The sequence below is a fragment of the Chelon labrosus genome (assembly GCF_963514085.1).
Source record: "Chelon labrosus genome assembly, chromosome: 21".
In the NCBI taxonomy this organism is placed as follows: Eukaryota; Metazoa; Chordata; class Actinopteri; order Mugiliformes; family Mugilidae; genus Chelon; species Chelon labrosus.
Window position 1 is genome coordinate 22,411,112 of NC_140354.1, and position 62,000 is coordinate 22,473,111.

General features: G+C 41.9%; 1 protein-coding gene and 1 gene segment (V, D, J or C); both read right to left on the minus strand.

Moving 5' to 3' along the window:
* Positions 1–11,553: 11,553 nt before the first annotated feature.
* On the minus strand, positions 11,554–26,552 carry LOC311506748 (Ig mu chain C region secreted form-like). The segment is given in 5 exons: positions 26,388–26,552; positions 12,802–12,808; positions 12,419–12,706; positions 11,994–12,293; positions 11,554–11,900 (listed from the first exon to the last, which is right to left on the minus strand).
* Positions 26,553–42,944: 16,392 nt separating this feature from the next.
* Positions 42,945–57,044, minus strand: LOC311506749 (immunoglobulin epsilon heavy chain-like; the record flags this gene model as incomplete). Its single annotated transcript, XM_084570815.1, has 5 exons — positions 42,945–42,952; positions 43,139–43,456; positions 55,656–55,973; positions 56,594–56,911; positions 57,005–57,044. The coding sequence occupies 5 exons, from the start codon at positions 57,042–57,044 to the stop codon at positions 42,945–42,947; spliced, it is 1,002 nt and encodes a 333-aa protein (XP_084426941.1).
* Positions 57,045–62,000: the final 4,956 nt, after the last annotated feature.

The window sequence follows — 62,000 nt, forward strand, 5'->3', positions numbered from 1 at the left end:
CTTGACCCAAAGAAAGCTGAATAACTCTTCCAGGTCTCTGGTTCTAGAGTGCCCTCTAGTGTTTTAAAACAAGTGACAGTAAATTTCCAGTCTCACCTTTAAAAAGTGCTGATATTGTTCTGCTATTAATTTAGATGTTGAGTCAATATTGTTTCATATTATCATATATACATATTTTAAACTAGTAGAGATTTTTGTCTGGACTGGTTATTTTTAAATTCATATTCAAGGGAATGAACTCACAATTCCTCTCAGAGACACACAGACACATCAGTCCTGTTGTTAGTTAAGACACAGCAGAGTCTTCAGGCTGCACATTCTGTCCATTTAGAGAACCTGCAGACACACAGCTCATTACCTACTGTCCTGCAGATACATTGTCTTTTTGATCAGCATGTCTGTAAAGAAAATGTTTGCTTCTTACCGTCCCAGTTAACTGACAGCAAAAGAAAAACAAGCACAAAGTCAGTAGTGATCATTGTGAAAGCCGTTTGTCTCTGTCCAGTCTACAGTGTGTATGTCAGTGATTTAGTCCCTGTCTTAAACTCTGCAACACATATGTAAAGATGGAGGAGGTCAGAGTTTGCATCGACTCCTCCTCCTCTTTGTGTATGCCCCTCTGATAAAATAGTTAAATACAAGGTAGAATAAATTATTAGAAAACTCATCTCCAGACGCAGAAACTACAAACACAACTGCACCATCGGCTGATGTGCCGCAACCTGGCAAACAATGTGGGAATGCTCCTGAACAGTTCCACTCATTTTTGCAGCAGCTCAGCAGCTTCACACAATATGGCTTTAAAATAGCAGACGTAAGTTCAAACAGAGACCACCTGATGGCAGTCCAAGCCAGTTTATCAGCTTCTAAAATCCACCTCTGAGTTTCCCATCACTCACAGTGCATGCTCCTGGAAGGCAGTCCCTTGTGTCATTTGCTTGTTATCACCTGCTGCAGTTTGTCAGACTTTGCAGGTGCTGCAGGGAAATGAAATGAATGAAAAGGAAAAAACAAGAAGAATGAAAGGAAAATCTAATATCTTGTAAACCTTGTGCAAATCCTTGCTCCACCACGTGCTGCATCAAGACCAAATGATTTCATTCTGACACAGACTTCCTCACCAGATGGCAGCATTTACTCAGGTTTCCAGCTTCTCCCGATCAGCTGGAATGTGAGGCAACGTGAGCCTTTAGCTCATCAACAAGCTGACATTTAAAACACGGGACAACAAACAGGCCAGATCATTTAGAAGGCGTGCACCATATGAAAAGCTCATCTCATACATACAGTAGAAAGTACATTTACTTGGATGGTTTTGAGGTATGTGAACTTGAATTGGGTGTTTTCATGTTATGCTTCTTAGAATTAGACTTTATTCATCCACAAGGGAAACTGCTTGGTCACAGTAGCTCAGATGCACATAAAAAACACTCTTGAGAACCACAAGAAACAAATAAAATAAAATAATTCTTTATGATTCCACTCTACACATTACGTTTAAGAGGGAAATAGTCCCAGCCTACAAGTGTTTTCTAATGGAAAGTTGGTCTGGGACTCCTCTGATGGGAACTCATTGGGGTCCTGCAAAGATCTGCTGGGCCAGTTAGATCATTTGAGCGGGGCTTTGAGTAGTGACAAGGTGGAATTTAGGAGTCACAGCAGCAGGGCCAGACGGTTGTAAAAGTCGGTGGAAAAAAAGTTGAAGGCTAATACATACTGTCACATGCTATGTTGCTCTGATTGGTTGTTGAACTAACCATTTGCATGCGGAGGCGTTTTTCTCTCTGTGTCGGCTGAAACACGGCCCGTAATAAAAAATCCAGATGGAGTCAAGTCAAAGTTTATTTCTAAAGCACATTTAAAAACAACCTGAGTTGAACCAAAGTGCTGAACAAGCAGAACATTAATAATAAATAATAAAATCCAAGATCTCCTGCTCAACATGGACTGAAGGCCAGCGAGAAGAAGTGGGTTTTCAACACTGATTTAAAATGCTCCAAACTCTGGGAGCAGCTTTGATATAAAAGGGTCGGCTGTTCCAGAGTTTGGGGGCCACCACTGAAAAGGCTCTATCGCCTCTGTTTCTGAGCCTGGATCTGGGGAGGTCTAGTAGCAGCAAAATCATATGTGGGGGAGGTAGGACTTACTCAGAAGTCTTAATTTAGAAAAGCATGTCTTGACCACTGAACTAATCTGCTTATCAAATTTAAAGGCGGAGTCATCTATCACACCAAGGTTTCTTCCAACAGGGTGACAGTAGGAGGCTAGAGGGTCGACTGCCCTCAGGCTCCAGAGCCTCAAGTAAGGGACCCACCTGATCTTGAAGGAAAAAGTCTGAAAGAGGAATTTATTATTATTATTATTATTATTATTATTATTATTATTATTGATCATTTGAGGCCACATTTATTCTGACCTTTGCCTGATGTGAACCTCTTCCTGATGAAAGCATGTGGGTGATTTCATGCCTGGATACGTGTGGACATGCAAATACGAAGCGCAGTGACAGATGTGTGCGTCACTTCGAGGAAATCTATTTGCATTTGCAGCTCTGGAGGTTTCCACAAAGTTTCAGGCCTGCAGGTGTGGTCCCAGAGGTGCAGAGAGAGCGGGGGAGTGGCTCTCTAAAGATGACAAGTTTAGAAACAGCAGGAAACTGAAAGCCTGCAGACTTTAACTGATAACAGAAGTTCACAGTACGTTGACTTCACATGCTGTTATTTTAGATGTTCTTAGAGCCCTGTGTTGAGACCGAAACAACAGAAGAAAATCCTCAGACGCTTTTTGTCTTTCTCACACTCATCACTCACAATTCCTTCAAAAAACTAAATGAGCAAATATTATATAGAAAAAAGTATTTATTGTTAAAAGAACAGTATGTAGGATTGTGGCCAAAACTGGCCAAAACTGGTACTGCAATCACTTTCAAAATACTGTAGAACGGTGTATCCCCTCAGCCTCCCCCCTGACTCGAGGTTGCCAGGTAAGCTGCAGGATCCAGCAGGAACGTAGGCTGCTACAAGGAGCTTCCAATGGCAAGTGACGAGTCCTACACAGTAAGTTTGTTTTTCTGTTAATAAAGTTTATGCTTCATGAGAGATGTTTTGCGAAGTAATTATGTATCGCAAAAATTTACTAATGGCGATGAGCCAAATATTTTGTAAAGATGTACTGTAATACCACATTTCAGTCGGAACATAGATTGTTTTCATACCCTGCTAGTGGTGCGATAACGCTTTTTATGAACGCATTTAGCATGGGCGACCGCTGTTGCAACCTTCGAGTCGTTGGCATACCTGAGGGGGCAGAAGGAGCTGATCCAGTGGCATATATGTCCAATTTTTTTGCTGATGTTCTTGGGGCAGATATATTCCAATCGCCACCGCTTCTGGACCGTGCTCATCGTATCGGCCCGAAACCATCGAACCCCAACGCCGAGAGGCTAAAGCCGAGGGTCTTCATCGTTCGGTTCCACTATTATCAGGACAAGGAGCGAGCCTGGCGCTGGGGGATTGTCAACAAGAAGCAGCTCACTCATGACGGTCGGAATGTCTACATCTTCCCGGACTTCAACGCCAGCGTCGCTAAGAAGAGGGCTGCATTCACCGATGTGAGGCGTTGTCTGAAGGAGAAAGAAGTGCAGTTCTCCCTGCGTTTTCCTGCCCAACTTCACATCAACTATGGCAACGAGAAACTCCACTTCAATTCGCCCATGGATGCACAGAGCTGGTTTGACAGGAAATTTCCTTCAGGATGAAGTAAGGTTTGGGCCTTCTATGTGACAAAGTATTGTTTACTTCAGGTCCACCTGTGGTTTGGCCATGGATGGCGTTTAGCTTACTGGCTTGCTTGCTACGTTGCTGGCAGGCTAGAACTCATCAGCAGCTAGCTCTTTCACAGGTTCATTTTAGTTTGTTTGTAGCCTGCAAGCTAGCTTTTGGAGCTAATGACCCTGTACATGTTTTTTATTTTTCTTAACTATAGCGTGCGATTCCCTGCTGGGTCGTTTATTGATGTTCTGAAATGCATTTACTTGCCGCCATCTAAACTGAGTTTGCATTGTGTTTAATGAGTATGAGAATTCCAAACTAAAGGCGATTGAGCTGTATTCTATCTGTGGCTGTGTTCTATGTTTAGCCCATGCGTTTCGGACCTGTTTATCGCAGGGTGTTTTGATATAATAATTTAGTTAAAATACTGGATATTGTGTATTTTTCACCAGGGAGCCTCTCTGTTCAGAAGAGGAGACTTGTTTTTTTTAGATGCATCGGAATCAGATGACGAGTTTACCCGCGATTTCTCTCGATTGGGGAGGGAGATTTAGGGACTGGGGAAGGGGAGGGAGGGGGGGATACTTGTGTGACCTTGTGACTTTGTCTCGTTTTCTGTATGTGTTTATTTCTTTATTTATGTGTTTTTTTGATTTGATTTGGTTAACGTTACAGTTGTTTGATCATATGGTGGTTGCTCTATTACCCTTCCTAGCGGAGGTCCTCTGGTTTTTACTAGGTGTAAGCTTATGCGCTGTTCTTCCAGCCTACTTCTCATATCCATTTTGCCTTTTTATTTACTTTGATTTAGGGACATTTTTAACATGGGTGATCATGTTAAAAATGATTTATCCTTGAGATTCTTGAGCTGGAATGTGAAGGGGATGAATAGCCCTGTGAAGAGATCTAGAGTGTTTTCTCACTTAAAACAATTGAGGGTAGATGTAGCTTTTCTTCAGGAGACTCACCTGCGTGTTAAAGACCAACTTAGAGTAAAACCCCCTTGGGCTCAGCTTTATTTTCATTCAAATTTTGATTCCAGGGCCAGAGGAGTTGCCATTCTAATCCACAAAAATGTACACTTTTCCCAAAGTAAGGTTATAATTGATAAAAATGGTAGATATTTAATCATAGTGGGCTCTATCAACCACACACCTGTTATTTTGTTGAATGTTAATGCCCCTAATTTTGATAGTTTGGAATTTGCTAATAACCTTTTAATGCAGATTCCAAACCTGAACACCCATTTATTAATATTTGGTGGAGACTTGAACTGTGTTGTCAACCCTGTGCTGGACCGATCCAGTGCTCGAACCAGTGTTCCATCGGCTATGTCCAGGGCCTTTTGTGACTTCATGTCACAGCATAAATATAGTGACCCTTGGAGAATTAACAATCCTCTAGCAAGGGAATACTCATTCTTTTCTCATGTCCACCATACGTTTTCTCGCATAGACTACTTCTTTGTTGATGGCTCTCTACTCCCAAAGGTTACAAACACAAAATATTTATCTATTGTTATTTCAGATCATGCTCCCTTGCTTCTTGATATTAACTTGAATCCCCACCGCGCGGACCGACCCCCATGGAGACTGAACTCCTTACTTTTATCTGACCCCTCTTTTTGTGAGAGCATTTCTTCAAACATTGACACTTTCCTTAGGATAAACAACACTCCTGGCACATCTTACTCTTTACTATGGGATACCCTCAAAGCTTACCTTAGAGGATGCATTATATCTTATGTGTCACACCAAAATAAAATTAAGAAAGCTAAATAGACAGACCTCTCCAATGCCATTCTTGACATTGATCGTCAGTATGTACTGAACCCATCTCCTGAGCTTTATAAACAGCGCCTAGACCTTCAGGTAGAGTTCGACCTCCTGTCAACAGGGGTAGCAGAGAGGTTATTGCTTAAGTCCCGTGGTTCTTACTATGAATATGGCGATAAAGCCAGTCGCCTGCTAGCACATCAGTTAAAGCGCCATGCAGCAGGGCGCACTATTCCACAGATAAGAAATCTCTCCGGCACATTAACTATCGACCCTGTTGAGATAAACACTGCTTTTAAGTCTTACTATTCTTCTCTTTACGCTTCTGAGTTCCCACCCAACTCTGATAACATGATCCAGTTTCTTAATAACTTGGATATCCCTAATATAGATCCCACTCTAGCTGATCAACTTGATGGCTCTATAATTTTGGATGAGGTTGTGTGTTCTATCATGTCATTGCAATCAGGCAAAGCCCCTGGTCCAGATGGTTTCCCTCCTGAATTCTATAAGAAATTTCACACTCAACTGGCCCCCTTACTTCTTTCTGTGTTTGAGGAATCACTAGAGCAAGGTTCACTCCCCCTTACTCTAAGACAGGCTTCAATTTCTCTTTTGTTAAAGGAAGGGAAAGACCCTGATTTGTGTGGCTCTTATAGGCCCCTGAGTCTCCTCAATGCTGATGTTAAGGTCTTAGCTAAGCTGCTAGCTACTTGCATTGAAAATGTTCTTCCCTGTATAATATCTGAAGAGCAGACTGGTTTCATAAAAGGCAGGCATTCATTTTTCAATATTAGAACCCTGTTTAATATTATCTATTCCAAAGACAAGTGTGAACTCCCTGAAGTAGTCATCTCTCTGGATGCTGAAAAGGCGTTTGACAGAGTTGAATGGGAATACCTTTTCACTGTTCTGAAGCGGTTTGGCTTTGGGAACACACTAATATCCTGGATACGCCTCCTGTACACCTCGCCTCTCGCCTCTGTCAACACCAATAATACCAGGTCTGAATATTTCAACTTATTTCGGGGTACTCGTCAGGGCTGTCCACTTTCTCCCTTGCTTTTTGCCATTGCTATAGAACCCCTCTCCATAGCTGTCAGGAAGTCGGCCTCATTCCTGGGGATAACCCGTAGGGGTGTTGAACACAGGCTAGCGCTATATGCGGATGATTTACTCTTGTACATTACTGATCCTCTTTCTCAACTACCCAACATTCTGTCGTTATTACAAAACTTTGGCTCCTTTTCTGGGTACAAGCTCAATCTACAAAAGAGTGAATGTCTCCACATAAACTCAAAAGCTCTCCTGCTTTCTCCGTCTGATCTACCATTTCATCTGAATTCCTATAGCATCAAGTACTTAGGAGTAACTGTTACTCGCTCACTGTCTGCTTTATTAGATGCCAATTTTACCCCTCTACTCAGCTATATGAGGTCTGCTTTTCAGAGATGGGGTAATCTGCCCCTGTCAATGCTTGGCAAAATTAATTCGGTTAAGATGAACATTCTTCCAAAATTTCTATATCTTTTTCAATGTATCCCTCTATTTTTGCCAAAATCATTTTAAATCTATTGATCAAGCGGTCATTTCCTTCATATGGAGTGGAAAGACTCCTAGGATTAGGAAGTCCCTCTTACAGCAGTGCTCACTTAGTGGTGGACTGTCATTGCCAAATTTTATGTATTATTACTGGGCAGCAAATATCCATAAACTTCTGTTTTGGGTACGTAACCCCGAACCCCTGTGGTGCCAACTCGAGTTGAGGTCATGTGTGTCGTCCTCCCTCCCTGCTCTTCTCTTCTCATCACTTCCGACATCTCCCTCTCGTTACACAGACAACCAAATTGTCTGTAACTCCTTGAAAATTTGGTATCAATTCAGGCGCCATTTTAAGTCATACTCCCCCTCGACTCTTATGCCAATAACCCGCAATCATCTTTTTCCACCTTCTTTCCTAGACACTGCATTCCAGTTGTGGGAGAGAAATGGTATTCAGACGTTCAATGACTTATACATAGGCGGAGTTTTGGGTAGCTTCACAGACCTATCTGCTTCACACGACTTGCCTAAAGCGCACTTTTTTAGATACTTTCAAATTAGGCACTGTGTCTTAAAAATGTTTTCTAACTCCCCCGCTCTGCCCTCTAAGCAGCCATGGGAAGACCTCTTTAAACTCCAACCTAATCAGAGGTCACTTGTTTCTCACATTTATCGGGCTCTTCTGTCGTTTAACACGGAGCAGTGCTCTAAAAGTGCTGCTGCCTGGGAGCAGGAGCTGGGTGTGGAATTTGAGGAAGACTTCTGGGAGAGAGCCATTGATAGGATACGTAATTCTTCATCATGTGCCCGTTTGGGCCTGACACAGTTTAAAATTGTTCAAAGACTGCATCTGTCAAGTTCAAGGCTATCGAAAATATACCCTGACACTGAGGACATCTGTGTTAGGTGTAAAGGTACACCCTGCCACTTGACTCATATGTTTGCATCATGCCCCAAACTTTCGTATTCTGCTCCTTGATTTTCAAAGGAATGTTTCTAATGTACAATTTTTGTATTCATGCTTTGAAAATGAATAAAAAAAACTGTGACAAAAAAAAAGAATAAAAAATACAAAAGCCAACACAGTAAAATGTATCATTTAAATGTCACTGAAACTCAAATACTACACTAACAAATACAACACGTTAATGACATTATCCTGTAGACATAACACAGCTAAGTACAGAAAAACATATTCATTTCAATCAATAAGAAATGTGGTATTTTTATTTTCTCAGCCATGATAGATAGATAGATAGATAGATAGATAGATAGATAGATAGATAGATAGATAGATAGATAGATACTTTAATTAACCCATGGTATTGATTTTGCAGATAAACAACAGATAAATGATAATGTACATGTTAAAATAATGAAAAAGATTCATGCTTCCATTCCATCCTTTAGTGTTTCTTGACCTGAAAACAAAGAAAACATCAAACTATTAAAATGTATAAGTATTATATTCAGTTGTCCAACACAGACAGTCTCTGGTTCTTTAATGCAGTACATAGTTGTGGCTTGGAGAGCTACACACAGACTCAGTTATTTAATGAATGTGGGCTTATTCATTAATCCATCTTTGGACAAATCAACACTTTGGTTACATTGTGAGGGTAAAAAGGAACACACTGGTGTGCTCTGCAAGATAAAAAGGCCTTCAGTGCAAACCATTCATGAACCTCTTAGGACAGATTAGACCTCTGAAAATCCAGGGCTGGATGAAGGTGTATTACAGCCCATTAACACGTAAAGAGAAACCCCTTCACAACATTATCAAAGTCTGCAGCATTCATTAATACACAGGATTAGATGTTACAATCCCTTGTGCCAAAATCCCAGGCAAACACATTTAGAGGCCCTGTCCAACTGAGAAACCCTAACAAACCTACAGTCATGTGATATAATGCTTAACCAACAATCTAAATGAACTAAGTAAATGCTGCTGGCTTGTAGGCCCACAGAGCAGCAGAGGATAATTCAAACATTGTGAAACATAATCTAACCTAAAGCTGCTGGCTTGTATGGCCCGCTCAGCAGGTAACCATAGCTACCAAGCAACATAAAGACATCAGGAACCTGGCCTAAACAACAGCAGTATGCAGCATGTCATTGGAGTTTTCAAGTGGGCACCTCCCTTCACCGATGTTTCGTTAAGTTAGGCCCACAACACCTTAAGAAGGCTTAACAGTGAATTCCAGCGTCCTGGAGTCACCCCCCTCCACACTGCCACTGCACAACCCCGTTTTTCTCACCATTAATATTAGACAACAACTAATATTTCAATAATTAGCCTAGTCCTTTTATTAATCACGACAAATCGCGCCAACAAATCTACCGTGGTTCACCCCATTAATGCGGACTTAAGCACGAAACAAACAAATCTACCGTGGTTCGCCCTGTTGATGTGGGCTGAAACACAAACCAATCAACCACATCTATGATGATTTGCAAACTGAAGCCACGCAGCCACCCTTACCTTTAGCTAGCTCCTCAGCTAGCATGATTCCTACGTGTCCAGAGCCACTCACTCGCTCTCTCTGCTGCCCGAGACATGTTACATACCGCAGTCCTCTGGCTTTTTCCCCGTATGCCCAGAAGGGCAATCGCCGATTTTGCTACAAATCCACAGCAGCCCACTTCTACCGGGTGAACAAAACCTCTCCAGCCAATCTGCTCTGCGTCTGCTGCTAACTCTGCATACTTGGCTCTCTTACGCTCGTTAGCCTCCTCAACTCTATTTTCGTAATGTGTAGAGTGGACAAATCAACACTTTGGTTACATTGTGAGGGTAAAAAGGAACACACTGGTGTGCTCTGCAAGATAAAAAGGCCTTCAGTGCAAACCATTCATGAACCTCTTAGCACAGATTAGACCTCTGAAGAACCAGGGCTGGAGGAAGGTGTATTACAGCTCATTATCAAAGTCTGCAGCAGAGACTTTATGAGAGCAAATACATAGGGCTCAGCACAAGGTGCAAAACATTCATGTGCACCAAGAATTCATGGGTCAATTTAGACTCCCAAGTCAGAGCAATTCTGGAACCACATTCAAGAAGAAAAGGTGTGGGGAAGGCTTGGAACCCATGAGGTGCAAACCATTCATAAAGCTCCTCATAAACCTAGGCCAGATCACATTTGGAGGATATCACACCAGAAATGATCTGAAGAGCCAGAGCAGTTCTGGAACAGCATGTGGTCCATGAACATGAACATCTTTCAGTTGCACTGGGTCGGTAGCATTTATTAATGATGTGGTAGAAGCATTCTGAAGTGTATGGAGATATACTGTCTGCTCAGATTCTTCCAAATGAAGCAGAGATGGCAGATGATGGTTCACAGCACAGATGGACAATAAGCCAACACGTTGTCTGAACGTATCCCAGGGGTTTTTGGAGGTAAAGAAGCAGAATAGTCATCAATGTATGAGTCAGTCACCTGATCTCAGCTCAACAAACAGCATTTCACTTGCTGAAGGTAAAACTAAAGGTAGAAGAGCCACAAGACATCTGCAGTAGAGGCCTGACAAAGCATGACAAAGCAGGAAACCCACTGACCCATCCCACCGGGATGTCCATGGGTTCCAGACTTGAGGCAGTCTAAACTTTTAACATTTTATTTAGGATGAGGTTTATTTGTCCAGTCACCTTTGAGCCTGTGGAAATAAGGGACTGTGTTTGAAAAATGACTGTAACTTTATGATTAATGATTCAAAATGAAACACACGCATCTTGGAAGTCATCACAATCATCCCCAACAAATTCACTCTGTATCTCTGGCCACTTTTGAAAGTTTCTATTCTCGTTTGTGAAGATGGGAATGAACGGCTCAAACCTACAGGACAAAATAAAAACTACATTTAGCCCTTTAAAAAGCTGAAACTCAGAAAAACTCTGCATGTTTTCCTTGATCAGGCTGAATATCATGCTATAGAGGAGAGAGAATATGAAGAGGACTATGAAGGAGGAGGATGTGAACCACAGGCTGCTGAACTCATCCTCTTCAGTAGCACCGTCTGTGCAGTTCAGAGCAAAATATTCTAAAGAACAATAAGAAGAGGAAGGCACAGTATAGGTGGTTAGATGAGTTAGGTGTATGTATGCACATTTTTTTTTATTAGGGCAACAAACTCGTTCTCTCTCAATGAACAGCTGAACAACGGAACGGTAAAGCGAGGCTTGTCTGAAAACTACTCGTACAAAGTGAGTGTTTGTGCTTGTTTTAAGATGTTGTCATTCACGTACACACGGAACAAACGTTTCTCAATGCAACATTTATTTGAAACAGTCAGCACACTCATCAAGCTGCTGGACAATGGGACAAAGACAGATTTGAAACACACCATGACGACAAAGAAAACAACAATGTTTGTACAACCACAGTGATTGAGGACATCACAGAGTGAACAGGTTTTCATGACACAGAGACTGAATGACACGTCAGCACAAAATACAACATTTAAGGTTACTTTGCTTCATATTCACATGAATCACCTGTGGCCTTAGACACTCCTGGATGTTTCATACCATTATCACTACCAGCAGGCCAGACGTTACAGTGGAACACCTTCTTCTGGTTCCACTTTTCCTTGTTGGTGATGTAAAGACTTGTAACTGAGTAGCCATTTGTGGTCTTCTGTGGAGGGAAGTTGACGCCATCAGTGAAGACTCCAGTATCTTCTGACCAGGTGATGTAGTAATCCTGCAGCACAGAACTGGAGACCAGACACACCAGAGTGACCTCAGTGGAGTTGTCTTTTCCAATGTCCTCATCTGGAAGGATGTGAACTGTCACTGTTGTCTTTGTCCCATCTGAAAGAGAGTCAAGGAGATCCATGACTGAGCTGAAGTCAACAACAACAGCAACCAATCCCTGTAATAGTCACTCTATGTTTAGTTACATACCTCCTCTCTTCACAGTCAGCTCTTGGATAACTGGTGTCATACCTCCTCTGGTGGCAGAACATCTCACTGTGTTGACTGTCTTCCACTCAGTGAGACTTTGAGTCAGTTTGCTGGTTTTGCTCTGTGCACTATCTTGTGTATTAATGTTGTTTGTCACAGTCTGTCCATTAATCTGCCAACTGATTTTAATTCCAGAGACAATGGTCGTGTCCTTTGCTGTGACGACACACTCCAACTCTACCTGGTTGATGTTAAATATTTTTGTAGGATTTGGGGAGTTCAGTGTCACTGTGATGGGAGCTACATGAGGAGAAGTAATGAAATTAATTAGGAATCAGCACTATTTACTTTTTCTGAACAGGAAAAGAAAAAAGACAGTCTTCTTAGTATTAGCTTCAGATTTCCATATGTTAATGACTGTTTACCTTTGGAGATCTCTTTGGTATATTTTTCTCCTGTGTGAGTCACCTCACAAGTGTACACAGCTTTACTGTCCCAGTCTGATTTGTTGATTTTCAGGACACTGACAGATGAATATCCAGTTTGAACGAATGTGGGGCTCCAAGCAGTGAAGTCAGTAACAGTGTTTCCATTCTTTTTCCAACTGAATTCCAGTCTGCCAGGGATAAACTCCTCAGCAGTACACACCAGAGTCTGTTTGTCTCCACTTGGCACTGATAGCAAAGTTACCTTTGGAGGAACCTTTACCTCTGCTGAATAGAGAAAGAAATACATAATTATGTCATTTTATGTTTAATAACTGACAACACCTGCAGTCAGTATTCATTACCTGTTACCTGAGACTCACATAGAACCTACAGAAGAATAATAATAAGAATAAGGATAAGAAAAACCTTTATTAGTCCCTCAATGGCTAAACTGAAGTTCACAACACCTTACAGAGAAGACAGAATAAAAAATAACGAGAGCAAAAACAGTAGCTTGCAAAAGATAAATCATGAAATAGAAGGGGATAGAAATATTGCACAGATTGAATTGTAAAATATTGCATAGAGAGAGCTCAAGTAAGAGGTGTTGCAAGCAGCTGTCGGCTTCGACCAGCGCCGGGAGCGGAGTACAGAGAAATACTTTACAATATACAAACGTATATGAAGCTGCGCATTTCCTCCAGGATGAGTCACAGAACAACTGTAAGAGAAAGAATCAAAACATGGATACTTTGATCACACTGACTCCTGTATATTTGTTGTTATTTGGAGGTGAAATATATTGTTGAGAATCCAGACTGGTCCCTCTGGAGTTGGTCCACGTAAAAGTAAGACTCCCTGGGTTGAAGTCACGAGTGAGACAGCCAATGATCTGATCTCCAGCCCCAGAATCACACTGACTCAGAGGGAAAATCTTTGGTGCAACTGTTTCTGTGAAAGAAGAGGAAGTTTGAAGTTTAAATGTTTCTAAATATATAGCTACACAAATGTGTAATTTCAGAACACAACCTTCATTAACAGATCGAATAAAACCTGATTACAAATAACTGAAATAAATGCTCATCAAAGTTCTACAATTCTCGGCCGCTTCACAATTGAAAATAGTTTGAAATTCAAGATCATGAAGGCTGCTTTTTTTTGTTGTTGTTTTTTTGTTTTATTTTTTTTTAATATTACATCAAACGCCGTGCTGAATTAATTGATAATGATTTAGAAGAATATTTTCTAATTATTTTAAAGAAACTGCCTCATTAAAAACATCTGGTCAGCTCTGTTTCATCTGCTCTGTCAGTTTAAATTTAAAGACCATATGAACAGAACTTTTTTTTCTCTCAATAAATATAAAGAAGTCCCTGCAGATATTATGTTTAAATGTGTCTTACCTGAAGTTACTGTGACTGTAGTTCCTTTACCCCAGTTGAGGAAAGCATTATCACAGTGCTGCGTCTCCATTCACTGGCTGAACATAAACCAAGAGCACCTGGAAAAACAAGTAAAAACCTGAGAAATGGATGAAATCAACACAAATCCTGCTCAGTGTGATACTGTGGTGTCACCCTGTGTGTTGTACAGGTCAGTCTGTGAGACTCTCCAGGTCTTTTAACCACTGGTTCAGACTCTGTTATGGTCCAACCTTCAGCTCCACTCCAAACAAACAGAGCAACCACCAAGAGTGTCAGCTTTCTGTCAGCCATGTTGACAGTGTGATTAGTAGGTTTTCAACTCCCCTTTAAATATGATGTCAACTGGAGCCCTGTGAGAATTTGGTTACAGTCAGCTCCTCCTACATCACTCCATCTATTTAAGCATGCTTAAATTCCTAATTTTGCTTTTATATTTATTTAAGTATTTTGCTTATATCCAAATTTAAACTCCCTGGCACAGTGCATATCTTTCTCTTGGTGACTGCTTTTTTGTTGACTGTTTCCATGTTGTTTGCCCCATTTATCCAATCTCCCATTTAGCCAAAAGTATTGGCTCATCTGCCAACTCTCAACTGTTCTGGGAAGGCTTTCCGCAAAGTGTAGGAGTGTGTTTATGACCATTCTTCCTGAAGCACATTTGTGAGGTCGGACGCTAATGTTGGATGAAAAGGCCTGGCTCTCAGTCTTGGCTCTAATTCATCCCAAATGTGTTCTATCATGTTGAGGTCAGGACTCTGTGCAGGCCAGTCAAGTTCTTCCACACCAAACTCACTCATCCATGTCTTTATGGACCTTGCTTTGTGAACTGGTGAGCAGTCATATTGGAACAGGAATGTTCCATCGCCAAACTGTTCCCACAAAATTGGGAGCATGGAATTGTCCAAAATCTCTTGGTATGCTGAAGCATTCAGAGTTTCTTCTACTGGAACTAAGGGGCCAAGCCCAGGTCCTGAAAAACAACCCCACATCATAATCTCCCCTCCACCAAACTTCACACTTGCCACAGTGCAGTCAGACAATTACTGTTTTCCTGGCAACCACCAAACCAAGATTCATCCATCAGATTGTGAGATGGAGAAGCTTGATTCATCACTCCAGAGGACACGTCTCCAGTGGTCATCTGGCTCTTTGCATTGCACTTGGCTGATTCTTCTGATAGTTCACAGAAGGAAGTCAAGCTAAAAGTAAAGAAAAAACTGTTCAGATCCACTTGCCTTTTTAAACCTCTCCTTGTTTTAGTCTGACAGTAGAGAGGGGTTCAGAGGAGCTGTCCAGTGCTGAAATGAGTGACTGCTGCTTGTCAGAGGCCTTGAACCAAGGAAAGTTGTCAGACTCTTAAATTCCAGGTCTCTGGTCCTAGAGCGCCCTCTAGTCTTTTAAAACAAGTGACGGTACATTTCCAGTCTCACCTTTAAAAATCCATGACATTGTTCAGCTTTTAGATGATGAGTCAATACTGTTTTGTCATTTCATATATTTTTTTTAAAACTAGTAGAGATTTTTGTCTGGACTGGTTTGTTTTAAATTCAAATTCAAGGGAATTAACTCACAATTCCTCCCAGAGACACACAGACACATCAGTCCTTTTGTTAGTTAACATTGTTCAAATAACATTCTATGATATCACCATATTAAATGGTACTGTCATTCACTGAATGTGTGTTACAGTAATGCTGCTGGAATTAGATTTTAAATTCTCACTGAAAACTCCCAAAGTTACAAACTGACTTGTGTCTGATCAAAGATCACATGTTACTACTTCAATCTGTGTTCAAGTCAGTTTCAAAGTTACTGTGAGCCACTAATGGAGGAAGACAGACAGATGCTGAACTGTTTCTCTCAGTGATCTGATGTGAAATCATTAGTGGTGTGAGGGCTCCTCCTCTGGTGGCTTCATGTTCCAAGTGTTCAGACACTGAGAGGTTTTTGTTCAGGTCTACTGATAGTTTGTGTTACTGTGACTCTCTGGCACAGTAATACACAGCAGAGTCTTCAGGCTGCACATTCTGTCCATTTAGAGTCACTGTGTTGCTGGAAGAGTCTAAGTTGATACTGAACTTGTTCTTTAGTGAATCTTTGTAGTATGTTGAAGAGCCAGTTCTCCTCCCAATAAACTCCAGTCCTTTTCCTGCAGGTTGTCTGATCCAATTTGTCCAATAGCTGCCAACCGAATAAGAGACCTGACAGGTGTTGGTCAGACATTGACCTGGCTGCACAGTCACAGAGGCTGGCTGTGTCAACTGTTGACACTTCACACCTGTTAAAAGAAGAAAATGTTTTCTATCAAATGATCAAGTTATATTAGAAAACAACATGTGCTGACTATCATCTAAAGAGACTCACATCCAGCTGCTAGGAGCAGTAACAGAGCTACAGGAAACATGTTTGTTGGTGAAGCTGACTTGCTGTGAACTCCACTCCACAGTCTGATGGGAAGTTTTTATAGCTGAGGAACAAAGGAGGTCACTGAGTTTGCATACAGTCAAACAGATGAAGCATCAGTGTTGGTCTAACTGCAGTCAGTTGGACTTAAATCAGTTGGAGGTGTTAACAGTGTGTCTTCTGGAGTGTGTCTTAATCGTCCGTTATTCAATGTGAAAGTTGTTTTCAGAGCCTGACATGCTTCAGTGCTTGTTACACCCCTCTGCACCTCTACTGGTGTCTGTGGCTTGTGCTTAATCACCTTAACCAGCCACACCTGAGAAGACTGAATAAAGTGCATTGTTGCAGAGGCCTAAGACGACCACTTTTCAGCTGCAGAGGCTCACCATGTCTAACCTGTCACCTTGTTGATTTCTTTTGAATTAAATAAACCCTTATTATTTTGTAACTCTGTCATGTGTCTCCTCTTTATGTTGTGGCAATTGAGCCAGGTCGTAACAGTCACGGTGGTAACTTGACTGTGACTGCAGCTGTAAAGGCTGATGTGAAGGATATATAAGCAGCAGGCAGCTGGAGAAAGACACCTGACATTGACTGGCCTTTTGTGTTTCTATAACCATAAGTTCAACATTATTTTTTAGAATTTCCCCAAATAAATGCTCATTTAATGTCATTAATAATAATATTTGTTGTCCACAAAACAGTGTTGTAAATACCTGGACAATGACTGTTGTAAATGGCTGTTAAGAACTTATAACCAGAATGCTTATTTTTTTATTATGTATGTGGTTAATGTTTAGTTTTCTTGGTTTTCCCAACAGAGAAAAATAAACATTATTTCTCTTCTGGTTTAATCCAGTCAGTATTCAGGACTGGAGGTTTTTGTACAGCTGCTCAACCAACTTCAGTCACTGTGACACTCGAGCACAATAATAAACAGCAGAATCTTCAGTCTTCAGACTGTTCATCTGCAGAAACAGCTGTTCTCTGCTGTCGTCTCTGGAGGTGGTGAACCGGCCTTGAACTGACTGAGAGTAGTATTGGTGTCTACCAACACCACCAACATAAGCAACCCACTCCAGTCTTTTTCCAGCAGCCTGTCTGACCCAAACCGTCTGGTGGCTGCTGAATGTGTATCCAGAGCCTGTACAGGTCAGTGTGTGGGATTCTCCAGGTGTTTTAACCACTGGTTCAGATTGTGTCAGAGTCTGACCATCAACACCTGTCAAGAGAATAAAAAGCATCAAGTGAAATAAGCTGCTGACTCCAATCAAAGCTATGTAAAATGAAGATGAGTGAAAGTGTTGACCTGCCCAGCAGATAGTTAAAAGCAGCAGTCCTGTCCTACAGTCCATCATGTTAAACTGTGTGTCCACTGTTCTCTGTCATCCTCTCTGCAGTCAGATAAGTAGAGGTGGAAGACATCTTTGTTTTGCATTGACTCCTCCTCTCAGGAAGGATGCAGCTGGACTTGACTTGTTGGTTTTGTTAGTCTGATTTTAATACCCAGTAAAATTCATGACTGGCCTGAAACAGTCATTCAACCTGTATCTGATCTTTAGAAGCTGATTTTGTGATCTGTGAGTATACTGTATGAATGTGTTCATTAATGTGATTCACCATGATCTTGTATGGTGGATCTAGGGAGGGAGCCCACCTGTTCAGTGGTAGAGCTTGAAGTGTAATTAGTAGCAGCCTATAAAAGGGACCCCTCTCACAGAGACAAGGGGGACTGGTTGATTGGCAGAGCTGCTACCAGACCTCAGGCCACCAAAGCACATTAGTCAGGATTTCTTTTGTTATGTCTTGTAAGTCCTTTTTTTGTTGTAATGATTTACACTGGTGAATAAACACTTGGTTGGTCTGAACCTCATCTGAGCCTCAAGCCTCCTGTTTCAATCCAACCACTGCCAGGCCATTCCAGCACTATGTTAGTTGTTACAATATATATATACATATGTGATTATTTTGTGTATTATATTATTATTATGAATGTTTTTTATTCATCACAACATTTTGTGCGAGGATTTCCCCCAAAACAAATGCTTTAAATTGTGTTTTGATATCTCAACTAAAACATCTTTAGCAGACACATGTTGCTAGTTCAAATTAAATTAATTATTCATTATTTTAAAAAAAAGATAAATATAACTCTATGCCATTTATTCAATAATGATGGAAGATACATTTGGCTTCTTGAAGTTGAATGTCTTGTTAGATTCAGTTTTTAAAGTCATGTCACTCTGAGATCATTGGATCAAATCTAAAGACTGTTTCTGTCTGTACTGTAACAGTAAACACAGCTGAAATCATTAGTGGTGTTAGGGCTCCTCTTCCTTTTGTTCAGGTCTGTTGGTGGTTTGTGTCCCTGTGGGGCCAAGTACACAGTAATACACAGCTGTGTGGAGAGGATCTGATCAGAGCTCTTCTGTCACACAGACACACACGTCATTTCCTTATAAGGCAACACACAAGAGGATGTATTGACATATGACTGATAGTAAAACAGTTCAATTCAAATCAGTCTAAATGTAGAAGAAATGTTCAGGTATTGGTTTTCATTTCTCATAAAGAGAAGGTGGAAACATGGATATTTGAATAAATGAGGCAATGACACAAGATGACAAATGTACTTAGTGATGATCTCTAATCAGAATGTATTTAAATAGATTAAAATGAAGATGAAATGCTCTGATATAGTTCTTGTATTCAGAGGAAAATATCCAGAAAGTCAAGATATATTTAAAGCACTCTGTCTTGATGTGATGAGTTTTTGTACAGCTGCTCAACCAACTTCAGTCACTGTGAGTCTCTAGCACAATAATAAACAGCAGAATCTTCAGTCTTCAGACTGTTCATCTGCAGATACACCTGCTTTCTGTTGTTGTCTCTGGAGATGGTGAACTGGCCTTGAACTGACTGAGAGTAGTATTTGCTGCCACTGTTATCACTGATAGCTGCAATCCACTCCAGTCCTTTTCCAGCAGCCTGTCTGACCCAAGCGTTCCAGGGATGGCTACTGAACCCTGAATATGTACAGGTCAGTGTGTGGGATTCTCCAGGTCTTTTAACCACTGGTCCAGACTCAGTCAGTGTTTGACCCTCAGTACCTGCAGAAATGGAAACAGCTCATTAGTTCAGTCACATTGTCTTCACATCACTTTGTTTGTCCAACACATTTTCATGTCCTTACCAGCCAAGGTACAAAACATGATGAAGAAAATAACAGGTGTGATCATTGTAAAAGTCACTTGTCTTTGTCCAGTCTGCAGTGTGTATGTTAGACTGAGCTGACCTTTGCTCTGCAACACATATAAACACATCAAAGATATCAGTTTTGCATTGACTCCTCCTCCTCAAAGAGAAACACACCATATTTCACACATCTCTGAAAACAACTATGTAGATCATTATTCTACATTTGGATATTTACACCTTGAAGCTTCAACTGGACAAAGACACAACTCCAAATAAATGATGGTGATGCTTCCTATTGACTCCATAAATAAACAACTTCATGGAGAAATAAGCTGCTAAATCAACTTCAATATTAATGATATATATTTCACAACTTCTCTTCAATATGTTACTGCAGTTTTTAACTTGATTCATGTTGTTGTTCTCAGCAGCAACTGGACCAGTTTTAGATTTGGAATATTATGGAGAAATGTCCACTTACAGTTCATGTGTCATTCAACACTGCTGTAAAATATCATTATTATCCATTGGTTATCCAAAAAACAACTTGTTATTGGCAACTATATGAACTCATAAGCATATAACATATCATTTCGAGTGAAAAAGAGAAAGTCCAAAAAAAAGTCAAAGGTACAAGACTGTGTTCATATTTTCATTTCCGAGAGAAGGAACTACTCATCCCATAAACCACCGCGCCTCACTGAAGGCCCCTCACTGAAGTCGACTCGAAGCCACAACCTCGAAAGAGCCTTTTCAGCGACTTCCAAATCTGACGACGGCCACGCGAACTTTTTCCTCCAGTGATTTTTATATAGTGAATGTGCAGTTAATATCAGTTCTTTCAGTAGTAATCGTGTCAATAATAGCGTTTTATATAGGTATTGTGTATTGAATTTTATATTTAGCATCGTGTATTTTATCGTGTATTTTATATTGTGTGCGTGTGTGAAAGCGGTTAACGATAACGTTAGCAACATGGTGCAGTGCTTTGTACCTGACTGCAATCACCGCTCAGTCGTCAACACATGTCGTTTCCATCGATTCCCCAAGAGTGATACCGTGAGGAATCGGTGGATAAGATATATCAAGTAACCCTAACCCCCTAACCCAAGCCAAGGAGATCATATTTTGAGTTTTAGTCACGTACAATGCAAGTTTACATTTTGCTTCCTAAAATATATTTACACAATGTAACATGGAAACTAGTGCCCTGTTGAAATTTTGTTACATTTTCTTTATTGTTTTATTTATTTTGATTTATTCTTTAAGAAGATGCACTGAATTTTGGTGAATAAGAGGACCTATTTTGTTTTAGCACACATATTTGTACGTTAGCGTGCAAAATATGGATGTGTAAGCAGTTAAAATAAGCCTTTGTGACAATAAAATTTGTTTTGGTTGAAATAAACAAATAATCGTGATAATTAATTGTGATCTCACTATTGATCAAAATAATCGTGATTATCATTTTGGCCATAATCGTGCAGCCCTAGTCTCTAGCACAATAATAAACAGCAGAATCTTCAATCTTCAGACTGTTCATCTGCAGATACACCTGCTCTCTGCTGTTGTCTCTGGAGATGGTGAACCGGCCTTGAACTGACTGAGAGTAGTATTTGCTGCTACCACTGCCGTTATCAATCCAAGCGATCCACTCCAGTCCTTTTCCAGCAGCCTGTCTGATCCAGGCCATCCACCAGTTGCTGAGTGAAAATCCAGAGACTGTACAGGTCAGTGTGTGAGACTCTCCAGGTCTTTTAACCACTGGTTCAGACTCTGTTATGGTCCAACCTTCAGCTCCACTCCAAACAAACAGAGCAACCACCAAGAGTGTCAGCTTTCTGTCAGCCATGTTGACAGTGTGATTAGTAGGTTTTCAACTCCCCTTTAAATATGATGTCAACTGGAGCCCTGTGAGGATTTGGTTACAGTCAGCTCCTCCTACATCACTCCATCTATTAAAGTCACATTCAAGGGAATCAACTCACAATTTGATTTTTGGACAAATATTAAATGTCATTGTCCTCTCAGAGACACACAGACACACCAGTCCTATATTTGGTAAAATGAATAACTGATGTCATCAAGTCAATCCTCTCTGATCTGTGTATATCATCAACACTACAACCATGAGGATTTTATTAATTACAAAATGTCAGTCTTGGTTTAGATATCAGGTACACTAGTCATTATTCTGAACATTGACTAACTTTTTTTTGTCATCTCACAAAGTCACACCAATGATTTAAAATTATTATTGATTGTGGACATCTCACATTTTTGTGTTTATAAAGGAGCAAAACTTTGCATAGAGCTCCCTCTACAGGTTTAAAAAGGAACATTCAGCAGTTCAAAGCTCTGTTCCACATCACTGCCTGGAAGCTTATTGTGGAGCAGATGAGAGCATGCAATAATATAAAGCATCTGTCCTCAGCCCTACTCATAATACTCTGCTGAGAATCAGTGTGGAGTTTGATGGTTTAATGGGACAGCTACAGGAACCAGGAGGACAAAGACAAAACTCTTGGTGGGGAACAGAAGGCTGAGATAGTTGACTGGAAGGCAGATGGAGCAGATGAGTCAGAGACAGGTAGGGTCGGTACCAGGAAGTCTCACATGGCAAAGAACAAGCTGACAGAGGAGTGAGTGTGGAACTGAAGAATATATGCTGGCCTGATTAGAGAATGAGAAGCAGCTGTGTGCACAGGTGAGCTGAGTTGATTGATGAGGTGGGAGTGGCTGGCAGGCTGAGTGATGCAGAGGGGGGGTCAATGGAAAAGTACTTTGAGGGAGATGGGTGACTGGGCTGTGACGAATAATGTTCCCTCTTGTGTCACTGTGTCTCTGGAGCACCATAATAAACATATTGAATCTTGATCTGCAGATTCACCTGCTGTTGTCTGGAGATGGTGAACCAGCCTTTGATGACTGATGATCTATCACCACTATAATGGGCAGTAACAAAGCTCATCATCAGCTGATTGCTGTCTTCACCGTTTGTTTCGAACTTCATATTGTAGGTCTTCTACTGCCCCCTGGAGGTTCTAGTGGAAATAAATACTTGGATGTTTTTGTACAGCCTCTCTGTTCACTTTAACCACTGTGAGTCTCTGGCTCAGTAATAAACAGCAGAGTCTTCAGGCTGCACATTCTGTCCATTTAGAGAACCTGCAGACACACAGCTCATTACCTACTGTCCTGCAGATACATTGTCTTTTTGATCAGCATGTCTGTAAAGAAAATATTTGCTTCTTACCGTCCCAGTTAACTGACAGCAAAAGAAAAACAAGCACAAAGTCAGTAGTGATCACTGTGAAAGCCGTTTGTCTCTGTCCAGTCTACAGTGTGTATGTCAGTGATTTAGTCCCTGTCTTAAACTCTGCAACACATATGTAAAGATGGAGGAGGTCAGAGTTTGCATCGACTCCTCCTCCTCTTTGTGTACGCCCCTCTGATAAAATAGTTAAATACAAGGTAGAATAAATTATTCGAAAACTCATCTCCAGACTGTTTTTTGGAGAAGTGACGCTGAACAAAGACGCAGAAACTACAAACACAACTGCACCATCGGCTGATGTGGTGCAACCTGGCAAACAATGTGGGAATGCTCCTGAACAGTTCCACTCATTTTTGCAGCAGCTCAGCTGCTTCACACAATATTGCTTTAAAATAGCAGATGTAAGTTCAAACAGAGACCACCTGATGGCAGTCCAAGCCAGTTTATCAGCTTCTAAAATCCACCTCTGAGTTTCCCATCACTCACAGTGCATGCTCCTGGAAGGCAGTCCCTTGTGTCATTTGCTTGTTATCACCTGCTGCAGTTTGTCAGACTTTGCAGGTGCTGCAAGGAAATGAAATGAATGAAAAGGAAAAAACAAGAAGAATGAAAGGAAAATCTAATATCTTGTAAACCTTGTGCAAATCCTTGCTCCACCACGTGCTGCATCAAGACCAAATGATTTCATTCTGACACAGACTTCCTCACCAGATGGCAGCATTTACTCAGGTTTCCAGCTTCTCCCGATCAGCTGGAATGTGAGGCAACGTGAGCCTTTAGCTCATCAACAAGCTGACATTTAAAACACGGGACAACAAACAGGCCAGATCATTTAGAAGGCGTGCACCATATGAAAAGCTCATCTCATACATACAGTAGAAAGTACATTTACTTGGATGGTTTTGAGGTACGTGAACTTGAATTGGGTGTTTTCATGTTATGCTAGACTTAGACTTTATTCATCCACAAGGGAAATTGCTTGGTCACAGTAGCTCAGATGCACATAAAAAACACTCTTGAGAACCACAAGAAACAAATTAAATAAAATAATTCTTTATGATTCCACTGAGCGGAGCTTTGTGTCGTGACAAGGTGGAATTTAGGAGTCACAGCAGCAGGGCCAGACGGTTGTAAAAGTCGGTGTAAAAAAAGTAAAAGGCTAATACATACTGTCATTTGCATAATAAAATCCAAGATATCCTGCTCAACATGGACTGAGGCCAGCGAGAAGAAGTGGGTTTTCAACAATGATTTAAAATGCTCCAAACTCTGGGAGCAGCTTTGATATAAAAGGGTCGGCTGTTCCAGAGTTTGAAAAGGCTCTATCGCCTCTGTTTCTGAGCCTGGATCTGGGGAGGACCAGTAGCAGCTGGTCTGTTGATCACAGAGCTCTGGCTGGAGTGTGGTCATGAAGTAGTTTCTGACAGATAACATGGTGGCCGGCCATTAAGGCTCTTAAAAACTAGTAATAACATTTGTAATGAATCATAAAATGGACTGGAAGCCAGTTTAGGGATGTCAGTACCTGTATAGATAGATAGAAATTCAGTGTCCAGTAGCTTCATCACATAGAAACAGATATGAAATATATTTAAGTTATATAATCAAATATATATAAAATATAACAGTGGTATCAGCAATGACCACAGTCCAGTTGGTTCCTCACAGGGAAGCATTTAGACTGTGGTCATTGCTGGTTTCATTGTTTTTTTTCCAGTTAATAGACGGCCTGCTGCAGTCTGTGCAGCCTGCAGGCAGCGTGTTGATGACTGGTCCAGCCCGGTGTACAGAGAGTTCCAGTAGTCTCAATGAGAAGCAATGAAAACCTGAATTATCCTCTCAAAATCATATATTGTCCTTTCTACTCCACGATATTTATTCTGACACATAATTACATGAGCTTTTACAAAATGAAAATAATAAATGAAAAATATGGTCAAATATTTAAACAGCGTTTTATTTTGTGTTTGTCTTCAAACTATTGAAATTTTGCATGTTATTTTTGGTTCTTCCCTCTCAACATCTCACATGGTTTAATGATGAATATTCAAATGATGCTAAATATTTCACCAAACATCTTCTACCACCTCAACCCTTCATTGCACTTCAGTCTACTTACTTAACTTTGGTGGTTTATTCAACGGGGCTTTTCGCAGGCGGCCTTTGCCGTCTTCGTCCCCCAAAGTGCAGACCTTTTACTTTTGCAGACCTTAAGTAACTAACTTAAGTTAATTACTTAAGGTTGATACAGCAGGTGTAATTACTTTTTCTACTCTTAATATATTCACACATATATAATTAGTTTTCTTTCTTTTTTTTATCTAAATTGAACTTTTGCACAATCTTGCCCCACGGCTGTAAAACCTAAATTCCCCCTTGTGGATTGATAATGTTAACTCCAATAAACACGCTGTTTATATCACTTTTACTGCTTTATTGCTCCTCGACATCCACACAAATCATCCGCCATCAACAGCACCGTAAAACGACAACGCCCCCTACCGAGCGTGCTCTGCGTAACACAGGTCAAAGGCAGAACTTCTTTTACCGTAATGACCAGAATAAAAGGGAAGTACATGTTAACAATCTCCCTCTATTTTAAAGAGAAAAAAATAATAAAAATAAATAAATAAATAAATTGACTGTACCAAATATAACAAAATAAAGCTATCTTATTACCATTAACAGAACTCAAAGCTCAGATGACTTTGCAGAAGTATTTGGTGTGAATTCAACAAAAACTGAACATATTCACATATTAACCAGTTTTTAGGTTTCCACAGAATTACACACAAAGTTCTTTCTTTTTTAAATTATCACAGTTTCCAAAAACCTTCACTCAGTGCTTTCAATAGGCACAGAGCAGATGCTCCCTTTTTGGTAAGACAGTCAGCGAGCTGTGCTTTACTGTCCGACCAGAGTATCTCCTTGATTTTCTCACTTTGTATGAGCTCTCTAATGCTGCTGATCTCCAATCGCAGTCTTTTCTGTGTGACCTGTTTTGTCGATTTAAGAGCATCAAACAAAGAGTGATTATCAGTCACACAGATCAACGGAGGAGTATTTGCTTCAACATTCCCAGTAGTGAGCTCAGAAAAAAGGGTTGTCAGAAAAATGGCATTGTCTATCCCTTCTGCCATAGCAAGGGTTTCCCCTGCAAGGGTGCTCCGCACCACACGTCTGATTCTTTTAGACTGCCAACAGAGAGGGGAGAATTTTCCTTCTTTTCCCATAAGGACAATAAAAGTTCCACCCTGAGTACCTCCATCTGGAAGGTTGCCAAGAGAGGCATCACTGAAAACTACCAAGTTCAGAGCATCATTCTCTCCCAAATGCTGAAACTTGAGGGTCACCTGTTCTGATTTCAGCTTACAAATGACTTTATTTACCTCATGAATGGACTGCACTGTGGCATGTTTCACATTGGAAGCTAAACTGCAGGAGTTAAACAGGATAGATGCAAGATGGCGGCGCGCGCGAGCGCAGCGGCTCTTTGCTCTCCAAGTTGGTGCTTAATTTTGTTTGTTTGGTCGCTGCTAGTGATAGATCTGTATCAGTCAACACAGTTCTATAGTCGTCAAGAACTGTTAAACATTGGAGTCACCAATAGCAGGGAGATAACGTTATCTTTTCATCGGACCCACAACATCCCCGACTCCATTACCAGGGAACCGGGCTCCCTATGGTTGGTTATCCCAGAGAAGCGACGCAGACGCCGGCGGGAGAGAAAACAAAAGCGGGGCTGCAGAGCGGGTCTCGGTGTCAGACTACGCAGAGACCCACACAGATCACCGATCCCCAGCCTCTTCCTCTCCAATGCCAGGTCCATTGTCCACAAGATCGGCGACCTGGAACTATCTCTAGCCGCAAATAACTCAACAAGGAACTGCAACACAATGGTAATCACCGAAACTTGGCTTAACTCTTCGATCCCCGACACCGCTGTCGAGCTGACTGACAGAACGCTGCACAGACAGGACAGATCCAGAGACACCGGTAAGAGAAGAGGAGGGGGGCTGAGTGTATATGTGAATGACAACTGGTGCGAGCAGAGCCGCGTTATAGACAGTCACTGTTCCCGTGATCTGGAGTCTCTGTCAGTGCTGTGCAGACCCTTCTACCTACCGAGAGAGCTAACAGTAGTAATAGTGACAGCAGTCTATATTCCACCGGACGCTGATGTTAGCTTGGCTTTGGCTCACCTTCACCAAACCATCAGTAAGCAGCAGAAAACCCATCCGAACGGAGTCCATGTGATTGCGGGTGATTTTAATAAGGCATGCTTGAAGTCAGTGCTCCCCAAATTCACTCAATATGTAGACTGCGCCACCAGGGGAAATAACACTCTTGACCATGTCTACTGTAACTTAAAGCATGCCTACAGGGCAGTGCCTCTCCCTCACCTGGGGCTCTCAGATCACCTCTCTCTGCTCCTCTTTCCTGTCTACACCCCTCTTAGGAGGACAACGAAGCCATGCACAAAAACCATAACAACATGGCCAGAGGGGGCGCTGTCACAACTCCAAGACTGCTTCTCAAGCACTGAATGGTCCCTTTTTGAACAGGGGGATCTCCAGGAGCATACAGATACTGTTCTTTTTTATATAAAGACCTGCATTGACAATGTGACTGTAAATAAACGCATCAGGGTATTTCCTAACCAGAAACCTTGGATGACTTCAGAAGTACACAAACTCCTCAAAGCGCGGGACCGAGCCTTCAGGTCAGGGGACATAGCCCTATACTCCACTGCCAGGGCTGATCTGAAGAGGGGAATCAGGACTGCCAAGCTGGCCTACAGAGAGAAAATTGAAAACCATGTCTCGGATAATGACCCAAGACGAGTGTGGCAGGGGTTACAACATCTCACTAACTATCGGGGCAGGAAAAAAACAGTAACAACAGCAAATGGTGCCCTGCTGGCAGAAGAGCTTAACAACTTCTTTGCCCGTTTTGAGACCAAGAGCCCCACTGCTTTATCGCCCCCTGCGGTCACTGTCACTTCTGTTCTCACTGTCCAACAACATGAAGTGGGACAGGTTCTCAAAGCAGTGAACCCCAGGAAGGCTGCTGGCCCTGATGGGGTACCTGGGAAGGTACTTAGAGCATGTTGTAATGAACTCTCTGCTGTCTTTACCACCATTTTCAACTTATCTCTCGCTCAGGCCATTGTCCCCTCCTCTCTGAAATCAGCAACTATCATCCCCATACCCAAGAAATCATCATCAAACCGCCTAGCAGACTACAGACCCGTGGCCCTTACCCCTCTCATAATGAAGTGCTTTGAGAGACTGGTACTCAAACACGTGCAAGCTAGTCTCCCTCATTCCTTGGACAATCATCAGTTTGCATACAGGCCAAATAGATCCACAGATGATGCCTTATCTATTACTCTCCATGCTGCCCTGAGCCATCTTGAACAGAGAAACAGCTACGTCAGGATGCTTTTTGTGGATTATAGCTCCGCCTTCAACACAATTATCCCCGACATCCTGATCAACAAACTACTGACTCTCGGACTCCCCTCACCCACCTGCAGCTGGATAAAAGACTTTTTGTCAAACCGTCCACAGACGGTTCGAATTGGCCCTCACCTGTCTTCCACCATCACACTCAGCACCGGCTCACCTCAGGGCTGTGTGCTGAGCCCTCTTCTCTATTCACTATACACCTTTGACTGCCTACCAACATTCTCCACAAACTCTATCATAAAGTTTGCAGATGACACCACCATAGTAGGACCTATAACGGGCGGGGACGAGTCTGCCTACAGACAGGAAGTGCAGAATCTGTCTGAGTGGTGCTCTGCCAATAACCTCATGTTAAATACCACAAAAACAAAAGAACTTATAATTGACTTCAGAAAGCATAGCACCCCCCACCAACCTCTCCTCATAAATGGTGAGTGTGTGGAGAGAGTCAACTCATTCAAATTTCTGGGCATCCATATCACAGACTGTTTCTCCTGGGCAACTAACACCACAGCCATTATCAAAAAAGCTCAGCAGCGCCTTCACTTCCTCAGGATACTGAGGAAAAACAACCTGAATGTGAAGCTACTGGTGTCCTTTTACAGATCCACTATCGAGAGCATCTTGTCATACGGCATCTCTGTGTGGTTTGCTGCATGTTCTGCAGCAGACAAAAAAGCCCTACAGAGAATTATAAAAAATGCAGAGAAAATCACTGGTTGCCCCCTCCCCCCCCTGTCAGATATTGCACTCAGCCGCACCCTCTCAAGAGCCAAGAACATCATCAAGGACAATACTCATCCTGGCCACCACTTGTTTCAACTGTTACCTTCTGGTAGGCGTTATAGGTCCATACAATCCAGTACCACAAGATTTAAAAACAGCTTCTTCCCAAACGCAATAGTCTTCCTAAACAAACACTGCTAAACCCAGCCACCTACTGTCACCTCTTGCACTTTAATAGTTGCACTATTTGATCATTGCTCTGTTTTACTCTTTTTACTGTGTTTTATATATGTCCTGATAGTGTGTTTTATATATGTCTTGAAATGTTTATTTATTGTATGTATGCACCCAGTGGAGTAGCGCTCCTAATTTCGTTGTATTGCAATGTACAATGACAATAAAGGCATTCAATCAATTCAATATCTGGCCTGGTCTGTTTAGCAACCCAAAGAATCTGTCCTATTTTTGACCTGAGCTGCTCTTTCTCTGTTTCATTGAGGGGGGCATCCCTTTGCATGGCTCGTGCTGCTTGCATGTGAAGCAGTTGTAAATTATTTATGTAACTGTGCTGATGTACCTGAACTGCACCATCAACAGTAGCAAAATTCATCCCCACAAAGCAGAAGTTTTCATGCTCCTCACGTCCCACATGGAACGCAGACTTGAGATAAGGAATAACACTTCTTGAGAAGTTTTGTGAACCTGCCCAAAGAAAATCATCCACATGGCATGCAAGTACTCCAGTAACTTCAAGTTCATCATCTAACCAGTAAAAGATGGCTGGATCCACCTGAGACATTTTACCACCTGTGTTCAGCATGATTTCTTTGACTTTGTTATACCAATATAGTGATGCATCAGCAAGACCATATACACATTTCTTTAGTTTCCATAAAACCCCTTTACTGCCTGCCTCTGGAGGGGGACGAATGTAAATGTCCCTGGATAGTTCCATGCCCTGTAAAAATGCTGATTTGATGTCCATGGAATGGACTGTCCAATGTTTCTGACAGATTACAGCTAACACTAGCTTAAGAGATTCTGAGGCACAGGTTGGGGAATCTTTCTGTAACTCTTGGACATTAAGCTCTTCAAAACCTCTGGCTACAAGCCGAGCTTTGGGCACAATACCCTTGACAGTTTCCTTAAGACTGCAGACCCATCTGGTGGAGACACATTTCTGACCTGAATCTTTGACTTCATCAAAAACACCATTACTGTGCCAATTCTTTATCTCATCCTGTTTAGCTGCATCAAATGAGATATCCTTCGTTATAAGCACATCTGCATCCCTGTTCTCTGTTTGAATGCTGAGACTATCAACACGTGACATATCAACTGACTCTTTTTGCCCATCACTCCCATCTGGCTGAAGGTGTTGCAGATTATACCAGTTTTTGTTCTTCCCTGTGGCTTTGCCTGCTCTACCTAACACTCTTGCCTTGCGTGGAACATTGTCATCTTTGTCCATAAATGTTACAGTTTGTCCTGCTCTTAGCTTAACATCGGTAACTGAGATAGAATGACAAACATTGCGCTCTGTCTCAGTTTGTGTCACATTCGCACGTGTCATGGGTGAATGTAAAACTCCTGTATTCACCTCCCTGTCACAGATGCTGTCCTGTTCATTGTCAGTGCTCGGCTCACTGTCCGAACTATCTGTTCTGTTGTCTGTGATCTCGTTTTCACTTTCTGTTCTCTTGTTGGGCTCACCATGCAGTACTTGCTCATCCTGATCCTGTGTGTGCACCTTACAAAGCCTAGAGTGATGTACTCTAACAACAAGCCCACCATGTCGTACAAATACAACAGCTCCATCCTGACCAATGACTGTTCCTGGCCCCTTCCACTCTGTGCAGTCTGCTCGTTTGTAATAGATTTTATCTCCTGTCTCATATTTGTCATCTGTGGGTCTGAGCTGTTTGCGTAGAGCCCTCCTAATCCTCTCTGAACATTCTGCCTCTGTGAAAGCTCTCCTGGAAGCATGTAGAGCTGATATGTGTTCTCCTACCTTAGTACTTATAGTGGTACCCTCAAGAGCAGGTAACTTATCGACTAATACAGAGGGAAGGTTAGGATTCTGTCCAAATACCAGTTGGTATGGGCTGTAACCATGAACATTAAGCATACTGTTCTTGGCCATGAGGGCCCAGTCAAGGGCCGTGTGCCAGTCACATCCATTCTCCCGTTTCACTTTCTGGATGACTTCGGTGAGTGTCTGATTATGTCTCTCCAGCAGTCCGTTGCTCCAGGGGCTATATCCTGCTGTTGTCCTTGTCTCAATATTGAAGTTTTCTGCCATGTCTCGAACCTCTTCATTGTTGAATTCTCCACCATTATCACTGTATAATCTCCGTGGAGGACCATGGACACTTATCCATGCGTGAATGAAGGAGTTGACTATTTCAGAGGACTTCTTTGTTCTCACAATGTCTCCTGCACTGAAACGTGTGAAATGATCAATGATGTGGAGGTACCACACACCTGACTCCAGCTCGTGTAAATCCACTGCTACTGTCTCATTGTACTCTGAAGCTAGAGGCAAACCCACAGCAGGCTTCGGCTTTGTCTTGCTGTACCTCCGGCATATGTCGCAGTCCTGTACTATTTGTTGTAAGATAGTTATGCAGTCTTTGTCTTTATTTCCTGAGCTCTGAATGAGCCTCTGTAGCCTTTCTGCGGACGCATGGCCAAACTGTTTATGAAGCTTCAGCAGAACTTTGCGTTTTTCACCTAACGACATGTTTTCAGTGACTAAGAGAACTTCATCCTCAGCCTTGTTCTTCTCAGGGTCTTTGTCTCTGATGTCTACACAGTAGTGTCCAGAACTAGTAAATTCAAGAGGAACAGGGTGCTTGAACATCACAGCTCTGTCATTCTCCATGTCCAAAACAGTTCCTGCCCTTTTCAGGGAAGTTTTGCTCAGCAGTAGTGGGATGTCAACTTCTACTACTTCGGCTTCCACATGACATTTTGTCTGTCCTATTTTAGCAGGCAGTCTCACTTTTCTGTTGGAAAAAACTAGATTTCCATCTCCAAACCTAAATGGTCTACAACTGGGGACTTCTGTTCGCAGTACCCGATCAGCTTGATCTTGGCTAAGGTCCATCATGTAGTTCTCTAGCCATTTTCCCCCACATACTGTACGTGTGCAAGCAGTGTCAATAATGGCTGACCCCATGGATTCAGCCAGGAAGATCTCTGAGGCAGACATGGAGGCTTCTGTAAACAGTGTGATGTTACATTCCTCTACAGTTGCATCTTCAGCAAGTTTAACATCCTCCCTCCTTTTGTGGGGACAGTCTTTAGCCCAATGAAATGTACTTTGACAAACGACACATCTCGATCTTCTACCGAATTTATCCAATGGATTGGTACCTGGTAATGGCTGTCTTTGTTGTCCACTCTGACTCGCTGTATATCGTTTACCTCTTCCTAGTGGTCTTTGCTCTGTGAAGAACGCCACGTCCTGGTGCACTTGTATTCCATTAGCCGCGCCCGACGTTTTTCCTCCGAAAATCCGTTTCAGCGCCGACTTCATGCCGGTGAATGTCAGGTCCGCACACGCCGTTAATGCCATTTGTCTGTTCTGTTCGTCTAGACAAGCAGTGTCCAGCAGTTTGAAGGCTAACACAGCGTCCAGGAGTGTCATATTATACCTTTTCATTCGATTATATCGCTGCTCAAAGTCAATAATGTAGTCCGACATGGACACGGAACTGTCTTTCGTAATGCCATCAAAGTGAGAGTACGCTTCATAAGCACGGTCTTTTTCCTCCTTCAGGAACACACTGTCCAGTTTCGTTAACAAAGTTCTCATACCGTTATCGCTGTCCAAATCTTCTGCAGGTATTTCCATTGCCGTTTCTCTCGCTCTTCCTTCAAGCCCCAAAGCAACCGCGAGGGCCTGTTTCTTTTTGTCGAGCTCTGTAACTTATGGAAGCCCATTTCCGCCACTTGATGAAAAAAAATTATGAGATACTAAGTCAAAATTATGAGATACTAAGTCAAAATTATGAGATAGCTAAGTCATAATTATGAGATACTAAGTCAAAATTATGAGATAGCTAAGTCATGATTATGAGATAGCTAAGTCAAAATTATGAGATACACTCTTGCTGTGTCTTAAAGTCATACTACATTTTGATGTGATGGGGTTTGTGTGAATCATCCCGAACAACATTGTGTGATCCACTGATTTACCACTTAGGCCACTTACTTATTATGACAGGAGCTGGACCGATTCACACAAACCCCATCACATCAAAATGTAGTATGACTTTAAGACACAGCAAGAGTGTATCTCATAATTTTGACTTACCGTAAATCCTCTAATACAGGCCCGGGCCTTTATTTTACTCAAGCGCATCGCGGTCCAGGCCTTTATTGGAAGGAGGCCAGAATTAGAGGCAGGCCTCAATTTCTATTTGTGCAAAACGAACTACATGAATAAAAACAAGATTTTGTGTCTATTTGAACCTATAAAATACTAGGTTAATTTATTGAAAACGTACAGTTACCATAACATGGTATGCATACAGAACATTAACAAGAAATGAGCGGCGCGACGCGGTCGGGGGCACTGAGGACAGTCCGCAGCCGGTCGGCAGTCGCGCCACAGAGAGAGGGCGCAGTGAGCACTGATTCCACGACCACAGGGAAGCGGTGAGGTGAGATGCGGGGGGTCGCTGTAAAGCTCGCGGCCGGAGCCGGCGAGCCACCTTCGCCCCGAGCACTTCCAGGCCGACCCAGAGCCGGTCGCAGCGCACCGCCACGGAGGAAGTGCGCCCGGCGGGGGCCGGCCGACGCCGGGGAGAGGTCCCGCACGCCGTGCCGCCGAAATCCTGACCCGCCGAGATGGTTCTAATAATAGCCCCGGCCACTATTAGAGACCGCCCTGTATTTACCTCCGCTGACAGCGACCGGCCAATGTTGGAGACCCGGCCGCTAATGGAATACAGGCCAATATTAGAGGATTTACGGTAGCTATCTCATAATTATGACTTAGCTATCTCATAATTATGACTTAGCTAGCTCATAATTTTGACTTAGTATCTCATAATTATGACTTAGTAACTCATAATTTTTTTTCATCAAGTGGCGGAAATGGGCTTCCATAGAAACTCGCGTCCAGACGTTTCCAACACTCATACGGTCTGTGTTGTAGGGCAGTGTTATGCAATTTATAGCGCCCTCTGGCGGCACGGATGTTTACTTACTTACTTCCTTCAGGTAACATGCCTCAGTCCTGTTATGTGCGCAGCCTGTGAATACACGTTATTGAGACACAGCTTGACTCTGTCTGTTATTCACGCACCTACACTTGCAACATGGTGTCAGAAGCTGTACTGGAACCCAGAGTGAGTGCGACTTAACTGTCGCTGGAACAGCGTATGTTTATTTGTTTTGATAGGCTCAGGTAGAACTTTCAGTTAGCCTGCTAGCATTAGCGTCGCGTCGAGAGATGGCTTCCAACATTCCGCCACCGGAGCCCATGAAGATGACCGGGGATCTTCACAGCAACTGGATTAACTTCCGCTCGGAGTTCGAGGATTATGTGCTTGCGACCGGGATCGACAAGGCAGAGAAACCGGTGCAGGCAGCAACACTCAGGAGGCTAATGGGGAAGGACTGCCATCATGTTTACAAGCACAACCTGGGACTCACAGCGGATGAGCAGAAAGACGCGGGAGTGATACTCGTCAAACTGGGACAATACTTCACACCCACCAGAAATGTCATCTTTGAGAGGTATGTTTTTGGCAATCTTAAACAAGAGGAAGGAGAACCTGTAGATGCTTTCGTCACAAGACTGAGGGAGAGAGCTGCCACATGTGAATATGGAGCTATAAGAGACGAGCTCATTAGGGACCGGCTTGTGCTTGGAATAATTGATGAGGGCGCCAGACGACGCATGCTAAGAGAAAAAGACCTCAAGTTGGAGGGGGCTATTGACATTGGCCGAGCAGTGGAGGTGCTGGACAGTAAGTTAAAATCCATGTCACTCAGTAGCTCTATGCCTGGGGAGAGCATCAATGTGGCATATGGACAGCGAACAGGACGGAAACCTACCAGCAGGCCATCCGAGTCCACCAACACATCTGCTCAGCCACAAAGAGCCACAGGAGACTGCAAGTACTGTGGCACACTGCACAGACGTGGGAGAGACCTGTGCCCTGCATATGGAAAGTCATGTCGCCTGTGTGGGACCGCTAATCACTTTGCCAAGGTATGCATGAAAAGAGGCCAACAAGCACGTCAGTTGAATGCTGTGGATGACCCGCCGCTAGTGGACCCGGAGGACAGCGACCACAACGAGAGAGAGGTATACACAGCTGAGAGCGTGGGTGCTGTGAATACTGAAGGTAAAAAGTGGTTTGTGAACCTTCCACTGCACAAAGGGGTCCAGCGGTGCCAGCTTGACTCCGGAGCCACCTGCAATGTTATGAGCATTAAAGACAAGGTTAGACTGGCACCGAAAGCACCTCTCCAGAAAAGTCTCACCAAGCTGCGCCTCTACAACAGTGAGTGGATGAGCTCAATGGGCGTGTACAGCACACAGTGTGTTGTCAGAGGCAAGGCACACAATCTGGACTTTGAGATTGTGCGCACCAGCCAAAAGCCCTTGCTTTCAGGGGAAACATGCGAAAGACTTGGACTGATACGCTTCACCATCCCCGATGAGCTGAACAAAGTGGAACACTGCAAGACAGGTGAGCTAACCAAAGACTGTCTCATTGATACTTACAAGGATGTGTTTACCAGCCCAGTTGAGTCGTTGCCTGGCGACGTTCACTTTGAACTGGATAGCACAGTTGCCCCTGTCCAGTGCGCACCAAGGAATGTTCCAGTGGCCCTCAAGGCGGCTGTTAAGGCGCAGCTGGACCAATATGAAAAGGATGGACACTTAACCACAGTCACTCAGCCTACAGACTGGATTAGCAATCTGGTCATAGTGAAAAAACCTGACAAGATAAGGCTTTGCATCGACCCTAAGCCCCTTAACCGCGCCCTGAAAAGGTCCCATTACCTCATGCCTACTTTAGATGACGTGCTATACAAGCTGCCAAAAGCACGCATCTTTACCCTGGTGGATGCACGTGACGCATTCTTGCAGTGCCGCCTAGATGAGGAGAGCAGCCTGATGACAACATTCTGGACGCCGTGGGGTAGAAAGAGATGGCTGAAGCTCCCCTTTGGCGTGTCAGTTGCACCTGAGCTGTACCAGAGAAAACAACATGAGCTGCTGACTGGTTTGAAGGGGATTGAGCCCATAGCCGACGACATCCTCATAGTCGGCTGTGGGGACGAGGAGGAGGAGGCTGTTCGCGACCACGATGCAAACCTTATCGCTCTGATGGACAGATGCAGGGAAGTGAAGCTGAGGCTGAGCATAAAAAAGCTGCAGTTTCGTGTGAAAGAGGTCCGCTTCCACGGCCATGTGCTGTCAGCTGAGGGCCTCAAGGCTGACCCCGAGAAGGTCAGGGCGGTTCTGGACATGCCAAACCCCACGGATGCAAAAGGTGTTCAGCGGTGTGTCGGCTTTGTCAACTACTTATCAAGGTTCATGCCCCACTTGTCGGAAGTGTGTGAACCGCTGAGGAGGTTGCTGGACAAAGAGGTGCCGTGGCACTGGTTGCCCAAACATGATGCGGCTATGAAGGAAATCAAGGCACTGGTCACGGCGGTACCAGTTCTGCGCTACTATGATGTCAGTAAGCCAGTCACCATACAGAGCGACTCCAGTCAGACGGGGTTGGGCTGCTGTCTGCTTCAAGGGGGACAGCCGGTTGCGTTTGCCTCCCGCGCGCTGAACCAGACAGAGCAGAACTATGCGCAGATCGAGAAGGAGTGCTTGAGCATCGTATTCGCTTGTCAACGCTTCCACTACTACCTATATGGGAGGGGTGATGTGACTGCCGAGACCGACCACCGCCCACTAGTGTCAATCTTCACCAAGCCCCTTCTCAGTGCACCAAAGCGCCTACAAAGCATGCTCCTTACACTACAGAACTACTGCCTCACGGTGGTATATAAGCCAGGCCCTGAGATGTACATAAGTGACACACTCAGCAGGGCCACAACTCCGCCACAGAGGACAGACTCTCAGTACAGACGTGACATGGTCTGCAGCATGCAGCAGGAACAGTATGACGCGGCAGCCATCCAGCAAGCAGACTACCTAAACGTCACCAGCCAACGCCTCGCACAGATTCGACAACATACAGAGGAGGATGTGTGTCTTCAAACACTCAAGTCGGTGGTACTGGGAGGATGGCCAAGTCACAAAGAGGTGAGCCCCATTGCCATCAGAGATTACTGGGCCATCAGGGATGAAATAAGCGCACAGGACGGTGTGCTTTTTCGGAGCCAGCGCGTCATCATTCCGAAAGCTATGCGTCCTGAGATGCTGAGACGGATCCACTACAACCACGTGGGGGGTGAGGCATGCTATCGACAGGCCCGCGACACACTCTACTGGCCTAATATGCAAGGTGAGATTAAAGACTATGTGCAGCAGTGCTCGGTGTGCAATGAGTATGCACATGAGCAACAGAAGGAGACTATGATGTCACACCCGCTCCCCACGCGTCCCTGGCAGCTGGTGAGCATTGACCTGTTCAGCTATGCAAGGCAGGACTTCCTGCTCATGGTGGATCACTATTCTGACTTCTGGGAGATTGATCTGCTCCCAGACCTGACAGCAGAGACGACGATCAGACGGTGCAAGGCGCAGTTTGCACGGTACGGCATCCCTGACCGGGTCATTTCTGACTGTGGAGGTCAGTTTGACTGCCGAGAGTTTCGGTTGTTTGCGGGTGAGTGGGGCTTTGAACATGTTATGTCCTCCCCAAGGCACCCGAAGGCGAACGGCAAAGCAGAGTCCGCGGTGAAGATTGTGAAGGGCCTATGCAGGAAAGCAGACCGTGGCAACGAGGACCCCTGGAAGGCTTTCCTTCACTGGAGGAACACGCCCACTGAGGGCATGCGCTGCAGCCCTGCACAACGGCTGATGGCACGGAGGCTGAGAACTCTCCTCCCTGTGGCTGACCAGCTGCTGGAGCCTCAGGTCATCACAGGGGTCACTGACAAGCTGAGGATGAAGCATCAGGCTGCAAAGCTGGTGTATGACAGATCTGCGAGGGATCTTCCGGAGCTGGACGTAGGCCAGCCCATCAGGATGAAACCGCTTCCAGGTGACAGGACGGGCAGATGGAGGAGAGGTGTATGTCTGCAGCAGGTGGGGCCACGGTCCTATCTCGTTGACGTGGAGGGAACCGCCTATCGTCGCAACAGAGTTGACCTCCGTCCAGCTGAGGTTGCACTTTCACGGACTTCAGCCCACACAGAACAGCCGCCTGAGCTGCCTGGGGACACAGGTGCAGCTGTGGGGGGCCATGCAGGTGGGGCTAGCGCAGTGGAGGTCATCAGCAGTCCTGCAACATCTTCAGGGTCATCAGCCTTGAGGTCGCCGCCATCTTCTCCACGGGCTGGGGCCACACCATGCCGTGAGTTACAGGCTCGGGCCTTCACCCGGAGCGGGAGGCATATTAAGCCTCCAGACAGACTTGACCTCTAGGTCATATGCACACACACAAGTGGATGGTATATGGAAAAAACGGGGGGGTGACAGTAAACAGAAGATGTTATGTTCACTTAAAATGTTTGGATGCAGTTATTCGGTCTTTATTATTCTGCAAAAGTTTATAGACCATTTCCATTGCACTACTTTGATGTTGTTAATCTGTGTTATATTCTGCTAAAGAAAGGGAGATGTTGTAGGGCAGTGTTATGCAATTTATAGCGCCCTCTGGCGGCACGGATGTTTACTTACTTACTTCCTTCAGGTAACATGCCTCAGTCCTGTTATGTGCGCAGCCTGTGAATACACGTTATTGAGACACAGCTTGACTCTGTCTGTTATTCACGCACCTACACTTGCAACAGTCTGCTCTCGTCGAACTTAGGCGGAACTTTATAATTGGTAACCGTCCTCTGCTACCAATGTTAACTCCAATAAACACGCTGTTTATATCACTTTTACTGCTTTATTGCTCCTCGACATCCACACAAATCATCCGCCATCAACAGCACCGTAAAACGACAACGCCCCCTACCGAGCGTGCTCTGCGTAACACAGGTCAAAGGCAGAACGTCTTTTACCGTAATGACCAGAATAAAAGGGAAGTACATGTTAACAGATAAAGTCGTATCTTATTATAAATACATTTCTATAAATATCTGGAATTTATTTAATATATTTTCATATATTTTATATATACAGCAGATTCCAGGAACAACGTCCAAGACCTGTCTAAAACAGTGCACTCCACGCAGGGCCCCCAGGTTCCCGAGCCTCAAGTAAAGGACCCACCTGAGCTTGAAGGAAAAAGTTTGAAGAAGAATTTATCATTATTATTATTATCATTTGAGGCCACATTTACTCTGACCTTTGCCTGATGTGAGCCTCGTCCTGATGAAAGCATGTGGGTGATTTCATGCCTGGTTACGTGCAGACATGCAAATACGTAGCGCAGTGACAGATGTGTGCGCTGCTTCGAGGAAATCTATTTGCATTTGCAGCTCTGGAGGTTTCCACAAAGTTTCAGCCCTGCAGGTGCGGTCCCACAGGTGCAGAGAGAGCGGGGGGGGGGGGGGGGTGGCTCTCTAAAGATGACAAGTTTAGAAACAGCAAGGAAACTGAAAGCCTGCAGACTTTAACTGATAACAGAAGTTCACAGTACGTTGACGTCACATGCTGTTATTTTCGATGTTCTTAGAGCCCTGTGTTGAGACTGAAACAACAGAAGAAAAACCTCAGACGCTTTTTGACTTTCTCACACTCATCACTCACAATTCCTTCAAAAAACTAAATGAGCAGATATTATATATAAAAAAGCATTTATTGTTAAACTAGGACTGAACTGTCTCTACTGCAGTAAAAGTTATTTTCATTGACATTTTAATAATGTACATAATGAAAAAGATTCATGCTTCCATTCCATCCTTTAATGTTTCTTGACCTGAAAACAAAGAAAACATCAAACTATTAAAATGTATAAGTATTATATTCAGTTGTCCAACACAGACAGTCTCTGGTTCTTTAATGCAGTACATAGTTGTGGCTTGGAGAGCTACACACAGACTCAGTTATTTAATGAATGTGGGCTTATTCATTAATCCATCTTTGGACAAATCAACACTTTGGTTACATTGTGAGGGTAAAAAGGAACACACTGGTGTGCTCTGCAAGATAAAAAGGCCTTCAGTACAAACCATTCATGAACCTCTTAGGACAGATTAGACCTCTGAAAATCCAGGGCTGGAGGAAGATGTATTACAGCTCATTAATATGTAAAGAGAAACCCCTTGACAACATTATCAAAGTCTGCAGCATTCATTAATACACAGGATTAGATGTTACAATCCCTTGTGCCAAAATCCCAGACAAACCTACAGTCATGTGATATGACGCTTAACCAACAATCTAAATGAACTAAGTAAATGCTGCTGGCTTGTATGGCCCGCTCAGCAGCAGACGCTAACTCAAACCTTGTGAAATATAAGCTAACCAAATGCTGCTGGCTAGCTTAACCTACAATCTAAATGAACTAAGTAAATGCTGCTGGCTTGTAGGCCCACAGAGCAGCAGAGGCTAATTCAAACATTGTGAAACATAATCTAACCTAAAGCTGCTGGCTTGTATGTCCTGCTCAGCAGCTAACCATAGCTATCAAGCAACATGAAGACATCAGGAACCTGGCCTAAACAACAGCAGTATGCAGCATGTCATTGGGGTTTTCAAGTGGGCACCTCCCTTCACCGATGTTTCGTTAAGTTAGGCCCACGACACCTCAAGGAGGCTTAACAGTGAATTCCAGCGTCCTGGAGTCACCCCCCTCCACACTACCACTGCACAACCCTGTTTTCTCACCATTAATATTAGACAACAACTAATATTTCAGTAATTAACCTAGTCCTTTTATGAATCACGACAAATCTCGGGAACAAATCTACCGTGGTTCGCCCTGTTAATGCAGACTAAACCACGAAACAAACAAATCTACCGTGGTTCGCCCCGTTGATGCGGGCTGAAACACGAACCAATAGACCACATCTATAATGATTTGCAAACACACTGAAGTCACGCAGCCACCCTTACCTTTAGATAGCTCCCCAGCTAGCATGCTTCCTACGTGTCCAGAGCCACTCACTTGCTCTCTCTGCTGCCCGAGACATGTTACATACCGCAGTCCTCTGGCTTTTTCCCCGTATGCCCAGAAGGGCAATCACCAATTTTGCTACAAATCCACGGAAACCCACTTCTACCGGGCAGACAAAACTTCTCCAGCCACTCTGCTCAGCGTCTGCTGCTAACTCTGCATACTTGGCTCTCATACGCTCGTTAGCCTCCTCAACTCTTCTAGAGTAATATGTAGAGTGGACAAATCAACACTTTGGTTACATTGTGAGGGTAAAAAGGAACACACTGGTGTGCACTGCAAAAAATAAAAAGGCCTTCAGTGCAAACCATTCATGAACCTCTTAGGACAGATTAGACCTCTGAAGAACCAGGGCTGGAGGAAGGTGTATTACAGCTCATTAATATGTAAAGAGAAACCCCTTCACAACATTATCAAAGTCTGCAGCAGAGACTTTATGAGAGAAAATACAGAGGGCTCAGCACAAGGTGCAGAACATTCATGAGCACCAAGAATTCATGGGTCAATTTAGACTCCCAAGTCAGAGCAATTCTGGAACCACATTCAAGAAGAAAAAGTGTGGGGAAGGCTTGGAACCCACGAGGTGCAAACCATTCATAAACCTCCTCATAAACCTAGGCCAGATCACATTTGGAGGATATCACACCAGAAATGATCTGAAGAGCCAGAGCAGTTCTGGAACAGCATGTGGTCCATGAACATGAACATCTTTCAGTTGCACTGGGTCGGTAGCATTTATTAATGATGTGGTAGAAGCATTCTGAAGTGTATGGAGATATACTGTCTGATCAGATTCTTCCAAACGAAGCAGAGATGGCAGATGATGGTTCACAGCACAGATGGACAATGAGCCAACACGTTGTCTGAACGTATCCCAGGGGTTTTTGGAGGTAAAGAAGCAGAATAGTCGTCAATGTCTGAGTCAGTCAACTGATCTCAGCTCAACAAACAGCATTTCACTTGCTGAAGATAAAACTAAAGGTAGAAGAGCCACAAGACATCTGCAGCAGAGGCCTGACAAAGCATGACAAAGCAGGAAACCCACTGACCCATCCCACCGGGATGTCCATGGGTTCCAGACTTGAGGCAGTCTAAACTTTTAACATTTTATTTAGGATGAGGTTTATTTGTCCAATCACCTTTGAGCCTGTGGAAATAAGGGACTGTGTTTGAAAAATGACTGTAACTTTATGATTAATGATTCAAAATGAAACACACGCATCTTGGAAGTCATCACAATCATCCCCAACAAATTCACTCTGTATCTCTGACCACTTTTGAAAGTTTCTATTCTCGTTTGTGAAGATGGAAATGAACGGCTCAAACCTACAGGACAAAATAAAAACTACATTTAGCCCTTTAAAAAGCTGAAACTCAGAAAAACTCTGCATGTTTACCTTGATCAGGCTGAATATCATGCTATAGAGGAGAGAGAATATGAAGAGGACTATGAAGGAGGTGGATGTGAACCACAGGCTGCTGAACTCATCCTCTTCAGTGGCACCGTTTGTGCAGCTCAGAGCAAAACGTTTTTTTGACTCTAAAGAATAATAAGAAGAGGAAGGCACAGTATAGGTGGTTAGATGAGTTAGGTGTATGTATGCACATTTTTTTTTATTAGGGCAACACACTCGTTCTCTCTCAATGAACAGCTGAACAACGGAACGGTAACGTGAGGCTTGTCTGAAAACTACTCGTACAAAGTGAGTGTTTGTGCTTGTTTTAAGATGTTGTCATTCACGTACACACGGAACAAACGTTTCTCAATGCAACATTTATTTGAAACAGTCAGCACACTCATCAAGCTGCTGGACAATGGGACAAAGACAGATTTGAAACACACCATGACGACAAAGAAAACAACAATGTTTGTACAACCACAGTGATTGAGGACATCACAGAGTGAACAGGTTTTCATGACACAGAGACTGAATGACACATCAGCACAAAATACAACATTTAACGTTCCTTTACTTCACATTCACATGCATTACCCGTGGCCCCAGACACTCCTCGACGTTCCATAGCCTTATCACTACCAGCAGGCCAGACGTTACAGTGGAACATCTTGGTTTTGCTCCACTTTTCCTTGGTGGTAATGTAAAGATTTGTAACTGAGTAGCCATTTGTGGTCTTCTGTGGAGGGAAGTTGACGCCATCAGTGTAGACTCCAGGATCTTCTAACCAGGTGATGTAGTAATCCTGCAGCACAGGACTGGAGACCAGACACACCAGAGTGACCTCAGATGACTTGTCTTTTCCTATGTCCTCATCTGGAAGGATGTGAACTGTCACTTTTGGCTTTGTCCCATCTGAAAGAGAGTCAAGGAGATCCATGACTGAGCTGAAGTCAACAACAACAGCAACTAATCCCTGTAATAGTCACTCTATGTTTAGTTACATACCTCCTCTCTTCACAGTCAGCTCTTGGATAACTGGTGTCATATCTCCTCTGGTGGCAGAACATCTCACTGTGTTGACTGTCTTCCACTCAGTGAGACTTTGAGTCAGTTTGCTGGTTTTGCTCTGTGCACTGTCTTCTGTTCTCATTTTGTTTGTCACAGTCTTTCCATTAATCTGCCAACTGATTGTAGTTCCAGAGACAATGTTTTTGTCCTCTCCAGTGACGGTACACTCCAACTCTACCTCGTTGTTGCTGAATATTTTCTTGGGAGTTGGTTGGGACAGAGTCACTGTGAAGGGAGCTACATGAGGAAAAGCAATGAAAAAAACAACTATTAAAAAAACATTGGTGCTATTTTCTAATCAACAAAACGTTCTAATATCTTAGTACTCGCTTCAGATTTCCATATGTTAATGACTGTGTACCTTTGGAGATCTTTTTGGTATATTTTTGTCCCGCAATGGCTAAATTGCAATTCACAACAGCTTACAGAGAAGACAGAATAAAAAATAACGAGAGCAAAAACAGTAGCTTGCAAAAGATAAATCATGAAATAGAATAGGATAGAAATATTGCACGGATTGAATTGTAAAATATTGCATAGAGAGAGCTCAAGTAAGAGGTGTTGCAAGCAGCTGTCGGCTTCGACCAGCGCCGGAAGCGGAGTACAGAGAAATACTTTACAATATACAAACGTATATGAAGCTGCGCATTTCCTCCAGGATGAGTCACAGAACAACTGTAAGAGAAAGAATCAAAACATGGATACTTTGATCACACTGACTCCTGTATATTTGTTGTTATTTGGAGGTGAAATATATTGTTGAGAATCCAGACTGGTCCCTCTGGCGTTGGTCCACGTAAAAGTAAGACTCCCTGGGTTGAAGTCATGAACGAGACAGCCAAGAGTGATCTGATCTCCAGCCACAGAATCACACTGACTCAGAGGGAAAATCTTTGGTGCAACTGTTTCTGTGAAAGAAGAGGAAGTTTGAAGTTTAAATGTTTCTAAATATATAGCTACACAGATGTGTAATTTCAGAACATTCATTTATTCATTCATTCATCTTCTATACCCGTTTAGTCCTGTTAAGGGTCACGGGGGTCTGCTGGAGCCTATCCCAGCTGTCATCGGGCGAGCGGCAATTTCAGAACATAACCTTCATTAACAGATCGAATAAAATCTGATTACAAATAACTGAAATAAATGCTCATCAAAGTTCTACAATTCTCAGCCGCTTCACAATTGAAAATAGTTTGAAATTCAAGATCATGAACGCTGCTTTTTTTTTTTTTTTTTTTTTTTTTTTTTTAATATTACATCAAACACCGTCCTGAATTAATTGATAATGATTTAGAAGAATATTTTCTAATTATTTTAAAGAAACTGCCTCATTAAAAACATCTGGTCAGCTCTGTTTCATCTGCTCTGTCAGTTTAAATTTAAAGAACATATGAATGCAACTGTTTTTTACTCAATCAACACAATTTAAAATAATATATAAAGAAGTCACTGCAGATATTATGTTTAAATGTGTCTTACCTGAAGTTACTGTGACTGTAGTTCCTTTACCCCAGTTGAGGAAAGCATTATCACAGTGCTGCGTCTCCATTCACTGGCTGAACATAAACCAAGAGCACCTGGAAAAACAAGTAAAAACCTGAGAAATGGATGAAGTCAACACAAATCCTGCTCAGTGTGATACTGTGGTGTCACCCTGTGTGTTGTACAGGTCAGTCTGTGAGACTCTCCAGGTCTTTTAACCACTGGTTCAGACTCTGTTATGGTCCAACCTTCAGCTCCACTCCAAACAAACAGAGCAACCACCAAGAGTGTCAGCTTTCTGTCAGCCATGTTGACAGTGTGATTAGTAGGTTTTCAGCTCCCCTTTAAATATGATGTCAACTGGAGCCCTGTGAGAATTTGGTTACAGTCAGCTCCTCCTACATCACTCCATCTATTTAAGCATGCTTAAATTCCTAATTTTGCTTTTATATTTATTTATGTATTTTGCTTATATCCAAATTTAAACTGGCACAGTGCATATATTTCTCTTGGTGACTGCTTTTTTGTTGACTGTTTCCATATTGTTTGCCCCATTTATCCCATCTCCCATTTAGCCAAAAGTATTGGCTCATCTGCCAACTCTCAACTCTTCTGGGAAGGCTTTCCACAATGTTCAGGAGTGTGTTTATGACCATTGAAGCACATTTGTGAGGTCAGACACTGATGTTTGATGAGAAGGCCTGGCTCTCAGTCTTCGCTCTAATTCATCCTAAAGGTGTTCTATCAGGTTGAGGTCAGGACTCTGTGCAGGCCAGTCAAGTTCTTCCACACCAAACTCACTCATCCATGTCTTTATGGACCTTGCTTTGTGAACTGGTGAGCAGTCATATTGGAACAGGAAGGTTCCATCCCCAAACTGTTCCCACAAAACTGGGAGCATGGAATTGTCCAAAATCTCTTGGTATGCTGAAGCATTCAGAGTTTCTTCTGCTGGAACTAAGGGGCCAAGCCCAGCTCCTGAAAAACAACCCCACACCATAATCTCCCCTCCACCAAACTTCACACTTGCCGCAGTGCAGTCAGACAATTACTGTTTTCCTGGCAACCACCAAACCAAGATTCATCCATCAGATTGTGAGATGGAGAAGCTTGATTCATCACTCCAGAGAACACGTCTCCACTGCTCTAGAGTCCAGTGGTCACATGCTTTACACCACTGCATCCAGCTCTTTGCATTGCATGTGGTTGATTCTTCTGATAGTTCACAGAAGGAAGTCAAGCTAAAAATAAATAAATAAATAAATAAAACTTTTTTTTTTTTGAGTTTGAGTTTAACTTTATTCACCATACCACTTGAGACATTACAATAATCCAACAAGAGTAAAAGACAGATGGGTAGAGTGAATGGGTCCCCCAAGAAAGCTAGAAAAGCTTATGGGTGGGGGCCCATGGTTCATGAAAAAGGTAGTGGTACAAACAATGGTATCACACAATTACCACCTGTAACCAGATGGTATTGAATAAATGCACGTAGAGCGCACTAAAACACATAACATAGCTACTTAACATTACATACACATACAATCATACACATACATCCCAATAGTCCATGAGGAAACAGTTTTATATTAGATATAGGTTTGTAGGAGATTATTTTTTAATTGTCTTTTGAAGTTGGAGATAGAGGGCAACACCTTGAGGTCGTTATGAATCTTGTTCCAAATCTGCGGCCCCCTACAGACAACACTCATACTGGTGCGCACATATCGGCGGCGTTTACCTGATATGAGTGGATTAGATCTTGTATGGTATGTGTGCAGGGGGCTGGAGATGGGAATGAGTCTACTCAGTCTAGGGTTGAGCCTGTTGACAATTTGAAACATAAGGCAGGCATTATAATACTCATTTAGCTCATCCAATCTTAGTAACTCAAAGCGGTGAAATAAAGGATGGGTGGGGGAATTTGTCTGTGACCATGACAGGGCCCGTATGACTTTCTTTTGCAAGAATGCAAGTTTTTTAAGATGACTAGTAAAGGTGTTGTTCCATATCACATTACAATAGTTAAGGTGAGGTTCGAAGAGAGTTTTGTACAGTGTGAGAAGGGCAGACAGAGGAAGGAAATGTCTGATCTTATAAAACAAGCCAACATACTTAGACAGTTTATTTACAAGATGGTCAATATGACATTTAAAGTTGAGAGAGTCGTCAAGGTGGACCCCCAGGAACTTAGTGGCATACACTCTTTTTATTTCCTGTCCATTAATTTTAATCAGGAAGTGATCAGTTTTTTTTTAACTTGCTTGATTTAAATAAAATTACATTTGTTTTGCTGACATTTAGTGAGAGTTTGTTACATTTGAAACAGGAATCCACTTTGGTTAACTCTGAGTTTACAATACCTTGTAAGATAAGTGGGTTCCTGTGTGATGTAAACAAATTTGTGTCGTCAGCAAAAATAATTTTATGGAATATTTTGGAGGAATTTACAAAATCATTGATATATAAAATAAATAAGAGTGGGCCCAAAATTGAGCCCTGGGGGACCCCAAAGAGTATGGGCTTACAGGTAGATTTATGATCATTGACATGGACATACTGTTCGCTCTCATATAGATAACTTCAGAACCATTCAAGTGCTAGACCTCTGATACCATAGTGATGTAATTTATGCAACAGAATATCAAAGTCAATGGTATCAAAGGCTTTTGACAGGTCCAAGAAAATACCAACACCACATTTTCCCTCTTCAGTGCAGTCATTAATTTGTTCTATTAGGTCAAGTATTGCCATGCATGTTGTGTTCTTTTTCCTAAAACCGTATTGAGAGGGAACAAGGATATCTAGTGTATCAAGATAGCCACTGAGTCTATTGTAAACTACTTTCTCCATTACTTTTCTCCATTACTTTAGAAAAAGTGGGTAGGATTGATATGGGCCAGTAATTGCTCATATCATTTCTGTCACCAGATTTAAAAATCGGAATTATCTTGGCAATTTTTGTCATTTTAGGTACAGTGCCAGTTAGTAAAGAAAGGTTAATACAATAAACCAGTGGCTCTACAATGATGTTAGCAATGGCTTTCATGATGTTACTACATATTCCTCAAGTCCGAGATGATTTTGAGGAGCTCAGTACCATCCGTTGGTCTCATGAAGAATGAATGAATGTAGCTACCAGAAAGAAATTGCTTGAAGGTAACACCCTGGGGTTGACTTATCTTCTTAGACAGATTTACACCTATTGAGGCAAAATGATTATTAAAGCTCTGTGCAAGATCAGTTTTGGCATTGCCAAGATCAGGTAGAGCAGTGGGTTTATATCTCCTGTTGAGGACTTCATTTAACACATTCCATGACTTCCTACAGTCCCCCTGTGAAGCTTGTAAAAGTTCTGTGTAATGTCTTCTTTTGCTCTTTCTTACGATTTGTGTTAGTTTATTTTTATAAGAAGTGTATTTCTCTTTATTTAAGCTAGATGGATTTTTCATATAGGATTTGTAAAGCCTACTTTTGTGTTTAATAGACTTTAAAATTCCCTTTGTAATCCAGGGGTTCTGGAGGGTAGTGCTGCATCTGACAGTCTTCTCAGGGATTGTGTCCTTAATGGAGCCTTGGAATATCTTAATCAGATGGTTATATGCAGCATCAGGAGTTGCATTATCATAGACAGGGTCCCACGACTTGGCCTGTAAATTAACAATTAGATGCTGTAAGGTTCTCTCATTAGTGAAGGAGAGAACAATTTGCCAGAGCCAAAAAATATTGCAATGGGAAAATGGTCTGTGATGTCAGACTCCACGACTCCTGTCTCCAGCTTAGTATTTTGAATATTGGTAATGATATTGTCAATAATCGTTTTTGATGTCTGTGTAACTCTAGTAAATCTATTAATAGTGGGGAAGAAAGAGGAGGAATGCAATGTGTTCATAAAGTCATGTTTTGCCCCATCTTCCTTGGAAATATCAATGTTATAGTCACCAAGGAGTATACAATCTTTTTTTAGCTTGTTCAGTTTATGTAATAGATCTTCCAGTTTACGGCAAAATGTGTCAAAAGGAGAGTCTGGTGGACGATAGAGAACACCGACAATTAATGTTTTGTTATTAAAGTAAATCTCAATGAAAAAAGACTCACAGTGGCCATCCTCTAAATAGAGATCACGTGTTTTTACTTGGAGACTGCTCTTAACATAGAGGCAGACCCCTCCACCTGTTCTATTTGGTCTGTTCTTAATGTGTAGATTGTATCCATCCAGGTTAAGTAAATCGGTATATGAAAAGTCACTGAGCCAGGTTTCACTACACCCAATAACATCAAAATGACAGCTTGAATTAGTCAATGAGGAAGCTAGATCGGCATGGTGTTTGTTTAAACTTCTGATGTTTAGATGTAACAGTGAATAATTATATATATCATTTAATGGTTTTAAGTTATCAGGGTCAAAAACATTACAAGTAGTATTCCCACCCATATCAATGCAGTGCTGAGAATCTCCAACGAAGCTGTACTGTGAGAGGGAACATGTACAACTAAAGCCTCAAGCAGAGACAGGTGGAGTTGATGTGTCCCCCGTAGACACTGTCCAGTGCTGAAGTTACCTCTCCTTGTGTTAGCCTGGCAGTGGAGAGGGGTTCAGAGGAGCTGTCCAGTGCTGAAGCCAGTGACTGCTGCTTGTCAGAGGCCTTGACCCAAGGAGAGTTGTCAAACTCTGAAATTCCAGGTCTCTGGTCCTAGAGCGCCCTCTAGTGTTTTAAAACAAGTGGCAGTAAATTTCCAGTCTCACCTTTAAAAAGTCATGACAGCTTTTAGATGACAAGTCGATACTGTTTTGTCATTTCATTTTTTTTTTTTTTTTTTTAAACTAGTAGAGATTTTTGTCTGGACTGGTTTGTTTTAAATTCATATTCAAGGGAATTAACTCACAATTCCTCTCAGAGACACACAGACACATCAGTCCTGTTATCAGTTAAGATTGTTCAAATAACATTATATGATATCACCATATTAAATGGTACTGTCATTCACTGAATGCGTGTTACAGTAATGCTGCTGGAAATAGATTTTAAATTCTCACTGAAAACTCCCAAAGTTACAAACTGACTTGTGTCTGATCAAAGATCACATGTTACTACTTCAATCTGTGTTCAAGTCAGTTTCAAAGTTACTGTGAGGCACTAATGGAGGAAGATAGACAGATGCTGAACTGTTTCTCTCAGTGATCTGATGTGAAATCATTAGTGGTGTGAGGGCTCCTCCTCTGGTGGCTTCATGTTCCAAGTGTTCAGACACTGAGAGGTTTTTGTTCAGGTCTACTGGTGGTTTGTGTTACTGTGACTCTCTGGCACAGTAATACACAGCAGAGTCTTCAGGCTGCACATTCTGTCCATTTAGAGTCACTGTGTTGCTGGAAGAGTCTAAGTTGATGTTGAACTTGTTCTTTAGTGAATCTTTGTAGTATGTTGAAGAGCCAGTTCTCCTCCCAATAAACTCCAGTCCTTTTCCTGCAGGTTGTCTGATCCAATTTGTCCAATAGCCGGTAACAGTATAAGAGACCTGACAGGTGATTGTCAGACGTTGACCTGGCTGCACAGTCACAGAGGCTGGCTGTGTCAACTGTTCACACTTCACACCTGTTAAAAGAAGAAAATGTTTTCTATCAAATGATCAGGTTATATTAGAAAACAACATGTGCTGACTATCATCTAAAGAGACTCACATCCAGCTGCTAGGAGCAGTAACAGAGCTACAGGAAACATGTTTGTTGGTGAAGCTGACTTGCTGTGAACTCCACTCCACAGTCTGATGGGAAGTTTTTATAGCTGAGGAAAAAAGGAGGTCACTGAGTTTGCATACAGTCAAACATATGAAGCATCAGTGTTGGTCTGTACATCTGCAGAGTGACATAAAATATTTTCTAATAATCCACATATTTTGCTATAAAAGTTGAGTAAAACTTGTATTTGGAAATATTAAGATGAATGAATAGGACATTCTAACAGCAAATTCACATTGAGTATTAAGATTAGCAGCCATTAAATATTCAACAACCCATGTTTACAGTGTGGGAGTGACACCAAAGTCTGCATCAAAAGATCTGAATGCTTTCAAACATTATTGTCTCTTGATTTGCATCAAGACCAAATGATTTCATTCTGACACAGACTTCCTCACCAGATGGCAGCATTTACTCAGGTTTCCAGCTTCTCCCGATCAGCTGGAATGTGAGGCAATGTGAGCCTTTAGCTCATCGACAAGCTGACATTTAAAACACGGGACAACAAACAGGCCAGATCATTTAGAAGGCGTGCACCATATGAAAAGCTCATCTCATACATACAGTAGAAAGTACATTTACTTGGATGGTTTTGAGGTACGTGAACTTGAATTGGGTGTTTTCATGTTATGCTTCTTAGACTTAGACTTTATTCATCCACAAGGGAAATTGCTTGGTCACAGTAGCTCAGATGCACATAAAAAACACTCTTGAGAACCACAAGAAACAAATGAAATAAAATAATTCTTTATGATTCCACTCTACACATTACGTTTAAGAGGGAAATAGTCCCAGCCTACAAGTGTTTTCTGATGGAAAGTTGGTCTGGGACTCCTCTGATGGGAACTCATTAGGGTCCTGCAAAGATCTGCTGGGCCAGTTAGATCATTTGAGCGGAGCTTTGTGTAGTGACAAGGTGGAATTTAGGAGTCACAGCAGCAGGGCCAGACGGTTGTAAAAGTCGGTGTAAAAAAAGTAGAAGGCTAATACATACTGTCACATGTTCTGTTGCTCTGATTGGTTGATGAACTAACCATTTGCATGCGGAGGCGTTTTTCTCTCTGTGTCGGCTGAAACACGGCCCGTAATAAAAAATCCAGATGGAGTCAAGTCAAAGTTTATTTCTAAAGCACATTTGTAGCGCAGTGACAGATGTGTGCGTCGCTTCGAGGAAATCTATTTGCATTTGCAGCTCTGGAGGTTTCCACAAAGTTTCAGCCCTGCAGGTGTGGTCCCAGAGGTGCAGAGAGAGCGGGGGAGTGGCTCTCTAAAGATGACAAGTTTAGAAACAGCAGGAAACTGAAAGCCTGCAGACTTTAACTGATAACAGAAGTTCACAGTACGTTGACTTCACATGCTGTTATTTTAGATGTTCTTAGAGCCCTGTGTTGAGACTGAAACAACAGAAGAAAATCCTCAGACGCTTTTTGTCTTTCTCACACTCATCACTCACAATTCCTTCAAAAAACTGAATGAGCAAATATAATATAGAAAAAAGCATTTATTGTTAAACTACAACTGAACTGTCTCTACTACAGTAAAAGTTATTTTCATTGAAGTTTTAACACAACACTAAGAAATACAACACATTCAATGACATTCAAGTTTTTTATTTATTTATTTTTTCAAATACAGTTTACAAACCTGCTATTTACAGTAAGAATAAAAAATACAAACGCCAACACAGTAAAATGTATCATTTAAATGTCACTGAAACTCAAATACTACACTAACAAATACAACACGTTAATGACATTATCCTGAACACATAAAACAGCTAAGTACAGGAAAACATATTCATTTAAATCAATAAGAAATGTGGTATTTTTATTTTCTCAGCCATTATAGATACATAGATAGATAGATAGATCTATAGATCGATAGATAGATAGATACTTTCATTAACCCATGGTATTGATTTTGCAGATAAACAACAGATAAATGATAATGTACATGTTAAAATAATGAAAAAGATTCATGCTTCCATTCCATCCTTTAATGTTTCTTGACCTGAAAACAAAGAAAACATCAAACTATTAAAATGTATAAGTATTATATTCAGTTGTCCAACACAGACAGTCTCTGGTTCTTTAATGCAGTACATAGTTGTGGCTTGGAGAGCTACACACAGACTCAGTTATTTAATGAATGTGGGCTTATTCATTAATCAATCTTTGGACAAATCAACACTTTGGTTACATTGTGAGGGTAAAAAGGAACACACTGGTGTGCTCTGCAAGATAAAAAGGCCTTCAGTGCAAACCATTCATGAACCTCTTAGGACAGATTAGACCTCTGAAAATCCAGGGCTGGAGGAAGGTGTATTACAGCTCATTAACATGTAAAGAGAAACCCCTTCACAACATTATCAAAGTCTGCAGCATTCATTAATACACAGGATTAGATGTTACAATCCCTTGTGCCAAAATCCCAGGCAAAACACATTTAGAGGCCCTGTCCAACTGAGAAACCCTAACAAACCTACAGTCATGTGATGTGAAGCTTAACCTACAATCTAAATGAACTCAGTAAATGCTGCTGGCTTGTATGGCCCACTCAGCAGCAGACACTAACTCAAACCTTGTGAAATATAAGCTAACCAAATGCTGCTGGCGAGCTTAGCCTACAATCTAAATGAATTGAGTAAATGCTGCTGGCTTGTAGGCCCACAGAGCAGCAGAGGATAATTCAAACATTGTGAAACATAATTTAACTTAACGCTGTTGGCTTGTATGTCCCGCTCAGCAGCTAACCATAGCTACCAAGCAACATGAAGACATCAGGAACTAGGCCTAAACAACAGCAGTATGCAGCATGTCATTGGGGTTTTCAAGTGGGCACCTCCCTTCACCGATGTTTCGTTAAGTTAGGCCCACGACACCTCAAGAAGGCTTAACAGTGAATTTCAGCGTCCTGGAGTCACCCCCCTCTGCACTGCAAAACTCTGTTTTTCTCACCATTAATGTTTGACAACAACTAATATTTCAATAAGCCTAGTCCTTTTATGAATCACGACAAATCTCACGAACAAATCTACCGTGGTTCGCCCCGTTGATGCGGGCTGAAACACGAACCAATCGACCACATCTATAATGATTTGCAAACTGAAATCACGCAGCCACCCTTACCTGTGCTCTGCAAGATAAAAAGGCTTTGAACCTCTTAGGACAGATTAGACCTCTGAAAATCCAGGGCTGGAGGAAGGTGTATTACAGCTCATTTACATGTAAAGAGAAACCCCTTCACAACATTATCAAAGTCTGCAGCAGAGACGTCATGAGAGCAAATACAGAGGGCTCAGCACAAGGTGCAAAACATTCATGAGCACCAAGAATTCATGGGTCAATTTAGACTCCCAAGTCAGAGCAATTCTGGAACCACATTCAAGAAGAAAAAGTGTGGGGAAGGCTTGGAGGTGCCCACGAGGTGCAAACCATTCATAAAGCTCCTCATAAACCTAGGCCAGATCACATTTGGAGGATATCACACCAGAAATGATCTGAAGAGCCAGAGCAGTTCTGGAACAGCATGTGGTCCATGAACATGGACATCTTTCAGTTGCACTGGGTCGGTAGCATTTATTAATGATGTGGTAGAAGCATTCTGAAGTGTATGGAGATATACTGTCTGCTCAGATTCTTCCAAATGAAGCAGAGATGGCAGATGATGGTTCACAGCACAGATGGACAATGAGCCAACACGTTGTCTGAACGTATCCCAGGGGTTTTTGGAGGTAAAGAAGCAGAATAGTCGTCAATGTCTGAGTCAGTCACCTGATCTCAGCTCAACAAACAGCATTTCACTTGCTGAAGGTAAAACTAAAGGTAGAAGAGCCACAAGACATCTGCAGTAGAGGCCTGACAAAGCATGACAAAGCAGGAAACCCACTGACCCATCCCACCGGGATGTCCATGGGTTCCAGACTTGAGGCAGTCTAAACTGTTAACATTTTATTTAGGATCAGGTTTATTTGTCCAATCACCTTTGAGCCTGTGGAAATAAGGGACTGTGTTTGAAAAATGACTGTAACTTTATGATTAATGATTCAAAATGAAACACACGCATCTTGGAAGTCATCACAATCATCCCCAACAAATTCACTCTGTATCTCTGGCCACTTTTGAGAGTTTCTATTCTCGTTTGTGAAGATGGGAATGAACGGCTCAAACCTACAGGACAAAATAAAAACTACATTTAGCCCTTTAAAAAGCTGAAACTCAGAAAAACTCTGCATGTTTACCTTGATCAGACCGAATATCATGCTATAGAGGAGAGAGAATATGAAGAGGACTATGAAGGAGGAGGATGTGAACCACAGGCTGCTGAACTCATCCTCTTCAGTGGCACCATCTGTGCAGCTCAGAGCAAAACGTTCTAAAGAACAATAAGAAGAGGAAGGCACAGTATAGGTGGTTAGATGAGTTAGGTGTATGTACGCACATTTTTTTTATTAGGGCAACAAACTCGTTCTCTCTCAATGAACAGCTGAACAATGGAACGGTAAAGCGAGGCTTGTCTGAAAACTACTGGTACAAAGTGAGTGTTTGTGCTTGTTTTAAGATGTTGTCATTCACATACACACGGAACAAACGTTTCTCAATGCAACATTTATTTGAAACAGTCAGCACACTCATCAAGCTGCTGGACAATGGGACAAAGACAGATTTGAAACACACCATGACGACAAAGAAAACAATGTTTGTACAACCACAGTGATTGAGGACATCACAGAGTGAACAGGTTTTCATGACACAGAGACTGAATGACACATCAGCACAAAATACAACATTTAACGTTCCTTTACTTCACATTCACATGAATTACCCGTGGCCTTAGACACTCCTCGACGTTCCATAGACTGATCACTACCAGCAGGCCAGACGTTACAGTGGAACATCTTCTCCTTGTTCCACTTTTCCTTGGTGGTGATGTAAAGACTTGTAACTGAGTAGCCATTTGTGGTCTTCTGTGGAGGGAAGTTTATGCCATCAGTGAAGACTCCAGTATCTTCTGACCAGGTGATGTAGTAATCCTGCTGCACAGGACTGGAGACCAGACACACCAGAGTGACCTCAGTTGAGTTGTCTTTTCCAATGTCCTCATCTGGAAGGATGTGAACTGTCACTGTTGGCTTTGTCCCATCTGAAAGAGAGTCAAGGAGATCCATGACTGAGCTGAAGTCAACAACAACAGCAACCAATCCCTGTAATAGTCACTCTATGTTTAGTTACATACCTCCTCTCTTCACAGTCAGCTCTTGGATGACTGGTGTCATATCTCCTCTGGTGGCAGAACATCTCACTGTGTTGACTGTCTTCCACTCAGTGAGACTTTGAGTCAGTTTGCTGGTTTTGATCTGTCCACTATCTTGTGTATTAATGTTGTTTGTCACAGGCTGTCCATTAATGTGCCAACTGATTGTAGTTTCAGAGACAATAGTTGATTCCTGTCCAGTGACGTTACACTCCAACTCTACCTGGTTGTTGTTGAATATTTTTTGGGGATTTGGGGAGTTCAGTGTCACTGTGATGGGATCTGCAGGAAGGGAAGCTATGAAAAAAACAAAACAACTATGATTAGTGGCATTTCCTGTTCAGAGGGAAAAGAAATCAAACTAAAAGATGTGCTCAACCACAACAAGATGAGAAAGAAAACTTTTTTGCTTTAATTGGAGAAAGTTCACTTGGACACTTAATGAGACATCAGCTCAGAAAACCACATTTATAACTCAATCTACTATGTATCACATTCACATGCATTACCCGTGGCCTTAGACACTCCTTGACGTTCCATAGGCTGATCACTACCAGCAGACCTGACATTACAGTAGAAAATCTTCTCCTCGTTCCACTTTTCCTTGGTGGTGATGTAAAGACTTGTAGCTGAGTAGCCATTTGTGGTCTTCTGTGGAGGGAAACTGGTGCCATCAGTGAAGCCTCCAGCATCTTCTGACCAGGTGATGTAGTGATCCTGCAGCACACGACTGGAGACCAGACACACCAGAGTGACCTCAGCTGAGCCTCTATTGTCAATGACGTTCTCTGGCAGTGTGTGTACTGTCACTGTTGGCTTTGTCCCATCTGAAAGAGAGTCAAGGAGATCCATGACTGAGCTGAAGTCAGCAACAACAGCAACCAATCCCTGTAATAGTCACTCTATGTTTAGTTACATACCTCCTCTCTTCACAGTCAGCTCTTGGATAACTGGTGTCATATCTCCTATGGTGGCAGAACATCTCACTGTGTTGACTGTCTTCCACTCAGTGAGACTTTGAGTCAGTTTGCTGGTTTTGCTCTGTCCACTATCTTGTGTATTAATGTTGTTTGTCACAGGCTGTCCATTAATCTGCCAGCTGATTGTAGTTTCAGAGACAATGGTTCTGTCCTGTCCACTGACAACACACTCCAACTCTACCTGGTTGTTGTCAAACAGCTTCTTATGATTTGGAGGATTCAGTGTCACTGTGATGGGATCTACATGAGGGGAAGAAATGAAATGAATTATGAATCAGCACTATTTACTTTTTCTGGACGGGGAAAAAAAAAGACAGTCTTCTTCGTATTAGCTTCAGATTTCCATATGTTAATGACTGTGTACCTTTGGAGATCTTTTTGGTATATTTTTGTCCTTTGTGAGTCACCTCACAAGTGTACACAGCTTTACTGTCCCAGTCTGATTTGCTGATTTTCAGGACACTGACAGCTGAATATCCATTTTGAACGTCTTTGGGGCTCCAAGCAGTGAAGTCAGTAGCAGTGTGTCCATTCTTTTTCCAACTGAATTCTAGTTTGCCAGGGTTAAACTCCTCAGCAGTACACACCAGAGTCTGTTTGTCTCCACTTGGCACTGATAGCAAAGTTACCTTTGGAGGAACTGCAGAATAGAGAAAGAAATACATAATTATGTCATTTTATGTTTAATAATTGACAACATCTGCAGTCAATATTCATTTCTGTCTGAGACTCAGATAGAAATTACAGAGAAATATTTTAAAATAAAAAGTTACATACGTAGTTGAAGCTACACATGTCTGTTTCCTCCCTGACTTTCTTAAATTAGAAAACACAAACCTTTCAATTGGCGCACTTGTACACTTTTGTTCCGTCCACGGTGAGTCACTGAACATTTAAAAGTCGTAGAATCCCACTCAGCTCTGGATACTTTGATCACACTGACTCCTGTATATTTGTTGTTATTATTTTTAGGTAACATATATTGTTGAGAATCCAGACTGGTCCCTCTGCCATTGGTCCACGTAAAAGTAAGACTCCCTGGGTTGAAGTCATGAGCGAGACAGCCAAGAGTGATCTGATCTCCAGCCACAGAATCATACTGACTCAGAGGGAACACAGTCGGTGGTGAAACAGTTTCTGTGAAAGAAGATGAAGTTTGAAATACATAAATACATAAAAATGGAGTTTAAAAACACATGCATCATCAAGAGCTGTTAAAAAATGTCATAAAAAAAATTACAATAAAAAGAAATTTTCTTTTTCTTACATATCTAAGTCACGATTTAAAGGATACAATTTTTACAAGTTTATTTTTTAAATGACAATTATTTTATCTTTGTGTCTGGTAAAAATACAAATATGTTTCAAAAAAAAGAAGAAAGAGAAATAGAAACAGAGCTTTTTCAATTTTTATTTTATTTTATTTTATTTTATTTTATTATTATGCAATACAATTAAATCCATAAAAATCTGAAAGTATATTGTCTCAAACTACATATCATGTTATTAGATAATATGATTAATTACAAATAATTTAACTGTGTCACTGCAGATTTGTGCATATGATGATTTTAATTTTCTTTCTTCTTTCTTTTTCCTCCTTGTTTCTATTTTTTAGTCAAGGTTGAGTTGTTTCAGTGAAACACGTACCGTTTCTTTAACTTCCTCTAAAATAAATATACCACACCACATTTTATTTCTAATTTAGTTTCACTGCGGCCGTTTACACTGTTACATTCTGCTCTGCTTTTATTGTATATATTGTATTTTATTGTGTATAGCTGCTATAGTTTCTATTTTTATTGCTCCTGAACCAAAGAGCTGCCAAACTGTATTTGGTTGTTTTTCACCAGACAATGACAATAAAAAACTTCTTATTCTACTGTAGTTATGATCCATATTTATGTCATTTATACGCTATAAATACCAGATAGAATGGAAAAACATACACAAGCATGTAGATTTTCATCTCCCGGTCGGTAACATTAACATTAATATTACATCAAACACCGTCCTGAATTAATTGATAATGATTTAGAAGAATATTTTCTAATTATTTTAAAGAAACTGCCTGATTAAAAACATCTGGTCAGCTCTGTTTCATCTGCTCTGTCAGTTTAAATTTAAAGAACATATGAATAGAACTTTTTTTTCTCAATTAACACAATTTAAAATAAAATATAAAGAAGTCACTGCAGATATTATGTTTAAATGTGTCTTACCTGCAGCTACTGTGACTGTAGTTCCTTTACCCCAGTAGTCGATATAATAACCATAATGATGAGTATCACCACAGTGCTGCATCTCCATTCACTGGCTGAACAAAAACCTAGAGCACCTGGAAAAACAAGTAAAAACCTGAGAAATGGATGAAATCAACACAAATCCTGCTCAGTGTGATACTGTGGTGTCACCCTGTGAGATGAAGTTTTGTTCTGATGTTTTATCATGTGTCTAATTTAAGATTTACAGGAAGATAACGTTTCTGTTTGTACACAGACTTTGACTTGAAACTGTTAATTAACTAACTTTTAAATATAAAACCAGCTCATTCAAATAATCTAAACATATTAGTTACCTGATGCTCCAGCAAGAAACCTTTTCTTTCCTCATTTTTAAATAAAAAGTAGAGCAGAGTGAGAAGTTTTGTCCTCGTAGGTTTTTGTATGGATGTATATCTCTGTGTCACTGAACCAGCCAGCTTCCCACATTGAAAAACCCTCGTACAAAAACCTAACACTGTTCCCTGGAGAGGAGAGTAAGGAGACCTCAACTGTCATCAGTTAAAATTAACAACTTCACTTCAAAGTTATGTATAAGATACCTTAAGATACTTTAATTAACCCATGGTATTGATTTTGCAGATAAACAACAGATAAATGATAATGTACATGTTAAAATAATGAAAAAGTTTCATGCTTCCATTCCATCCTTTAATGTTTCTTGACCTGAAAACAAAGAAAACATCAAACTATTAAAATGTATAAGTATTATATTACGTTGTCCAACATTAAATTATAATTGAATAATTGATCATTGAATTATCGGGAATTGAATTAGCTGGTCCCAGTGTAAATTACAAACTTGGCCCCATTAGAGATGTTTGGGACAAATGGGAAGAACACTTGCCATACATGTACAGACAAGGGCCTATATTTGCATTTGCAATTTTGAGCAAAATAAAGTTTGCTTTTGTGAAAAAGACTGTTTTTTTTTTGTTTCTTTTGTTTTACCCCTATCCTAACATAAGTATGTGCAGGTCAATTGTTGTGACCCATAACACAACAGATGTCACTATGTTAGTATTAAGTAAAAAAAATAAAAAAATCTCCACATGTAATTTATTTTTGGTGGTATGTTCTAATATTAATCTACGATAGATAGCATACTTGCCCATTGTCTTCACTAAAACAAAGATAAGAAGTGAATTTAAATATTTTTTTCAAATGAAAACGAGTGGTGTAAAAAAAAAATGCTCACATTGCCGTGGCGAAGTCGTCCCCGAGCGGGACGCAGAGGCATAAGCGGGTCAGACACAGCCTAAAAGGAATCAAAGTGTCTGCGGAGGAATCCTTTGGCTGACAAGTGATCTCAGGCGGAGAGTCAGGCGGGTCGTAAGCGACGCAGTTTGGTGGGCTTGTATGCGTTTACTGCGGTGGTTTGTTAGCAGGGCTCACGTTAACCGAATATTTTCCGTCATTGACTGTTTTTTAAAACGGTGACGGAAAAATGTAATTTTGATAGATTGCAATTCACACCCCAGACCACTTGGTGGCGAGTGAGCATATTAACTGGCTCTTGTCTCTCTTGATTAGTAGTGTAATTGAGTCAGTTAAAAGTCGGTTAAGTTTCGTTTATCTGCCGGCCGAGTGAGTGGATGCTGACTCGGTTAAGCAGGGATCCACGATTAGCGGTTAAGTTTCATTTCTCTGCGTATTGTGCGTAAGTAAGTGGGTGCCTCAGTTTGCTAGTGGTCAAGTCTGGTAGTACGTTTTGTTTCTCTGCCGAGTGAGATGTAAGATGTTTGAATGCTGCCATTTATAGATTATATATTAATCAAATGTGGTAGGACTCAACTGAGCTGGTTAAACAGACTCTAGATTCATGATTCTTGAGTCGTCTTTGATGACCGGTTATATGAGCCGAATCTTTTTTTCCACCGCTACTGAATGTTAATAAAAACTAAATGAAAATCAAATGCTATTGAATAGGCCTATGTCATTATAATTTTTTAAAAATAAATAAATAAAATGACGGGTAAAAATACATTATAACGGGATTTTTTATGGGCGTGGCCTCGTCTATTAGAACCAGGGCTATATAAGGAGGGAGAAAGAATTTTGTTTCGAGGGCACACGATTCTCGAGATATGAACGTAAATTGACTTATTATAAAGCCACCTAGCTGCAGGTATGTGTATTGACACCTTGGCAAAGTGACATGCTAGGACTTCTACCAAGTTACCAACATTGATGCCTTTCGCCCTTGCAGTTTGTCCTGGGCACTTTTAGCTAAGCAGAACATTAAGGCGATAAATAAGAAGAAGAAGAAAAATTGGAAGAAAAACAATACGGATCCTGCAACTTCGTTGCATGGACCCCTAATCAGACAAATAAAATATACAAGTCTACCTAAAAAAGGTTTAAATAGTTATTATTATTATTGTTCTATGATCACATATTTTCTGTCTCATGTAAGAAATGAAGGGATCCTTCACAGAGATATGAGCAGATGTAAATAATTAAATACCTTTCTCCAAGTTTACTGGAGAAAACCCAAGCTGCAAACTATACATTGCACTAAGTTGTACATAGTAATTTCTATTTCTATTTCTATTTATTCACTATATTTATACATATATTTATACAGAATGTTTACATAGTAACTGTTTCACTGCCACTTCATCCAATTTAGGTCTATTTAGGTTTTTTCTTTT